We start from the raw sequence: 72089 nt of genomic DNA, 5'->3' as shown, positions 1-72089 counted from the left end.
AGGGCTTTGTCTTTATATCAATAGAATATATTGAAGCCCAATTTCAAGCCGCACTTCAAGCCCAACCCAACCATCAGGTCTATCTCTTGAGTCGAGCCCAGTGAGGAAGTTGTTATTCTTTAGTACTCTCTCATTTCCTCACCAGTTAATTTATATATTTAATTTATTAAGTTAAAAATTTTATTTATTTAATTTGCTAAACGATTTAATTTTATCAACAAATTATTTCACTATATCTCTCCCTCCCCGAGTCTAATATTTTGGGTTATCAATGGGTCGGGATAAGTTTTAGATTGATTGGATATTTATTTATTATTTTACTAAATGGACTGAGTCATTATATATTGATTTTATAATTTAGTTTAATAAATTAATTAATAAATTATTTTTCTCTCTTGTGTACCTATCTCTTCCCAATAATTAATGAAATTTTATTTATTTATTTATTTTACTAAACCAAATGATTCATTTATATATTTTAATACATTAGATACACTATTATGTATAAACTTTTATTTATTCGATTCAACCCGACACCAATAATAAATGAATATTTAGTTATTTTATTAAATTCAATTATTGATTTGTTTATTTTACAAAATTAAGCAAGGTATTATCCATATATTTATATTTTTCGAATGTACCAAATTATTCATGTAGTCAATAATTTATTTAACTTTGAAGTTATTTCAATCTCTCTCCCTGAGCCAAATATTAAGAGCTCTCAATAGGTTAGGTCTCATTTGGGATTAAAATTATTAACTGGTCGGGCTAGGGTTGGATTGGGATTTGTGTTTATATCAATATAACATATTTATGCCCAAGTCTGAGTTGGGATCGAACTTCGGGCCTAGATCTTGAGCATGAGTCCGACATTCATATAGAGCCCATAGCATAGTGAGAAAATTCTTTGGTTCTCTCTCATTTTGTCACCTAATTATTTATGTTGTTATTCTATTAAGTTAAAAAAATTATTTATTGAATTTACTAAATTATTTACTTTATAAACAAATTCTCTCTCTCTCTCTCTCTCTCTCCCATTGCGAGATACATATTTAGGGTTGTCAATGGATTGGGTTTAGATCTAGATTGCTTGGATATTTATTCATTTTACCAAAAGTTAGTAAATTATAATCCATAGATTTTATTTATTTACTTAACAAAATTATTAAACTAATTAATTATTTAATTTATGAACAAAGTATTTCTCTTTCTCTCTCCCTTTTTAAGACTATCAACGGATTAGTTCTTGTGTCGAATAGGCTTTACATGTCTTGTCCCAATTATAACTGAAATTTTATTTATTTATTTTACTAAATTAACTTATTCATTATTTGTTTTAATAGATTAAATAAATTATTCTTCATAACTTTTTTATTTAATTCAATCTGTAACCAATATTTTCTAATGGTGCGGGTTTAGATTTGGATTGCTTGGACCAGTGTTGCACCCATCACAAGTGAATATTTATTTACTTTTTGCTAAAGTTAATTATCTATTTATCTATTTTACAAAATTAAGTAAATTATTATCCATAGATTTCTATTTACATTATTTACTAAATTCTTAATTAATGAATTATTTTCGTAACAATTTATTTTTCTCTCATCTCGGAGCCTGATTATAGGGCAATCAATATGTTTGGTCAGGTGTGTGATAGGTTGTACCTGTCCTGTCCCAATAATAAATGAAATTTTATTAATTTATTTTACTAAAACAAATTAATCATTAAATTTTGTACAAAATTAAGTAAATTGTTATGCATAGATTCCTATTTATTTAATTTATTAAATTAATAAAGTAATTATTAATTCATTTAACTAATAAGTTATTTCCCTCTTTCTCTCTCTCTCTCTACCCCTCCCCCCAACCTAAGCCTAATATTTAGGGTTATCAATAGGATAGATATCGGTTGGTTGGGCCACGTTTAACTTGGGCTCTGCCTTTATATCTACATAACTTATTAATGCCCAAGTCTATGCCTAGGCCAACCATCAAGTTGAGATTTTGAGCGTGCCTACTCATATAAAGCTCGGATTGCGATAAGAAAAGTTTTATTCTTTGTTTCTCTCATTTCCTAGAAATCTCTTTTCCATATTTGTTACACTTGTAACTATTTACAATGATGGCATTAATGAAGAGCTAACTATTCTCTCTTATTTTTTTGTCTAATTATTTATATAATTATTTTAAAAAGTTAAAAGATTTTGTTTGTTTAATTTACTAAATTATTGAATTATTTCCCTCTCTTTATTACCGCTCTATGTCCAACATTTAAAGGTTGTCAATGGGTGGGGTTTGTTCTACATAGCTTGGATATTTTATTTATTTTATTAAATTAAATTATTCATTTATATATTTTACAAAATTATATAAATTATTGTCCATAGATTTATATTTATTTAATTTACTAATTTATTCCATTAACTAATAATTTATGAACAGGTTAGGGTCTGAGTTGGGATTAAACCTATTCACAGGTAGTGGCATGTTCGGGAAGGGCTTTGTCTTTATATCAATAGAATATATTGAAGCCCAACTTCAAGCCCAACCCAACCATCAGGTCTATCTCTTTAGTCGATCCCAGCGAGGAAAATGTCATTCTTTAGTTCTCTCTCATTTCCTCTCTAGTTAATTTATATATTTATTTTAGTAAGTTAAAAATTTTATTTATTTAATTTGCTAAACGATTTAATTTTATCAACAAATTATTTCACTATATCTCTCCCTCCCTGAGTCTAATATTTTGGGTTATCAATGGTCGGGATTGGTTTTAGATAGATTGGATATATATTTATTATTTTACTAAATGAATTGAGTCATTATATATAGAGTTTATTTTTTAGTTTAATAAATTAATTAATAATTTATTTTTCTCTCTCTTGATCCTTATTTTTTGGGTTATCAACGAGTTAGATCTAGTGTGAAATAGCATGTATCTGTCCTGTCCCAATAATTAATGATATTTTATTTATTTATTTATTTTACTAAACCAAATTATTCATTTATATATTTTAATACATTGGATACATTATTATGTGCAAACTTTTATTTATTTGATTAAACGTGACACCAATAATAAATGAATACTTAGTTATTTTATTAAATTCAATTATTGATTTGTTTATTTTACAAAATTATGTATGGTATTACCCATATATTTATATTTATTGAATTTACCAAATTATTCATGTAGTTAATAATTTTTTTAACTATGAAGTTATTTCAATTTTTCTCCCTAAGCCAAATATTTAGGTCTCTCAATAGGTTAGGTCTCATTTGGGATTAAAATTATTAACTAGTCGGGTTAGGGTTGGATTGGGATTTGCGTTTATATCAATATAACATATTTATCCCCAAGTCTAAGTTTGGATCGAACTTTGGGCCTGCATCTTGAGCATGATCCCGACGTTCATATGGAGTCAAAAGCACGGTGAGGAAATTCTTTGTTTCTCTCTCATTTTATCACCTAATTATTTATATTGTTATTCTATAAAGTTAAAAAAAATTATTTATTGAATTTACTAAATTATTTACTTTATAATCAAATTCTCTCTCTCTCTCTCTCTCTCTCTCTCTCTCTCCCTTTGCGAGTTACATATTTAGGGTTGTCAATGGATTGGGTTTAGATCTAGATAGGTTGGATATTTATTTATTTTACCAAAAGTTTGTAAATTATTATCCATAGATTTTATTTATTTACTTAACTAAATTATTGAACTAATTAATGATTTAATTTATGAACAAAGTATTTCTCTTTCTCTCTCCCTTTTTAAGACTATCAACGGATTAGTTCTTGTGTGGGATATACATGTCTTGTTCCAATAATAATTGAAATTATATTTATTTATTTTATTAAATTAAATCATTCAATATTTAAAGATTAACCAATCTGGTACACGTCCGATATAGCTACGGTTAATAAAAGGCATTTTTTCAAATCCCATGAAACTGAGTCTAGCCAATCCTAGGTAGACCAACTACACAATATCCAAAACAAACCAAGCCCTAGCATCCAATCAACCTCCAATCAAATCCATAATCTCCGACCAAGCTTATATAACACTAAACCCTCTATTCAAATTCAAACGAAACTAGCATGCCTAGATAAAATAGGAAATCAACTTAACTACTTTAAAAAATGAAGTTAGGCATAATCAAAGTAAAATAAACCATCAAACTTGGATCATTCCGAACAATCCTACCTATATAACCTCAAACAAATCAAAGCAAAAACAACACATAAAAACTTTAAATAACAAGAACCAAGCATATTACTACTCTAAACTGACCGACTTAAACACTCCCAGCATATTTAGAGAAAGTAGAAAATGAACTCAACTCCTTTAGAAGATTAAAACATAGCTATTAAAATAAAAAATACAAGCAAATAAACTAGGATCAATCCAAACAATTCTCTTAAACAAATTAAACAAATGAAAGAAAAAACTTTATACAGTTCTTTCAACCACTAAGAAAGAAGCATATTACAAATCTAAACTTACTATTCTAACTTAAACCAACCCAATATATCAAGATAAACTAAATAAATTCACTCAGAATTTATAAGTTGCAATAAAAGCCATACAAGCAGATTCAAACAAATCCCCATTGGCCGCATAAAATTCCTCCTTTCAAACAAACCCTCCTTGTCTTCAAACAACAATATAAAGCGATTTCATTATTCAAATCCATAATTATTTAAACCACTTACAATCACTCAAAGCCAAGGGTTCTCCAAAACCAATGTTATCAAATTATCAGCTACAATCTATAAACTATAATGATTTCCAAAATCATAAAAGAACAATCCCAATCGAATCCAACACAACAGAGACCAAACGAAACCAAACATGGCCAATAGTACAAATTAGAACAAAAAAAATGACACACTGTCAGCCCAATCAAGGATATCAACACATTGCCACATCAAAACCATCGAAGCAAAACATAGCTGAAATCATTCCAGAAAAGCCAAGATTATCGACCGACTTACCTATCAAGACAAAGATAAATCAAACTCAACAATACTGTAACTAGATGCTAATAATTTTAGAGTACTCACTTTCAACGAAACCTCTCCAGAGATACAAATGAATCCAACCCAGCATAGCTTAATGAATCCGGTACACATCAGATATAGCTACTATTAATTTAGGGCAATCTTCCAAATCCCAACATACTGAGTCTAGCCAAACCAAGATACAACCAATTACACCATATCGAAAACTATCCAAACCATCCAATCGACCACCAGTCAAATCCTGAATCACAAGCCAAACATAAAAAAACACTAAACCCTCTATTCTAATTTAAACGAAACTAGCATGCCTAGATAAACTAGGAAATCAACTCAACTCCTTGAAAAGATGGAATTATACCTACTCAAAGTAAAATAAAACCAATAAATCTGGATCATTCCAAACAATCCAGCCTATATAACCAATAACAAATCAAAGATAATACAAGAAATTAATCACTTTAACCAACAAGAACCAAGCTTATTTCTACTCAAAGTAAAATAAAACCAATAAATCTGGACCATTCCAAACAATCCAGCCTATATAACCAATAACAAATCAAAGATAATACAAGAAATTAATCACTTTAACCAACAAGAACCAAGCTTATTTCTACTCTAAACTCACTAACTTAAACAAGCCCAGCATATTTAGATAAAGTACAAAATAAACTCAAATCCTTTATAAGATTAAAACAAACCTATTAAACAAACCATATCTTGATAAACTAAATCCACACACTCAAAATTATAAGCTCCACAAAAACCCATACAAATAGATTCAAACTAATCCCCACTGGCCGCACAAACATCCTTATATCCACCGAACTCTCCTTGTCTTCTAACAAGCATATAAAGAGGTTTCATTATTCAAATCAATAATTATTCAAACATCTTATAATCACTCAAACCGAAAGGTTATTAACAACCAAAGGATATTATCAAATTATTAGTTGCAGCATAGAAACGAGTCCAAACCAAATCCATTACAACAGACCCCAAATGAATCCAAGCGTGGCCAATGCAAAGTAGAACCTATACAACCACACAATGCCGGCCCAATCTGTCATTCATTAACCAATCCAATGGAAGACACCGAGACATTGCCAAATCAAAACCATCGAAGCAAAACGTAGCAAAAATCAATCCAAACAACCAAAGATTATCCAAACCATCCTACCTATCAAGACAAAGATAAATCAAACTCAAAAAAATTGTAAATAAATGCTAACAACTTTATAGTACTCACTTTCAACGAAAACTCTCAATAAAGCTTAACCAATCTGCTACACGTCCGATATAGCTACGGTTTAAATAAAAGCATTCTTTCAAATCCCATTAAACTGAGTCTAGCCAATCCTAAGTAGACCTACTACACTTTATCCAAAACAAACCAACCCCTAGCATCCAATAGACCTCCAATCAAATCCATAACCTCCTACCAAGCTAATAGAACACTAAACTCTCTATTCAAATTCAAGTGAAACTAGCATGCCTAGATAAAATAGGAAATCAACTCAACTACTTTAAAAAATGAAGTTAGGCCTAGTCAAAGTAAAATAAAACCATCAAACCTGGATCATTCCGAACAATCTACCTATATAACCTCAAACAAATCAAAGCAAAAACAACACATAATCATTTTAAATAACAAGAACCAAGCATATTACTACGCTAAACTGACTGACTTAAACACTCCCAGCATATTCAGAGAAAGTAGAAAATGAACTCAACTCCTTTAGAAGATTAAAACATAGCTATTAAAATTAAAAATAAAAGTAAATAAATTAGGATCAATTCAAACAATTCCGTTAAACAAATTAAACAAATGAAAGCAAAAACTTTAGACAGTTCTTTCAATCAGTAAGAGAGAAGCATATTACAAATCTAAACTTACTATTCTAACTTGAAGCAACCCATTATATCAAGATAAACTAAATCAACTCACTCAGCATTTATAAGTGGCAATAAAAGCCATACATGCAGATTCAAACTAATCACCACTGGCCGCATAAAATTCCTCCTTTCAAACAAACCCCCCTTGTCTTCTAACAACAAGATAAAGCGGTTTCATTATTCAAATCCCTAATTATTTAAACCACACACAATCACTCGAAGCCAAGGGTTCTCCAAAACCAATGTTATCAAAATATCAGCTGCAACCTATAAAATATAATAATTCCCAAAATCTTAAAAGAACAATCCCAATCGAATCCAACACAACAGAGACCAAACGAAACCAAACATGGCCAGTAGTACAAATTAGAACAAAAAAAATGACACACTGTCAGCCAAATCAAGGATATCAACACATTTCCACATCAAAACCATCGAAGCAAAACATAGCTGAAATCATTCCAGAAAAGCCAAGATTATCTAGACCGACTTACCTATCAAGACAAAGATAAATCAAACTCAACAATACTGTAATTAGATGCTAATAATTTTAGAGTACTCGTTTTCAATGAAACCTCTCCAGAGATACAAATGAATCCAACCCAACATAGCTTAATGAATTCGGTACACATCTGATATAGCTACGGTTAATTAGGGGCAATCATCCAAATCCCATGAAATTGAGTCAAGCCAAACCAAGATAGAACCAACTACACCATATCCAAAACTATCCAAACCATCCAATCGACCACCAATCTAATCCCGAATCGCAAGCCGAGCATAAAAGAACACTAAACCCTCTATTCTAATTTAAACAAAACTAGCATGCCTAGATAAATTAGGAAATCAACTCAACTCCTTCAAAAGATGGAATTATACCTACTCAAAGTAAAATAAAACCAATAAACTTGGATCATTCCAAACAATCTAGCCTATATAACCTAAAACAAATCAAAGCAAATACAAGAAATTAATCACTTTAACCAACAAGAACCATGCTTATTTCTACTCTAAACTCACTAACTTAAACAAGCCCAACATATTTAGATAAAGTAGAAAATAAACTCAAATCCTTTATAAGAATAAAACAAACCTATTAAACGAACCATATCTTGATAAACTAAATCCACTCACTCAAAATTATAAGTTCCACAAAAACCCATACAAATAGATTCAAACTAATCCCCACTGGCCGCACAAACGTCCTTATATCCCTCGAACTCTCCTTGTCTTCTATCAATCATATAAAGAGGTTTCATTATTCAAATCAATAATTATTCAAACATCATATAATCACTCAAACCGAAGGATTATTAACAACCAAAGGATATTATCAAATTATCAGCTGCAACATAGAAACAAGTCCAAACCGAAACCATTACAACAGAGCCCAAACGAATCCAAGCGTGGCCAATGCAAAGTAGAACCTATACAACCACACAATGCCGGCCCAATCTGTCATTCATTAACCAATCCAATCGAAGACACCGAGACATTGCCAAATCAAAACCATCGAAGCAAAACGTAGCAAAAATCAATCCAAACAACCCAAGATTATCCAAACCGTCCTACCTATCAAGACAGATAAATCAAACTCAATAAAAATGTAACTTAATGCTAACAACTTTATACTACTCACTTTCAACAAAAACTCTCAATAAAGCTTAACCAATCCGGTACACGTCTGATATAGCTACGGTTTAATTAAAGGCATTGTTTCAAATCCCATGAAACTGAGTCTAGCCAATCCTAGGTAGACCAACTACACCTTATCCAAAACAAACCAAGCCCTAGCATCCAATCAACCTCCAATCAAATCCATAACCTCCTACCAAGCTAATAGAACACTAAACCCTCTATTCAAATTCAAGTGAAACTAGCATGCCTAGATAAACTAGGAAATTAACTCAACTCCTTGAAAAGATGAAATTATACCTACTCAAAGTAAAATAAAACCAATAAACCTGGATCATTCCAAACAATCCAGCCTATATAACCTAAAACAAATCAAAGCAAATACAAGAAATTAATCACTTTAACCAACAAGAACCAAGCATATTACTACGCTAAACTGACTGACTTAAACACTTCCAGCATATTTAGAGAAAGTAGAAAATGAACTCAACTCCTTTAGGCGATTAAAACATAGCTATTAAAATAAAAAATAAAAGCAAATAAACTAGGATCAATCCAAACAATTCCGTTAAACAAATTAAACAAATGAAAGCAAAAACTTTATACAGTTCTTTCAATCAGTAAGAGAGAAGCATATTACAAATCTAAACTTACTATTCTAACTTGAAGCAACCCATTATATCAAGATAAACTAAATCAACTCACTCAGAATTTATAAGTGGCAATAAAAGCCATACAAGTAGTATCAAACTAATCCCCATTGACCGCATAAAATTCCTCCTTTCAAACAAACCCTCATTGTCTTCAAACAACAATATAAAGCGATTTCATTATTCAAATCCATAATTATTTAAACGACTTACAATCACTCAAAGCCAAGGGTTCTCCAAAACCAATGTTATCAAATTATCAGCTGCAACCAATAAACTATAATGATTCCCAGAATCTTAAAAGAACAATCCCAATCGAATCCAACACAACAGAGACCAAACGAAACCAAACATGGCCAGTAGTACAAATTAGTACCAAAAAAATGACACACTGTCAGCCCAATCAAAGATATCAACACATTGCCACATCAAAACCATCGAAGCAAAACATAGCTGAAATCATTCCAGAAAAGCCAAGATTATCTTGACCGACTTACCTATCAAGACAAAGATAAATCAAACTCAACAGTACTGTAACTAGATGCTAAGTAGTTAATAATTTATTTAAAAATTAAGTTATTTCAATCTCTCTCCCTGAGTCTAATATTTATGGCTAATTAGTAGGTTAGTCTCATTTGGGATTAAAATTATTAATGGGTTGGGCCAGGTTTGGATTGGGATTTGCGTTTATATCAATAGAGTATGTTTAAGCCCAAGTCTGAGTTTGGGTCGGCTTTTGGGCCTAGATCTTGGCATGAGCTTGACGTCATATAACGGTGAGAAAATTCTTTGTTTCTCTCTCATTTTCTTACCCAATTATTTATATAGTTATGTTATTAAGTTAAAAAAGTTATTTATTGAATTTTACTAAATTGTTTACTCTATAAACAAGTTATTTCTCTCTCTCTCTCCCTCCCCAAGTTAAATATTTAGGGTTGTCAACGGATTAGGTTTAGATCTAGATAGCTTGGTTATTTATTTATTTTACCAAAAGTTAGTATATTATTATCCATAGATTTTATTTTTTTACTTAACTAAATTATCCAATTAATTATTGAATTAATTAATGAACAAAGTATTTCTCGTTCTCTCTCCCTTTTAAGTCTATCAATGGATTAGTTACGTTGTCGGATAGGCTATACATGTCTTGTCCCAATAATAACTGAAATTTTATTTATTTACTTTACTAAATTAAATTAGCCATTTATTTGTTTTAATAGATGAAATAAATTATTCTCCATAAATTTTTATTTATTTAATTCAACCCATGACCAATATTTATTTAATTCAACCCACGACCAATATTTAACTAATAAGTTATTTCTCTCTCTCTCTCTCTCTCTCTCTCTCTCTCCAAGCCTAATATTTAGGGCTATCAATAGGGTAGGTATTAGTTGGGATTAAACCGGTTCACGGTTCGTGCCAGGTTCAAGTCGGTCTTTGCCTTCATATCAGCAAAACATATTCAAGCCTAGACCTTAAGCTTGAGGCCGACCCTCATATAAAGCCCAAAGCACGACTAGGAAATTTTAATTCTTGGTTTCTCATTTTATTGCATAATTATTTATATATATATATATATTATTAAGGTAAATAATTTTGTTTATCTTTTTTTATTAAAAAAATTGCTAAAAATCCCTCTTCCGTAATTGTTGTTAAATATCTAATTATTTGTAATTATGCCATTAATAAACATCTATTATTTTATTAAGTTAAAAAAAATGATTTATCTAATTTAGGCCAAGTTCTGGCTGGGCTTTGTCTTTATATCAAAAGAACAGGGGTGGAGGCAGGGGGGACCCAGGGGAGCCATGGCCCCCCTATGGCCAAAAAATCCCCACTATTCCATGTAAATTTTCTAGGGGTGCAACTTTTCCGGGTTAGGGTTGGGATTTTATCAAAATTTCAATAGGCCAAACCTGAAGCCTGAGCCCGAAATAGTGTAAACTGTTAACTCGGGACAACCCGACTTGCACCCCTAAAATTTTCCCTCCCCCACTCTCCACCCCAATGGGGTGTCCCTCCTTTAACCATCCATATTTATTCCCCACAGACCCCCAAATTCCACCTTACGTTTTGGCCCCTTCATGAAAATTTTCTAGCTCCACCCCTGCAAAAGAACATATTCAAGCCCAAGTACGAGCCCAGCCCAACCATTGGCCCTAAATATTGAGTCGAGCCTAGCCAAGGAGATTATTATTCTTGTTGGTGATGATGGAATCAGATTAACAGGTAATGCTTTTGATTCTCAATTTTATTTTGATAGGAAAATACTCTCTTTCTTTGTAATCTGAGTTGGTTCAGATTGATGTGCTTTGCCTAAATTTAATAAATCTGTTATAATACCTTTTTTAGCCTTTTTTTCCTAATTAGACAAAGAACTGTTGTTGGTTGTATTTTGCAACGATTAATAGATGTTTGAGAGAGTTTTAGGGACTTGTTAGATGCTTGAATATCGTGGTTTTTTTTTCCTTTTGAATTTTGGTTCATTTGTGCAATCTCTCTCTCTTCCTCTCCCTAGGCAGTTTTTTAACTTTCTAGCTCCCTTTTGAGTACAAATCAGTATGTCCAATTTTCTCACCGGTGCTTCTTAATTTTCATTGGTCATTTAATTATTCAGAAGGAAAAGGTTTGCGGTTTGCCAACAGTCATGATTTTTTAGCAATAATGACTCTGTCCAAAACTTTATTCACATCTTTCTGACAAATCAATGTTGGACACATTACTCTAACTCCTCAAAAAATTACCAATTGAAACAGAAATCTTTGGTATTGGGTTTTTGGATGAGATTGAATGCAATTAGTTATTAATTGGAGATATGCTCAGCTTGATTGTTAGCCTGTAAAAGACCAAGAAAATGCAATCTGTCATGAATTTGTGCCCACATGCTGGTGTTGACGAAGTACTAGAATTTTAATCCATACCAACACCAACAAAGAAACATTTGAAAGTTAACCACATGCTTTGAAATGGTTTTATTCTTGTTTAATGTTATGTGAATATCTTATTGTCAATACGAGTTGCTTTTCTTGTCAATATGGGCACTCAATCTGTTGTTGCAAGTGTAAATATCTTCTAATGCTGTTAATATTTAATTACTTTAAATGAATTTATTTCGTTTAAGACTCATCTTTATAATGAAACATCAGGGGTAGGGGTATGCATTGCTTTTCTTGTCAATATGGGTGCCCAATCTGTTGCAAGTGTGAATTTTGATAGCAGTTCATATACTTTACCCATATGATCTGCAAGCATATTTCCAGATTGCAAGAATGTGGTGTATCTTTATTATAAAAATTTGATTCAACAACTTATGGTTGTCTGTACTCACTAGATGATTTTATTAATGAGTAGATTTGTAATAACCAATTACATGGACGTCATAGATACCATGGATATTTCTTTATTTTTTATTTTACTAAATTAACTAAATTATTATCTACAGATTTTATTCATTTAGTTTAATAAATTATTCAATTAATTAATAATTTAGTTTACTAACAAATTATTTTGGGCTATCAACAAGTTAGGTCTAGAGCGGGATGGCATGTACCTGCCCCGTCCCAATAATAAATGAAAACTTATTTATTTATTTATTTTACTAAACTAAATTATTCATTTATATATTTAAGTAGATTAGATAAACTATTATGTATAAATTTTTATTTATTTGATTCAACCCGACACACAATAATAAATGAGTATTTAGTTATTTTATTAAATTAAAATTTTGATTTGTTTATTTTACAAAATTAAGTAAAATATTATCCATAGATTTCTATTTTTTAATTTACTAAATTATTCAAGTAATAAATAATTTATTTAACTATTTAGTTTTTTCAATCACTCTCCCTAAGCCTAATATTTAGGGCAATTAGTAGGTTAGGTCTCAGGTTGGATTAAAATTATTAACGAGATCAATAGTACATATTTATGCGCAAGTCTGAGTCTAGGTTGAACTTCGGGCCTACATCTTGAGCATGAGACTAAAGTTCATATAGAGCACGAATCAGGGTGAGGAAATTCTTTGTTCCTCTCATTTTCTCACCTAATTACTTATATAGTTATGCTATTAAGTTAAAAAATATTTACTGAACTTACTAAATTAATTTAGTTTATAAACAAATTATTTCTCTCTCTCTCTCTCTCTCTCTCCCTCTTGAGTTACATATTTAGGGTTGTCAATGGATTGGGTTTAGATCTAGATAGTTTGGATATTTATTTATTTTTCCAAAAGTTAGTAAATTATTATCCATAGGTTTTATTTATTTACGTAACTAAATTGTTCATCTAATTAATGATTTAATTTATGAACAATAGATTAGTTCTGGTGTCGAATAGGCTGTACATGTCTTGTCCCAATAATAACTAAAAATTTATTTATTTATTTTACTAAATTAAATTATTCATTTATTCGTTTTATTATATTAAATAAATTATTCTCAATAAAGTTTTATTTATTTAATTCAACCTATGACCAATATTTACGGTTGTCAATGGTGCAAGTTTGGTTGGGGATAGCTTGGACTAGTCTTGCACCAATCACAAGTGAATATTTATTTATATTTTTTGTTAAAATTAATTGTTGATTTATCTATTTTATAAAATTAAGTAAATTATTATCCATAGATTTCTATTTACTTAATTTATTGAATTCTTTACTTAACTAATTAATTAATTATTTTCCTAACAATTTTTTTTTTCTCTCTCTCTCTCTCTCCAGAGACTATTTTTAGGGTAACTGATATGTTTAGTGAGGTGTGGGATAGGATGTACCTGTCCCGTCCCAATAATAAATGTAATTTTATTTATTTATTTTACTAAACCAAATTAATCATTAGTTATTTTACAAAATTAACTAAATTGGTATCCATAAGTTCCTATTTATTTAAATTATTAAATTATAAAAGTAGTTAATAATCCATAGATCCCCCCCCAACCCGAGCAAAATATTTAGGTTTATAAATTGGATAGGTATCAATTGGGGTTAAACCTTTTCATTGATTGGGCCACGTCTGGTTTGGGCTTTGCCCTTATATCAACAGAACTTATTAAGGCCCAAGTCTAAGCCTAGGCCAACCATCAATCCATAGATTTCTATTTACTTAAGTAAATTATTATCCATAGATTTCTATTTACTTAATTTATTGAATTCTTTAATTAACTAATTAATTAATTATTTTTCTAACAAATTAATTCTCTTTCTCTCTCTCTCTCTCTCTCTCTCTCTCTCTCTCTCTGAGACTATTTTTAGGGTAATTAATATGTTTAGTGAGGTGTAGGATAGGATGTACCTGTCTCGTCCCAATGTAACTATTTACAATGATGCCATTAATAAAGAGCTAACTACTCTCTCTTTTTCTTGCCTAATTAATTATATACTTATTTTAAAATGTTAAAATATTTTATTGATTTAATTTACAAAATTATTTAATTATATCCCTCTCTATCTTACTGCTCATTGTCCAATATTTAAGGGTTGTCAACAAGTGGGGATTGGTCTAGGTAGCTTGGATATTTATTTATTTTATTAAATTAAATTATTCAATTATATATTTTACAAAATTAAGAAAATTATTATCCATAAATTTCTATTTATTTAATTAACTAATTGACTTCATTAATTAATCATTTATTAACAAGTTAAGGATGTTGGGATTAAACTTGTTCACAGGCAGTGCCAAGTTTGGGTTGGACTTTGTCTTTATTCAATAGAATATATTGAAGCCCAACTTTAAGCCCAACCCAACCATTAGACCTATCTCTTGAGTTGAGCCCGACGAGGAAAGTGTTATTGTTTATTTCTCTCTTATTTCCTCACCAATTTATTTATATATTTAATTTAGTAAATTAAAAAAAAAATTATTTATTTAATTTGCTAAATGATTTAATTTTATCAAAAAATTATTTCACTATATGTTCTAGAAATCTCTCTTCCATATTTGTTACTAACATGTAACTATTTACAATGATGCCATTAATAAAGAGCTAAGTACTCTCTCTTTTTCTTGCCTAATTATTTATATACTTATTTTAAAAAGTTAAAAGATTTTATTGATTTAATTTATAAAATTATTTAATTATATCCCTCTCTATCTTACTGCTCGGTGTCCAATATTTAAGGGTTGTCAACAGGTGGAGATTGGTCTAGGTAGCTTGGATATTTATTTATTTTATTAAATTAAATTATTCAATTATATATTTTACAAAATTAAGAAAATTATTATCTATAGATTTCTATTTATTTAATTAACTAATTGACTTCATTAATTAATCATTTATTAACAAGTTAAGGATGTTGGGATTAAACTTGTTCACAAGTAGTGCCAAGTTTGGGTTGGACTTTGTCTTTATTCAATAGAATATATTGAAGCCCAACTTTAAGCCCGACCCAACCATTAGACCTATCTCTTGAGTTGAGCCCGACGAGGAAAGTGTTATTGTTTATTTCTCTCTTATTTCCTCACCAATTTATTTATATATTTAATTTAGTAAATTAAAAAAAAAATATATTTATTTAATTTGCTAAACGATTTAATTTTATCAAAAAATTATTTTACTATATGTTCTAGAAATCTCTCTTCTATATTTGTTGCTAACATGTAACTATTTACAATGATGCCATTAATAAAGAGATAACTACTCTCTCTTTTTCTTGCCTAATTATTTATATACTTATTTTAAAATGTTAAAATATTTTATTGATTTAATTTACAAAATTATCTAATTATATCCCTCTCTATCTTACTGCTCGGTGTCCAATATTTATGGGTTGTCAACAGGTGGGGATTGGTCTAGGTAGCTTGGATATTTATTTATTTTATTAAATTAAATTATTCAATTATATATTTTACAAAATTAAGAAAATTATTCTCCATAGATTTCTATTTATTTAATTAACTAATTGACTTCATTAATTAATCATTTATTAACAAGTTAAGGATGTTGGGATTAAACTTGTTCACAGGCAGTGCCAAGTTTGGGTTGGACTTTGTCTTTATTCAATAGAATATATTGAAGCCCAGCTTTAAGCCCGACACAACCATTAGACCTATCTCTTGAGTTGAGCCCAACGAGGAAAGTGTTATTGTTTATTTCTCTCTATTTCCTCACCAATTTATTTATATATTTAATTTAGTAAGTTAAAAATTTTTATTTATTTAATTTGCTAAACAATTTAATTTTGTCAAAAAATTATTTCACTATATCTCTCCCTCCCCGAGTCTAATATTTTGGGTTATCAATGAGCCGGGCTTGGTTTTAGATAGATTGGATATTTATTTATTATTTTACTAGATGATTTGAGTCATTATATATATATATTTTATTATTTAGTTTAATAAATTAGTTAATAATTTATTTTTCTCTTTCTCTGGATCCTTATTTTTTCGGTTATCAACGAGTTTGGTCTAGTGTGGTATAGCATGTACCTGTCCTGTCCCAATAATTAATGAAAGTTATTTATTTTACTAAACTAAATTATTCATTTATATATTTAAATACATTAGATAAACTATTATGTATAAATTTTTATTTACTTGATTCAACCCGACACCCAATAATAAATGAGAATTTAGTTATTTTATTAAATTAAATTGTTGATTTGTTTACTTTACAAAATTAAGTAAAATATTATCCATAGATTTCTATTTTTTAATTTACTAAATTATTCAAGTAATTAATAATTTATTTAACTATTTAGTTATTTCAATCTCTCTTCCTAAGCCTAATATTTAGGGCTATTAGTTGGTTAGGTCTCAGCTTGGATTAAAATTATTAACGGGATCAATAGAACATATTTATGCGCAAGTCCGAGTCCAGGTTGAACTTCGGGCCTACATCTTGAGCATGAGCCTGAAGTTCATATAGAGCCAGAATCATGGTGAGGAAATTCTTTGTTTCTCTCATTTTCTCACATAATTACTTATATAGTTATGCTATTAAGTTAAAAAATATTTACTGAACTTACTAAATTATTTTAGTTTATAAACAAATTATCTCTCTCTCTCTCTCTCTCTCTCTCCCTCCCTCCTGAGTTACATATTTAGGGTTGTCAATGGATTGGGTTTAGATCTAGATAGTTTGGATATTTATTTATTTATCCTAAAGTTAGTAAATTATTATCCATAGGTTTTATTTATTTACGTAACTAAATTATTCATCTAATTAATGATTTAATTTTTGAACAACGGATTAGTTATGGTGTCGAATAGGCTATACATATCTTGTCCCAATAATAACTAAAAATTTATTTTACTAAATTAAATTAATCATTTATTTATTTTAATATATTAAATAAATCATTCTCCATAAAGTTTTATTTATTTAATTCAACCTGGGACCAATATTTACGGTTGTCAATGATGCAAGTTTGGTTGGGGATAGCTTGGACTTGTCTTGCACCAATCACAAGTGAATATTTATTTATATTTTTTGTTAAAGTTAATTATTGATTTATCTATTTTATAAAATTAAGTAAATTATTATCCATAGATTTATATTTACTTAATTTATTGAATTATTTAATTAACTAATTAATTATTTATTTTCCTAACAAATTATTTCTCTCTCTCTCTCTCCCGGAGACTATTTTTAGGGTAACTAATATGTTTAGTGAGGTGTGGGATAGGATGTACCTGTCTCGTCCCAATAATAAATGTAATTTTATTATTTTAAAGTAGTATATATTATTTTATGGAAAAGGTTTGCAAAAGGTTTTAACCTCGGAATCCATCTGTGTAGAGAGTGTGACACTATACCTTGATTTTCCTGTTCCATCAACCTCAAATGTGGATTCGTCATGATTGAGGACCGGAGGAAAAAAATCTACCAGTGTTTCAAAATAGGAAAAAAAGGTAATGTTTTAAAAACCGACCCGAAGGCTAAAACGTTTTTGCCTTTGGGTCATAGGTCACTGGTTTCGAGCGTCTAGGTCCAACGGGTCAGACAGTGCCACGTCAACATGGTCTGACGTGTTGACTGTGCATCTAGTCTGATATGTAGGTATGTATATGTATATATATATATATATATAATATTTTTCCAACTTCATTCGGAGAATTTCTTTTTGTTTTATTATATTTATTCTAGTGGTGGTGGGGGATGTGTTGTGATTTTACATATGCAAGTTCGCATTTGCAACTTGAAAATCTAAGTTCTGATATGCGTAGATAACCTAAACAAGTTAATGGCACTTATGATTTGTTTAGTATTATGCATCTAGTCTTAGTGTTTTATCATAATCTCAATTTGTTCCCTTTTTCAAGGGTTGTGTTTTACTTAAAATTCGTCTTCCAAACTTCATGCCTAAAGGGTTGAAATCTATAAAGTTAAACTGAGTGATCAAAAAGCTTGGTTTTGAAGTTGTTTTCACCTTTTCCTAAAAAAAAAACTGAGTGATCAAACAACTTTTTTTTTGGGTATGCAATGGTTAATGAATTGGATGGTGAAAATTTTGGAATTGACCATTGAAACTAGAAAGACAAAGTCTTGATACAAATGATTACAGATTTGTGGTCAAGATTGTATGTTGCAAACAACAACATTGTTGCATGAAGCTTAGTATCCTCTAACTAGAGGTGTAAATCGGGTCATGTTGGGCCAGCATGGCACTGTCCGCATGTAGACCGCACAAAGAGCAGATTGTGTCATGCTGGCCTGTGGGCCGAGCCGGACCGTGCTTCCCTCCCTTGGGATAATTTGTGGGGTTAGCCCAACACGACCCACAACTCGAGCCCATGTAGGTTTGGGACAAGCAAGCTACAAGTCGTACCGATTGGGAACATGGGTCGGGCTTTGCGCCTGGGCCGAATCGGGCCAAAAAGGCCCATACTGATTTTTCTTGTTGTCATTTTGACATTTTATTTTGTTTTTTTTTTAATTTTTTTGCTAAGTAAAACTAAAATACTTAACTTTCATTTGGGAACAAATTGAAAAAACAAAAAATCTAACGAAGAAATGAAAAAAAAAATGTTTACCAAAATACAAAATGAATAATAAATTGTAAAAAAAATAGGAATTTTATTTCATTTAAAATATAAAAATTATAAATTGAAAATAAAAATTACATTGTTGAAAAAATAACAAATAATTTAAATAAAATTGAAAAAATTACTCCATCTCCATGACTTTAATCTTGTGCTCGATCAAGTGTAGTAGTGTCATGACCTCCTTTGTCTTGTAATTTATCCTTAACATCTAACAAATATTCTTTGAAGTAGATGTCTTTTTCTTGTTTCTCATAGAAGAGTAAATGTCTATCCAAGTGCCCAATGCTACCCTTGCTACTAAAGTTAAAGCCAATCCTACATTTTTGGCAAATGGCTCTTTTTCTCTTCCCCTCAACTTCATCTATTTTAAATATTTGCTAAATCAGGCTAGTGAACTTAATGTTAGGGAATTGGTTTCAAGAGGAGGAGCCAACCATTTTTTTTTTAATTCTAACAAATAAAAATTTATTTAATTGCAATTACTTGCATGATCGGATTACCAGTTTAGAATCTCAACTTGATTTTAACGGTTGAAGCCTCAAAGCCTCCTAAATGGCTAAGTGTATGACAATATGCGATTGTATGAGATGAGACTGAGAGTATGAGAATTGAGAAAAGAATTGCTAAATTGGTGTGGTGAGAATAGTGGAGGATAGAGTTATTTATAGGAATTGAAAATAATTCAATTGCCTAAAATACCCTAAATACTAGCAGTTTTTTAGTTGTTGAGAGGGGTATTTTGGTTATTGTAAAATATCTATCACTTTACCCAAATGCCCCAAATGTCTCAAACTAGTTGATATATAATTATAGGATATAGTTATTGAAGGGGCATTATTGTCCCAAACTAGCTATTTATAGGCTTATAGTTGTTTATTGAGGTGGTATATCTTTAAAAGCCCCTTGGAAAAAAGGTGAAATTAGCTGTTTGGGGGGGGGGGGGGGGTTCCCCAAGGGCCCCAAACGGCTAGTTTCTCGAATGGGCTACACTCGATCCATTGCGGGCTTGTAGGTTGTGCTACTTGTTGGGCTATGTCGTGCAGGCCTATGGACCTGAAACCCCCGACCCAGCATGATCCACATGATTGTGTTGTGCCCAGCACGACCCGTGTGCAGGTCTGGTCCAAAATCTTGTTATGGCCCAGAACAGCTCGATTTACACCTCTAATCCTCTCCCTTGGAAAGCGGGGTGTTCAAATTTGGATCAAAAATCGAAAACCGAACTGAACCAAGCTGAATAAGCTAATTCAGGTATTGGTTTGGTTCGGTTTTTGATGTGTTACAAATTTAATAAAATCAAACAGAAAACCAAACTACTATACTATATAAAATTGTATATTATATAATTATTTATTTATATTAATTGTATTATGTTTCACTAATTTAAGGAAAAATTCTTGATTACTACCTTGTACTTTAGTCCTAGTGTCATTTTACTCCCCAAACATTAAAACACGATAATTCGGTACCCGAACTTTCAAAACGTGCCAATCCAGTACCTACCATTAACCATGCATTAAGTGACATTTAAAAAGACACAAATGCCCTTCGTGTGTCATCTAATTCTCTTTATCAACCATCCAAATGTTGATAAAATAATGAACAGTGACAAATCCTTGCCTCTTCTATTCAAGAAAGTTGGAGTCACTATAATGCCCACTAAGACATGACCCCAACTTTCATGAATAGAAGAGACAATGATTTGAGACTATTCATTTTTGGTCAACGTTTGGATGGTTGCTAAAGACAATTAGATGACACTCAAAGGGTGTTTATGTCTTTTTAAATGCCACTTAGCGACTGTTTAATGGGCTGGTTAACGTCAGGTATTGGATTGGCATATTTTGAAAGTTCAGGTATTGAGTTGTCACGTTTTAAAGTTTGGGGACCAAAGTGACACTAGGCCCAAAGTATACGGTACTAATTAGGAATTTTCCCTTAATTTATTTAATTATTGTTTTATATATTACTCTTTTTCTTAAATCTCCCTTTAGGCATTGAGCCCAATCGGAATTTTTGTTAGTATCAATACTAAATAAGAACACTAACTTAAATTAATTACTACTTTACTAATTAGTATTTAGTAATTACTAGTAACTAGTAAGTGGGAAACACAAAAGACAACCACATTGGAGTGCCCGAGTTGGGTTAGGAGTCAAACTATCAAAGAGTAATTACTAATTAGTATTTACTAATTACTAACTCTTGTTTGATTTTTCCCTTTTTCTACTAACTCAGTCCTTTTATTTTTTAAATACGGTAAGGATTGGTTCAGTTTAAACCCTCTTTCGTTCGGTTCAATTGAGGGATATGACCAAATTAAATAGTGGGTTAGGTCATCGGTTTGAACCGAACCAAACCGTATGTACACCCCTACTTGTCATATAAATTAAACAGTTATGTAAGGGACACTTTCGTCATATTCTGAATTCTCAAATCATACCTTGTATTATGATAGAGTCCCTCTTTTATGTTCGGACATTCTCAAAATTCCCTCTCACCACTCTGTTCCACAGTCCAACGCGCCGGTGTGTGATGAGTGGCCAACGGGATGCTCGGACATAATACCTTGTATTATGATAGAGTCCCTCTTTTATGTTCGGACATTCTCAAAATTCCCTCTCACCACTCTGTTCCCAACTTTACACTATATCGGACTCGGACTTCCGGCCAGGCCGATTAGAATTTTGACAAAATCCAAGCCCGAGCCCGGCCAATGAACAGGCTTCGGACGTTCTGAAAAATCCCTCTCCCCACTCCATTCTCTTTTTCTGTCCGGCTGCTTATTCCCTTTTTGATAAGTATTTCTGTCTGGCTACTTTGGATGGAGGTGAAGGACACGGTAATTCCCGAAGGCCACCACCGCTCGATGACTAATTCTGTTAGAATTTTAAATATACCGTTGTAAGAATCGTGGTATTTATTCTGCAATCTTTGATACGCTTTACCTTGTCATTTAAATTGATTTTGTAACGGTCTAAATCCTTATCCATCGACCTGAGAGCAAGAGGTCATCGATTAATTTCTATATAAGACTTGGTGTTTTCCATTCAGAGAAGACCTCGATATCGTGCTTCTTAGAAAAGAAAAAACAGAGAACAAAACCACTCGATTTCCTCAGACTTACCTGCGAATGGCGATCCATGGCTCCAGTGTCAGTTCACTCAGGTGGAGCTTCGCAGCTTGAATTCCAATGTGAGTAATCCTCAAAACCCTAAAACCCAAGTAGCTTTCTTGTTTGTGGGTTACTTCGATGTTTTGTCTATTTTCTTGATTTGGCGGCTGGTTTCTGCAGTTTCTCTCAATGAGGGAGATCGGGCGAGTGACAATCAGAAACTTGCTTTCCAGGACGTCGGAGCTGAAAGCCGTTGGAGAGTCTTTGACTGAGGAAGAGAGGGCTGCGTGTTTGATCGAATCGTATCTGGACATGGACGAGGAGGTATAGGATTTTGAAGTCTTCCTTCGGGTGAGTACTATTATAGGATCTGCAGCTTGAATGCGTAAACGTTGAATTTGAATTCATTTTTGTATGCAGTTTATGGTTTTGGGTTGAGATTGTAAAAGATCATAGCGAATGATCTTTCTATGATATGTGTAAAGGTGTACTATGTAGATGCTTTGATTCCGAGACAGAGAATTTGGCTTGTTGGATGATTGTTCTGGATTTGAAACATAGGGTACATGGCATTGCCCTTTTCAAAAGGCATGCACCTATTTTAAAAATGCCTTCCTTTGTTTATATTTCGTTTGGTAGATTCTTTTGTGTTATATGCCTTTGTAATGGTTTGTCAACTTCTCAAGTACCTTTTATTGCTGTTTATATTAGTAGTAATGGTCTATTGGCTTTTAAAATAAATAAATATAAAGACCATTCAATACCTGAATGGTCTATTAGATTTTATGGCTGTGATTTATGACTCAAATGAAAATAATTTTTAAGTTTTTTTGGTGTTGCTTCTGGTTGTCCACATTTGTATCTCTATGCCAGCCTGATGATGCCTTTTGCACTTTACCATTTCTTGTAGCACTTTAGAGGAGCTAAAAATCCATTATTTTTCTGCAAGTAATTTGATGCAGTTTTGCACCAATTTCTCAAAACATTGCAATGCATCGTGTCAAGATAAATTTGAAACTTATTGGAAATGGTTTTAGAAGGAGGTTCCTTTTTTTGTTCTCCGTAACAAAGCAAAATTACTTTCACCAGTGTCAAATCCTGAAAATGGAAATATAATTATATTTGCACCTGAAATTTGCAAATAGAACTCATTAGTATAAATGCCTTCTGTCTTACTATGTCATCTATAACATGCATAATCTTACCAAAGAGATTAGACTCATTTGCTTATATATTATATGTTGAGGCATGACTAAATTTGATCATGTCTAAGCAGTCATATAAAAAAAAATTTTGGTCTCAGTAGAGATGATTGGGCATTGCATTTTGTGATAACAATTTTTAACAGAACTGAGCAAGTTGACTGAGGAATTCATATAGCTTTGTTGCCAGACACCCTGATCATATCCATCTTGAGGTCACAGAGCATCAATGTGCTCTATCCAACACCTACAATACCTCTATATAGCTCCCTGATTCAAGTGAAAATCTCTAGCAACCTCTGGTCGAAAGGGAAGCAAACAATTTACATCTTGATTGCATCTGGAAAGAAAGGCTTTAAAATCGTGTTACTTCCAGGCATTTATTTGGTAAAGAATGCATTTCTCAGCTCCATGACTAGCACTTCCCTTCTAGAAGGCCAAAATCAGGATTTGGAAAGAAAAAAGTTTTGTTTGCTTCAAATGGTCTCAGATGATCTCTGCAGTGAGCATCAGCTATCTTAATGGCAGTGGCCACTATAGCCCATTTCAATACTTTCTATGTAAGAGATAATCCATGCTGACTCCTAGACGCCATAGGAACTCTCCTTAGCCCTTAATACCACTGTTTAAAAACATTGAGAGAGTTTAGTAGAGAATGGGATTCTTTGTTTCTTGAGACCCATTATTATTTTTTTTTCTGTTCCCCCATGCATGTATTCCTTATCTATCTTACCCAGCAGAGTTGGGAAGCTCATCAAGATTTTCAGAAAACATCCCTCCCTTCTAAGTTACCTATCGGAATATACACATTCCTTTTTCCTCCCTTACCAAAAAATTCCTGCCAGGGTTATAAATTGGCCTTTCTAGCAGGGTTTCTGTTCAACAGCTTCCTACCTAAGGATGGATCCAGCCTATGGGGCATGTCTCTCCTCATCCATTCGCACCATTGAGTGCCCCTGGAAAGTCTGCGGACATGATGCCCACCTGGCAATGTTAAACTCGGCTCCTTCCGCTTTGCAAGGAACCAGATAAGGGCCACCATGACTCTGTGAGGGCGTACTTTGTAAGCAACGTGCGGATAAGGCTTATCACCTTTGGACGTATTGGACATACACTTACTTTACTAAGCTCTCGGCTCTGATTCTCTGCCCACTAGCTCTGGTTCTCTTTGGCAGCTTGGTACTAACTTGCCTGTTAGAGTCCCCTTGCCTGAGTCATCCTCTCGGGCTCTTTGATGTGTTTGATCTTGTAGATACAACTTGATGACCTTAGTTCACATTGTTCGAGCTGTCATTGCCGGCAGAGACTCAGCGCGATTTGGTCCTCATCACCTTGTGTATGTCTTTTTCTCTGATGTACATCTTCTCATGTACTACCTCTTTTATTTAATCAAATTTTTGTTATCCTTTCTCAAAAATTAAAATAAAGTAACACCATTTGCTCTTTTTTAAGCTATCTGGAAAGAGTGCTACAGCCGGATCTTTGACTCAAAAGCTTCCATCATAGAGGTTGTTATGCATAGGACTGAGTGATACCTGATCTGCTGGCAAAGAGGGACTCAGCAATTCCAGGGGTTACAGCTAAGCAACCCAGTGTAACTGGGATTCCATCTCTCTGTCTCTCTCTCTGATGCAAGCTGTCTTGTGTACATTCTGTTCTTTGTTTTGTTCATCTGAGTATATATCTCAATACTCCATTATAAATGAAGTAGGAGTTTCCCTGCATTACAGCAATATAATCATATACCACTTAAAAAAATGCTTATTCTGAAGAAAGTCATTAGTAAAGAAACTCAAGTTGAAATGAGGGAAGTGTTGGGAGTGTTATATTTAGGAGGGGAGTTTTCTGAACAGTTGGAAGATGAGGAAATAAGAGAGCAGAAATCGGGGGAAGTTTTAGAAACAGAACACTATGTGAGGGTCAATTGAAAAGAATGGGGTGGGAGTTAATTATCAATGAAAGAAAAAAAAAAAGAATGGGGTAGGAGTTTAGTTGACACCGGTAACCATATTTGGAGACACATTTTTGATACCTGATGAGGGCGATTCTAATGGCTGGAGTATGGTGTTTGGATAGAGGTCTGAGAGAATCCTTGTTTTTTCTTGTTTGTAATGGTTCTTATATTTGGGTCATAGTTTTCAAAGTGTGCCGTACCCATTATGTGTGCCATACCGCCATTAGTTTATGTAAGTTCTTATTTGATTGGTCATGATGGGGAGTTTAGGATGCTTGTTGGTTCTCTTGTCCTTTGTGGGTAATTCCTTACAACCTATTTTTGTGTCTTCATTTTGTTTTAATGAATTTTTCTTTACCATAAAAAATGCTTATTCTGTCCAAGATTCCAAGGAACTTATCCCATAGTTTTGGAGATGTATTAGATCAGATGCCTGTGAGCAGAAAATCTGAATGTCATAGTTTTCAAAGTGTGCCATACCCATTATGTGTGCCATACCGCCATTAGTCTATGTAAGTTCTTATTTGATTGGTCATGATGGGGAGTTTAGGATGCTTGTTGGTTCTCTTGTCCTTTGTGGGTAATTCCTTACAACCTATTTTTGTGTCTTCATTTTGTTTTAATGAATTTTTCTTTACCATAAAAAATGCTTATTCTGTCCAAGATTCCAAGGAACTTATCCCATAGTTTTGGAGATGTATTAGATCAGATGCCTGTGAGCAGAAAATCTGAATGTCATAGTTTTCAAAGTGTGCCATACCCATTATGTGTGCCATACCGCCATTAGTCTATGTAAGTTCTTATTTGATTGGTCATGATGGGGAGTTTAGGATGCTTGTTGGTTCTCTTGTCCTTTGTGGGTAATTCCTTACAACCTTATTTTGTGTCTTCATTTTGTTTTAATGAATTTTTCTTTACCATAAAAAATGCTTATTCTGTCCAAGATTCCAAGGAACTTATCCCATAGTTTTGGAGATGTATTAGATCATATGCCTGTGAGTAGAAAATCTGAATGTCATGTAATTACGTCTCTTTCACACTTTTCTCTACTACTCTCCCTCATTGAATGATTGAGTCACTAGGGTCAGAGATATGATGGAGGGAAAGGTTTTAGCTTCAATTGAAATGAGATTTTCTCCATTTTGTAGCATGGAAAGATCCATGATGAACTTTAGAAGAAAGTAAAGGAAAATAAAGGGAGATGGAAGGGCAAAAGAGAGAAGAAAAGATTGGGAGTAAAGGGCCAATGGAAAGAACTACAAGATTGGTGATGGTCGTTCAAATGGCCTGAGAGCAGGGAACATAGAGCCAAGAAGACTAACTGGATGTGAATTCACACTCGCATCCAACTTTCTTTCCCTGATGTTGTTTGCCTTGGCCAAACTATGTGGTGAACATGTTTAGAACAATCAAGTGTTGAACAAGTCGAGATCAATGAAACATGGGGACCCTCATGGACCAACTCCTGTAATGTTCAGGATCAGTGTCTCATCCACAGACTCCACCAGGTTGGTTTTTACCCAATAAAGAACTAATAGAGGACAAATATTCATATCTAAGCATTTATCTTTTTGTTGACTTCATCCTATGTGTCACATCATAGGTGTTAAGATTAAGCAGATTTTATAACAGACATTGTCTAGCACATGGTAACAGCATATGTTTGCCTTTCCAAAGCCTGTTATCTTAGATACAAAAATGACAACTCCCATTATCTACATGCTTTTATGATTGTTTTGATTGATATTTGAGAAAAATGATTGTGGATTTCGATTGAGTAATGAGTATCTCAGAGCAAAGGCAGCCATATTTTGAATTTTATTAAGTACCGGAAGGAGCAAGTTTTTTGTTTTGTTGGGCGTCTACCCATGTGTCTACACAGCTGATGCAAATGCATAAAGATAATTATCATATTTACCAAGTTCTCTAATTCAATTACAACATTTTCTGTTAAACTACAAATATCTTGTGTGGAGTAAAAGTGTAGCTCCATTCATTTGCTTTAATAATGAAATTTCCATTGCTGAACTACTTGACTCTTTGGTAGGAGATATCCATGGTCAGTATTCTGATCTTCTTCGGCTTTTTGAATATGGTGGATTCCCACCTGCAGCAAATTATCTCTTCCTTGGGGATTATGTGGACCGTGGTAAGCAGAGCATAGAGACCATTTGCCTTCTCCTTGCATACAAAATTAAATATCTGGAGAACTTTTTCCTTCTTCGGGGCAACCATGAGTGTGCTTCCATCAACTGAATATATGGGTTTTATGACGAGTGCAAGAGAAGGTTTAATGTCCGCCTTTGGAAGACATTTACAGATTGCTTCAACTGCCTGCTAGTGGCTGCTCTTATTGATGACAAGATCCTTTGCATGCATGGAGGATTGTCCCCTGACTTGAAGAACTTGGATCAGATACGGAATATTGCTCGCCCTGTTGATGTGCCCGATCAGGGACTTCTCTGTGATTTGCTATGGGCTGATCCTGATAAAGAACAAGGATGGGGAGAAAATGACAGAGGTGTATCTTATACATTTGGAGATGACAAGGTCACTGAATTCCTTCAAAAACATGATCTAGATCTCATTTGCCGTGCTCATCAGGTAGATATGATTCAAATGCCATAGCCTGGATCTTTTGGCTTGCTTAATCAACTTTTGTTACTTCATTAACATATGCATCTATCGGCTTATGTCTAGGCCTATAGATTTCAGTTATGCATCTAACATCAAATCATGGTCTAGGTTAGTGCTTGTTTCATGAAATCATAGGGTCCCATCAGAATGACATAATTCATAATTCTCACTAAAAGTTATGGCAGACAAGTAGGGGTGCTACAGCTTCCATATCTAGTAGTGGACTTTCCAGTGTGACAGAAGGTAATTTGGGTGACTAATGATGAAAAATAGATATGAATAAACAAAGATACAGCTTGTTGTCCACCAAAGTTTGAGTAGGAACTAGATTTCATCATGGAAGCACTTACAGAAGTAAAGAAAAAGAACTGTTGCTCATAGTTTCCAAGGTGCCAATGCAAGGCTAGGTGACCATGGCGGGGCGCCCGGGCACCTAGGCACCTAGCCCTCACCTAGGCATGGAATTTAAAAATAATAAGTTGATGGATTTCTACCAATTCTGAACTAGTTTCTTTGGATTTATGTATTCTGCACTTTTGTGCTTGTGTTTCTTGTAGTGTTGCTTCAAGTAGGCAAAACAATTTATTAGAGTTACAACTTATAACTTAGGAGTTGGAACTTAAAAGAACTGTAGGGGGTGGATCCCCTATTTGAGATCAACAAAACATAGGGAACAAATACTAAAATAAAAGAAAATGAATGTGAAAAGTAGGTGGCAAAGCCCCTGTTCTAGACTCAGAAAAACTGGTGAAAAAATATTAAAATAAATAGAAGAAATATGAAGAAGAAAAGAAGGGGTGAAGCCCTGTTCTAGACCCAGAAAAGCTGTGAAAAAATACTAAAATAAAAGAAGAGTATGAAGAAGAAAAGAAGGGGGTGGAGTCAAGGAAGTTATTGTTCTGATTTTCAATCCGCCAACATAGTATCCATATTCTCAATCAGCCGATTCCAATGAGTGAGAGAAGAGAGATGGAGAACAGGTTTGTAGAAGTTGCAAAATGGAGGAAAGAGATAAAGATTGAAGCAAAAGTTTTCATTCTTGAAGAGGTAAGGATCAAAGGCCAACAGAGCTTGAAGATTAGGGAGGCAGAGAGAACTACAATATTGCTGGAAGGTCTTGAAGTGATCGAATGGATGCAGAAGTTTGTTTAGAAGCAAGTTCTAAAGGTAAACAAATGAACTTTACGAAATTCAACCTTGATGGAAGAAAGAGGTATGAGTTGGAATGCAAAAAGAATGCGAAAGGTTGTTACGTAATTCTGCAGGAATTCTTTGGAGGAAGAAAGAAGCAGGTGGTCTGCTTCCCAGAAAGTAGAAGGGGTAATGGTTGGAAGGCAGTGACACAGGTACTGAGTGACTTTATTCAGCAGCTGAAAACAAAACAAGTAGAGGTTGTAGCAAAGGAAAAGAAAGGGGGTATACAAAAGAGAATGGAAGAACCCAGTGACAGAAACTGGTTGATTGCAGAAAAAGGAAAAAGAAGTTTTAAACTAGTAGCATCAGTAGAAAAGGAGAATTGGGGGAAGAAATTTGTGGTGGAAACCTCAAGTTCACCAAAGGATTGGAGAGGTATTGCGCAGGCGATACTCAGAGAATTAAACCTGTAAAATCCGATGGTGATTACTCCTTATGCCTCTTGTAAAGCTTTGTTAGATCTGGGTGAAGATGAAGTAGAGATTTCAGCTTTAATTATTCACTCAGAGGCTGGTGCTGCCACAGTCTCGAAATGGTGTTCTCTCTCCAATACCAAAAGTTTTGTGACTGAGGACAATGTAATAGTCAGATTGCTTGGGTTACTTTTCAACCTCTGGAAGGAGGAAGTATTACAATCAATAGTTGTAGTCTGTGATGCAAGATTAGATGGTGTGTTTGATTGTGATCTCCATTCAGTTGTAGTGATGTTAGGTGGTATTAAACCCAGTGATATTCCAAAGAAGATAGAGGTTGTTTCAGATGGTTTAGTTTACCCCGTTTGGCTTGCTACCTCCATTGAAGCCCAGCTATGGAAGGAGGGAAGAAGAAGAGACAAAACAGGCTTGGTTGTGTGGTTTGCAAGGCAGTGTAGTCTCTACAAGAGAAGTTAAGGCAACTGAGGTTCCCAAGAAATTTAAACACTTGGGGAAAGTCTGCATGGCAAGGTGGGCTGAGGGATGGCAGGTCCTATGTTCAGTCGGTGACAGGGGAATTAAATGGAGATGGGCTTGTTCCAGTTCAAATTTCAAAACAAAATGAACAAAGGTCGGCAAGGTTTCAGGGTTCAAGCCAGTCTTGTGAGCTGGTTCAGTCTGGTCTAATGAACCGAGGCTAGTCAACCAGTCACATGTTGTTTTAAGTAAACACGTGACTGGCAAAGGGATAGAGGGTTGGGCCAAGGCCCATCAGGATCTAATGGGTCTAGGCAAGTGAATGGGCCAACTTTTTTAAATCGGGTGGACCCAGACCTTAAAAAGCCACGCGCCCTTTTAAGTAGGCACATGACCAAAGGAGATGGGGAGATGATGGACCAAAATGGTGGTCTATCATCGTCTCCCTCGAGCAATTCGCAACCAACGCCTGTAGGAAGTAGGGTTAGCCGCAGTGGTGCGGCAAATCTGAACTGGGCATGTTGCTGATCAAAACTGAGGAAGGGGTAATTTGGCAGCTAAGGAATGAATTCAGGAGGCACTTCAAACAACTTTCTAGAGATATGCTCATCCAAATAAGATGGATTAGAAGATCTGCAAACAGCATGGCAGATGGCCTAGCTAAACAAGGAATTCAGAGACAACCCATGTTTTGGGCTCATGTGAAAATTTGGGCTGGCTTTTTGGGTTTGCTGTTTTTTTTACAACCTCTAGTTGTATCTTTCTATTCTAAATTAATATTTCAATTTTTCTGTTGCCGATAAAAAAAAATTGCTTATCATGTTACTTTGAACAGTGAAAGAAACATAGCCTTTTACCTCTTCTGACCGCACTATATAGCCCTCCCCCCTCCCCCATAACAGAAATATTTTCCTTCAATTCAGTCCTAGATCCTAAACATCCTAAAGACCACCACTTTATATTACATTCTATCATTTATGGGCGATAATTGGTGACAGTTGCTGCATTATATACTAATACGATTATATGCCCATTACTCGCTCTGTCTCGGAATCAAAGCATCTACTGGCTAACATAAAATAGAGTTACACATAGTACACCTTTACACATATCATAGAAAGATCATTCGCTAGATCCTTCCACTAATGATCTCTTCGAGATTGTAAAAGATGGCGTTCTTCTATGGTGATTTCCCTGTTAAGCCCTTTGCTTTAATTTGAATTTGGAGATGGTTTTCTTTCTTGGTTTTGGGGCTTTGTAATCTGAAGGCATATTCTTTGATGTAGTAAACTTATCAATGTGGCAGTCCCTGGGACACTGATGAACGAGCAATCAATACAAAGAGGGTGCTGAACCCTTGGGAAAGGAATGAAAATCTTACACTATGCCTCGATTCTGCTAAGGCTATTGGATGTACAGTAGTTAATATTGGCACGCAGGACTTCATTGAAGGGTAAGTATACATGCTGTTTTAGTCGTTAGTTCTTTTCTATTTTCAAGAATATTTTGGTCGTCACTAGTTTTTTGATAGTTTTCTGAATATTCTGTTCCATGCCAAAGTACAAAGAAGTAAAACTTATTAACCTAATATCTATTAGGTTCTTTTCATATGAACCCTGAAAATTATCTAAAAAGTGCATGATAGAAAGCCTGTAAACTTCAAACAAGATTGGAGTTTGCTATCTATGTTTATTTCATTATTCTGCCCTTGCTTGTACAATAGTCGATACCATATGCTCAGTAAGTACAATGCTAAGTTACATGTTTTGTGTTGTTGCACTGCACATTCTTTTTTCTTTATTTGGTCCTTCTGACGACTTTGGTTGGATTTTTGTTATTTTCTTCCTCTATAATTACGTTGGCATATTGCAATCTATGAACAAATGTATATTTTGAGATGGATTTTTGTTGCATCATGTTGATTTTGATTAAATTTATTTTTTCCCTCTACTAAGTTATGAAAGTTGGTAGGGTGCTCCTAAGTGCTAGTAGTTTCTGGTCAGTACGAATATTAATATTCTGTGTTTTTTATTTCCTCTGTCATCTAGTGCTTCAATTGATATCTCAAATCATTAAGGTATGCTCTGGTTGTCATCTAAAAATCACTATTATATGAATGAAGTTTGAGCTTTCTTTAGACTTTAGAGTGTTAAGTCTTGATTCTGGACTGTTTGCTTGAAAGCCATTTTTCTATTTTGACTTTTGAGCACATGGTGATGATACAAACTGAAAATTATATAAGTAATATTTTCTATAATTGAAACAATTACTTTGATGTTTTAACCTTAGATACAACTATGGGCGGACCTCAATTTGAGGAAAACACCTCAATTGGTGGAGTTAGTTGATGATAGTAAGGTGAAATAGCCTTTTTATAGAAGTTTTCTGCTTATTTGTGATTTTTTATGAAATGTCATTTGCTACTTTTTAGTTCATATGTTGTATTTTGTTCATAAATCGTTAGGATGTGGAGGAGCTGATGAATCAACCACCTGAGAAAATCTTATTGAAATGGATGAACTTTCAACTAACTTTCTCAGCAGATGTGAAGGTAAGATTCCCCTTTTCTTTATTTCGTTTGTGTGTTCATAATCACTATAACCTACCTTTGACTTTCTCAGCAGCTTGAAAACTTAATATGGTAGTGTACTATCTCATAGTGGATATGAGATATTTGAAACAAGTGGTTGTTGATTCATCGAAACTTGAAATCCCATTTAGTTATATTTGGCAGTTAGAACTAAAAGATGCTTTATAACTCAATTTTATTTCATCCCACTTGGTGCTTGAATCCCAAAACCAGAAACCAGAAACCAGGCTGAATGTTCATTGAGTTAATTGAAATCACTTAGCAGTAAGCACTTTCCAATTTCCATACTTTGAATGCTGGAACATGCCTCCTTTTCTGATCAGTAATTGGAAGGCCCTCTTCCTCCTCCTTGCACAAATATAACAAAAGCAAGTGTGCAATTAATGAGCATAGGCAATTGCAACTTGTTTAAATCTCAACATTAGGACAAGCTCTTTGTAGTAACAGCATCAAATGCATCAAAGTTTAGTTTATGCTAATAAGTCATTTTCTCTAATTAACTTTGAAAAGTCTGAAATCATTGCTATCCAAAACTGGTCTTTGGAAGATTTAAATAGCCGGTAAATTCTTGGGATCTCCAAAAAAGGCAAAGTGATATATTGTGTTATATACCAGAAGTATTCATTTGGCAAGAGAGAAAAGCCAAGTGTTTTTAATAACAAGAAGATGCAAAGGGATGAAGTACTTAGGAATATCCTCCAGTATCAGTGGTAGAGGCTTCATTGAAGCAGGTAAGGGATGATAGCACATGCAATCAAGGGATTAGATGTCTTGATATAGAGGGCAATGTTGTTCTTCAAAGGAACAACAATGTTTTCTAGTTGAGTAAGTGTTAACTGGAAGGATTGGTGCATTTGGGAACGGATCCAAGAGGATTAACTGATTAGGTAAATCTTATTTGGTGCATGTTACTAAGGTTTTTTTGTGGTTAAAAGAGGGACTTGTTGAGACTGGACCCAGCAATAAATATAAGAGAGTTTTTTCAAGGAAGGTTGGTTCTAGAGCTACGAATCATAAGGTTCTTATTGATATTAACTCCAGTGATCAAATTAACATTCATGACAGTTCTGAAGTTAGGGAGTTGAAGAAGATTGGAGTCCTTGAGGTGAAAGGGAAGGGGGATGTGGGTAAAGCTTTGATAAGTAATGAAGTTTTGAACTTAGATAATGGGAAAAGGAAGAGTCGAGTGGACTTAAGGAAACTAGTGGAGAGGGATATTGAAGTTGGTAAATCTGTAGGCCTATTCTTTTTGGGTGGTGAGGCTTTTTTGCTAGAAGGGCGTTTGAAAGAGTTTGAGAACAAGAAAAGGCGAAGTGAAAGAGCAACACTCAAGAGGAAGGTGGAGAGACATGGGATGAGGGAGAGGGTCAGGATTTCAGACGTGGAGGAGTAAGTGCGATTGATGGGAGGAGTTGTGGAAGTTTGATTTGCTGGTTTTTACAGGAGGCGGATGCTGTTGTTTGAAGTGTTCAAGAGGGTTGATTGGAGATTTTCTCATCTTGACCAGGGCTAGTGTTGCTTTGTTTAGTTCTTGGAATATGGTTTTAGTTTGGTTTTGTGTGTTGACCCTGGATTTGTGCTGTAATTTTTTTTTTTTTTTATCTTTTGTTGTTTGCTGTTGTTGGAGTATTGTTTTTGCTTTCGGATGATGTTTTATCACCTTTTAATTGTAATCCCTTGTTTTCTTTTTTAATGAAATTTACTCTTGAAAAAAAATCCTTTGTTCTCTAAGCTCCTCATATGGTGTTAAATGAGTTCAAAGACTACTGCTTCAAAGTGTTCTTTCTGCATATAATCTGTGGGGGTAGTTTTGTAGTACCTTTGTCCACCTTACTTGTGTTTCTTCCATTTTTCGAAATACTTTTTCTTTTTCTTTTTTTTTTTTTTTTTTTGTACAGTTAATGTATAGGAATTCCTAGTATTTGGAGTTTTTAATATCTATTGCCCACGTTATCCCATTCTTTTGTTCCTTCTCCTCCTATTCATGTTTGCTCTTTCGACCCAAGTCCACACTCAACCTCCACCTTTACTTCCTCAAAATGCAAACCATCTTCAAAACAACCTTTATCCCGACACATACATACATGCATTGATAGGCTGAATAAACTGAAAATCCCCTCCAATTTATGTTTATTAGGTGAATTCCAAGAGGGAATACAATGAGTGAGGGAAATCTTTATAAGTGTGAGACTTTATTCTTGTGAATGATCCAAACTTATCACAATTCATGAGGTTAAGGAAGCTGAATATGACTTTCACCATGACCAGCCCAAACTACCTTCATGTGTACAATGCACTTGATTGAATAATTGATAATCATTCGAGCTAGTTCACATCTGAACTGCTAATGCATGAGGTTCAACAATTGAAAAAGAGAAAAAGAAAGGGACAAAAGTCCAAATGACTCCGCTGGCATGAACTGAATAGTAAAACTAGCAGTTTATGACATGAGTCAGTCCCAACTCCGCTATTCCGAGCTGAATAATAAAACTAGCAACTTGGAATATGAGTATTGTTATCTGCCTCAAGCTTGTGACCAGTGTGAGATGGAGCATAAAATGCACTCACACAAAAAAAAGAAAAAGAAGAAAGAAGCAAATACCTCGTGTGAGATGGAGCATAAAATGCACTCACACAAAAAAAAAAGAAAATAAAAAGAAGAAAGAAGCAAATACCCCGTGTGAGATGGAGCATAAAATGCACTCACACCAAAAAAAAAAAGAAAAAGAAGAAAGAAGCAAATACCCCGTGTGAGATGGAGCATAAAATGCACTCACACCTAAAAAAAGGGGAAAGAAAAAAATAATTTGGTGACGGCTGAGGTTCAAAGGGACAAAATGTGGTTGAACACTCGATGAGGTGCAGTGACAGATTTGAGACCAAGCTCAAAGTAAGGGTTAAATTTGGCGGTCAATGAGCTGATTTACATATTGAATGGAAGTGAATGTTGGAGCATGAAGAATTTCATATTCTCCCCTTCCTTGACTCTTATGTATGTGATAAGAATGACAATTCAGATGAATGAATCAGAATACCTACACAGGTTTCCCAACCACTCAATGTATTCTCATCCTAGAATTCATCCGGCAAATGGTAATAATAAGGGGGGATGATCAGTTTATGGCTGAGGTCTTTGCTTGAGGACAAGAAAAAGCTTAACCCACTTGTGAAGGGGTACCTTTCCCCTATGCCCAGTCCTTGCCAATGTTTCCCTGAAGGGTGCAATGCCTACCTTCATCTCATCATACAAAGGCACCATCGCTCTATGGAAACTCTACATTGGCTAACTATTCTTGGGTGATGGTGCCCCTCATGTGCACTGAAAACAGAGAGGACACATCCTCTACTGATATCCAAAACTCCCCAAAAGGCCAAAAAAATGTGTGTATAACAGTAATGACCCAGTAATCCATACCTTTTTTATGATTATGTGCACCTTTAATCTTATAATGCTGGGCTTTCTGCCAGAATGGCAACCTATATTGTTGGTGATGATGGAATCAGGTAACCAATTAACGATTTTGGTTTCAATTTTATTTTGATAGGCAAGTACTCTCTTTCTTTGTTTTTCGGTTGTTCTAGAGATTAGTGATTTTAGTCTGAGTTGGTTTAGAATGATGTGCTTTGCCTAAGTTTTCTAACTCAATTATAATACATTTTTTAGTCTTTTTTCCTAGTTACACTAAGAACAATTGTTTGTGGTAGTTTGCAATAAATTATAGAGGTTTAAGATAGTTTTAGGGACTTGTTAAATGCTTGGATTTTGTGGTTTTTATTCTATTTTTCTTTAGAGTTGTGGTTCAATCGTGCAATCTCTCTCCTCTCTCTTCCTGGGTGAAGTGCTTGTTATTTTTGCTTTTTGAGTACCAGAACTTAATCCACTTGTGAAGTGGGTACCTTTCCCCTATGCCCAGTCCCTGCCAATGTTTCACTGAAGGTTGCAATGCCTACCTTCATCTCATCATACAAGGGCACCATCGCTTTAAGGAAGATGCTCTGCATTGGCTAACTATGCTTGGCTGATGGTGCCCCACATCCTCTGCTGATACCCCAAACTCCCCAAAATACCCAAAATGTGTATATAACAACAGTGAGCCAGTATTGGGTCCATACCTTTTTGATGATTATGTACAGGTTTAATCTTACAATGCTGGGCTTTCTGCGGGAATGGCAACCTATATTGTTGGTGATGATGGAATCAGGTAACCAGGTAATGCTTCAATTGTTTTAGAGATTAGTGATTTTAGTCTGTACTGGTTTACATTGATGTGCTTTTCCCAAGTCTTTTTTTGTCTTAGTTAGACAAAGAATAGTTGTTGCTTGTATTTTGCAATAATTAATAGAGGTTTGAGATAGTTTAAGGACTTGTTAGATGCTTGGATTTTTTTCTCATCGGTTCTTCTTATTTTCATTGGTCATTTAAATGTTTAGAAGGAAAAGGTTTGCCAATAGTCGTGAATTTTTAGCTATAAAGACCCTGTTCAAAACTTTAATCACATCTCTCTAACAAATCAATTTTGGACACATTACTCTTAACTCCTCAAAAAATTACCAATTGATTTTCTATTGAATTTTTGGATAAGGTTGAATGCAATTACTTATTAATTGGAGATATGCTCAGCTTGGTTGTTAGCCTGTAAAGACCAAAAAAATGCAATCCATCATGAATTTGTGCCCACATGCTGGTGTTGTCGAAGTACTAGAATTTTAATCCATACTAACACTGGCAAAGAGTTATTTAAAATTTGAAAGTAAACCAAATGCTTTTACTTATTTGCATCTTAAGAAATTTATTTTACTAAATTAAATTACATTACATTTATTTATTTTAATAAGTTAAATAGGACAAGTAGGTCTTGTGTTGTGTGATAGCTTGTCACATAATTAATAGAGGTTTGAGATTTGTTAGATGCTTGGAATTAATCTTGGATTTAATATTGGATCTCTCTCTCTCTCTCTCTCTCTGGGCATCTTTTTAGCATTCTGGCTCCCTTTTGAGTTCAAATCAGTATGTTGAATTTTCTCACCGGTGCTTCTTGATGTTGATTGGTGGTAACCAAACATTTAATTGTTTAGAAGGAAAAGGTTTGTGGCGACTTGGTCGAATTGGGGAAGCTGTAGGTATTATTGTGGGTCAATCTATTGGAGAACCAGGGACTCAACTAACATTAAGAATTTTTCATACAGAGTATTCACAGGAGGTACTGTAGAACAGGTATGAGCCCCTTCTAATGGAAAAATAAAATTCAATGAGGATTTGGTTCATCCCACACGTACACGTTATGGTCATCCTGCTTTTCTATGTTATATAGACCTGTATGTAAAAAAGATCTGTGATCCCTTAAAAAAGAAAAATATCCGCGACTACTTCCAGCAGAAAGCTCATATTCTTCCAGTTCTGATTTTCTCAATCAGATGAAAGAATAACGACCTAAATCCTAACTCTTTTTCTTACATGAGCCTTCTCTATTTCAATTTCATTCTATTCACCCCACGAAAAAAAAGAAAATGCAATTACTTATTAATTGGAGATTTTTCTGGAGCCTAAGTTTTAGGGCTATGAACGGGTTAGGTCAGGTGAGGGATAGTTGTAACTGCCCGTCCCAATAACAACTAAAATTTTATTTATTTATTTTATTAAACCAAATTATTCATTTATTTATTTTAATAAATTAAACAATTATATATTTATTTGATTCAACCCGCACCCAATAATAAATGAGTACTTATTTTTATTTAATTAACTTATTGATTTATTTATTTTACAAACTTAAGTTATTATCTATAGACTTCTATTTATTTAATTTACTAAATTATTCAAGTAATTAAAAAATTATATTTATTTTATTATTTAGCTTAATAAATTATATAATTAATGAATAAATTATATTATTAACAAATTATTTATCTCTCTCTCTCTCTCTCTGGATCCTTATTTTTTGGGCTATCAACGAGTTAGGTCTAGAGTGGGATATGTATCTATCCCGTCCCAATAATAAATGACTATTTATTTATTTTACTAAACCAAATTATTCATTTATATATTTTAATACATTAGATAAACTATTATGTCTAAATTTTTAGTTATTTGATTCAACCCAACACCCAATAATAAATAAACATTTAGTTATTTTATTAAATTAAAACATTGATTTGCTTATTTTACAAAATTAAGGAAAATATTATCCATAGATTTCTATTTTTTAATTTACTAAATTATTCAAGTAGTTAATAATTTATTTAAAAATTAAGTTATTTCAATCTCTCTCCCTAGGCCTAATATTTAGGACTATTAGTAGGTTAGGTCTCATTTGGGATTAAAATTATTAATGGGTTGGGCCCAGGTTTGGATTGGGATTTGCGTTTATATCAATAGAGTATATTTAAGCCCAAGTCTGAGTTTGGGTTGGCCTTCGGGCCTAGATCTTGAGCATGAGCCCGACGTTCATATAACGGTGAGAAAATTCTTTGTTTCTCTCTCATTTTCTTACCCAATTATTTATATAGTTATGTTATTAAGTTAAAAAAGTTATTTATTGAATTTACTAAATTGTTTACTCTATAAACAAGTTATTTCTCTCTCTCTTCCTCTCCGAGTTAAATATTTAGGGTTGTCAACAGATTAGGTTTAGATCTAGATAGCTTGGATATTTATTTATTTTACCAAAAGTTAGTATATTATTATCCATAGATTTTATTTTATTACTTAACTAAATTATTCAATTAATTTATGAACAAAGTATTTCTCTTTCTCTCTCCCTTTTTAAGTCTATCAATGGATTAGTTATGTTGTCAGATAGGATATACATGTCTTGTCCCAATAATAACTGAAATTTTATTTATTTAAATTAGTCATTTATTTGTTTTAATAGATGAAATAAATTATTCTCCATAAATTTTTATTTATTTAATTCAACCCATGTCCAATATTTAACTAATAAGTTATTTCTCTCTCTCTCTCTCCGAGCCTAATATTTAGGGCTATCAATAGGTTAGGTCTCAGTTGGGATTAAACCGGTTCACGGTCCATGCTAGGTTCAAGTCGGTCTTTGCCTTCATATCAGCAAAACATATTCAAGCCCAAGTCTGAGCCTGGGATGGCCATCAAGCCTAGACCTTTAAGCTTGATGCCGACCCTCATATAAAGCCCAAAGCACGACTAGGAAATTTTAATTATTTGTTCCTCATTTTATTGCATAATTATTTATATATTTATTTATTTATTTATTTTTATTAAAAAAATTGCTAAAAATCCCTCTTTCGTAATTATTGCTAAATATCTAATTATTTGTAATGGTGTCATTAATAAACATCTATTATTTTATTAAGTTAAAAAAATTATTTTATCTAATTTAGGCCACGTTTAGGCTGGGCTTTGTCTTTATATCAAAAGAACAGGGGTGGAGGTAGGGGGGACCTAGGGGAGCCATGGCCTCCTTATGGCCAAAAAAACCCCACTATTCCATGTAAATTTTCTAGGGGTGCAACTTTTCCGGGTTAGGGTTAGGATTTTGTCAAAATTTCAATAGGTCCAACCTGAAGTCTTAGCCCGAAACAATGTAAACTGTTAACTCGGGACAACCCGACTTGCTCCTCTAAAATTTCCCCTCCCCCACTCTCCACCCCAATGGGGTGTCCCTCCTTTAACCATGCATATTTATTCCCCCCAGACCCCCAAATTCCACCTTACGTTTTGGCCCCTTCATGAAAATTTTCTAGCTCCACCTGCAGAAGAACATATTCAAGCCCAAGTACGAGCCCAGCCCAACCATTGGCCCTAAATATTGAGGCGAGCCTGGCCAAGGAGATTATTATTCTTGTTGGTGATGATGGAATCAGATTACCAGGTAATGCTTTTGATTCTCAATTTTATTGTACTCTCTTTCTTTGTAATCTGAGTTGGTTCAGATTGATGTGCTTTGCCTAAATTTAATAAATCTGTTATAATACCTTTTTTAGCCTTTTTTTCCTAATTAGACAAAGAACTGTTGTTGGTTGTATTTTGCAACAATTAATAGATGTTTGAGATAGTTTTAGGGACTTGTTAGATGCTTGAATATCATGGTTTTTTTTTTTTTTTTTTTTCCTTTTGAGTTTTGGTTCATTTGTGCAATCTCTCTCTCTTCCTCTCCCTGGGCAGATCTTTAACTTTCTAGCTCCCTTTTGAGTACAAATCAGTATGTCCAATTTTCTCACTGGTGCTTCTTAATTTTCATTGGTCATTTAATTGTTCAGAAGGAAAATGTTTGCGGTTTGCCAATAGTCATGAATTTTTAGCAATAATGACCCTGTCCAAAACTTTATTCACATCTTTCTGACAAATCAATGTTGGACACATTACTCTAACTCCTTAAAAAATTACCAATTGAAACAGAAATCTTTTCTATTGGGTTTTTGGATGAGATTGAATGCAATTAGTTATTAATTAAAGATATGCTCAACTTGGTTGTTAGCCTATAAAAGACCAAGAAAATGCAATTTGTCATGAATTTGTGCCCACATGCTGGTGTTGACGAAGTACTAGAATTTTAATCCATACCAACACCAGCAAAGAAACATTTGAAAGTTAACCACATGCTTTGAAATGGATTTATTCTTGTTTAATGTTGTGTGAATATTTTCTTGTCAATATGGGTTGCTTTTCTTGTCAATATGGGCATTCAATCTGTTGTTGCAAGTGTAAATATCTTCTTTATAATGGGTTTATTCTTGTTTAATGTTGTGTGAATATTCTCTTGTCAATATGGGTTGTTATTTTTTGATTACTTTAAATGGATTTATTTCGTTTAAGACTCATCTTTATAATCAAACATCAGGGATAGGGGTATGCATTGCTTTTCTTGTCAATATGGGTGCCTAATCTGTTGCAAGTGTGAATTTTGATAGTAGTTCATATACTTTACCCATATGATATGCAAGCATATTTCCAGATTGCAAGAATGTGGTGCATCTTTATTATAAAAATTTGATTCAAAAACTTATGGTTGCCAGTACTCACTAGATGATTTTACTAATGAATATATTTGTAATAACCAATTACATGGACGTCATAGATACCATGGATTTCTATTTTTTGGGCTATAAACAAGTTAGGTCTAGAGTGGGATGGCATGTACCTGTCCCGTCCCAATAATAAATGAAAACTTCTTTATTTATTTATTTTACTAAACTAAATTATTCATTTATATATTTAAATACATTAGATAAACTATTATGTATAAATTTTTATTTATTTGATTCAACCTGACACACAATAATAAATGAGTATTTAGTTATTTTATTAAATTAAATTGTTGATTTGTTTATTTTACAAAATTAAGTAAAATATTATCCATAGATTTCTATTTTTTAATTTACTAAATTATTCAAGTAATTAATATTTATTTAACTATTTAGTTATTTCAATCTCTCTCCCTAAGCCTAATATTTAAGGCTATTAGTAGGTTAGGTCTCAGCTTGGATTAAAATTATTAACGGGATCAATAGAACATATTTATGCGCAAATCTGAGTCCAGGTTGAACTTCGGGCCTACATCTTGAGCATGAGCCTGAAGTTCATATAGAGCCCGAATCATGGTGAGGAAATTCATTGTTCCTCTCATTTTCTCACCTAATTACTTATATAGTTATGCTATTAAGTTAAAAAATATTTACTGAACTTACTAAATTATATTATTTTATAAACAAATTATTTCTCTCTCTCTCTCCTTCCACATATTTAGGGTTGTCGATGGATTGGGTTTAGATCTAAATAGTTTGGATATTTATTTATTTTTCCAAAAGTTAGTAAATTATTATCCATAGATTTTATTTATTTACGTAACTAAATTATTCATCTAATTAATGATTTAATTTATGAACAGCGGATTAGTTCTGTTGTCGAATAGGTTGTCTTTGTCTTGTCCCAATAATAACTGAAAATTTATTTATTTATTTTACTAAATTAAATTATTCATTTATTTGTTTTAATATATTAAATAAATTATTCTCCATAAAGTTTTATTTATTTAATTCAACCTGGGACCAATATTTACGGTTGTCAATGATGCAAGTTTGGTGGGGGATAGCTTGGACTAGTCTTGCACACCAATCACAAGTGAATATTTATTTATGTTTTTGTTAAAGTTAATTATTGATTTATTTATTTTATAAAATTAAGTAAATTATTATCCATAGATTTCTATTTACTTAATTTATTGAATTCTTTAATTAATTATTTTTCTAACAAATTATTATTCTCTCTCTCTTTCTCTCTCTCTCTCTCTCTCTCCCAGAGACTATTTTTTGGGTAATTAATATGTTTAGTGAGGTGTGGGATAGGATGTACCTGTCCCGTCCCAATAATAAATGTAATTTTATTTATTTATTTTGCTAAACCAAATTAATCATTAATTATTTTACAAAATTAATTAAATTGGTATCCAAGTTCCTATTTATTTAATTTATTAAATTATTCAAGTAGTTAATAATCCATAGATTCCACCCCCCAACTCAAGCAAAATTTTTAGGTTTATAAATTGGATAGGTATCGGTTGGGGTAAAACCTTTTCATTGGGGCCACATCTGGTTTGGGCTTTGCCATTATATCAATAGAACTTATTAAGGCCCAAGTCTAAGCCCTAGGCCAATCATCAATCCTAGATTTTGAGCCTGTGCCCGACCATCATATAAAGCTTGGATTGCGATAAGGAAATTTTTGTTCTTTGTCTCTTTCTCATTTTTCTAGAAATCTCTCTTCCATATTTGTTGCTAACATGTAACTATTTACAATGATGCCATTAATAAAGAGCTAAACTACTCCCTCTTTTTCTTGCCTAATTATTTATATACTTATTTGAAAAAGTTAAAAGATTTTATTGATTTAATTTAGTAGATTATTTATTTATATCCCTCTCTATCTCACTGTTCGGTGTCCAATATTTAAGGGTTGTCAACAGGTGAGGATTGGTCTAGGTAGCTTGGATATTTATTTATTTTATTAAATTAAATTATTCAATTATATATTTTACAAAATTAAGAAAATTATTATCCATAGATTTCTATTTATTTAATTAACTAATTGGCTTCATTAATTAATAATTTATTAACAAGTTAAGGAGGTTGGGAATAAACGTGTTCATAGGCAATGCCATGTTTGGGTTGGACTTTGTCTTTATTCAATAGAATATATTGAAGCCCAACTTTAAGCCCGACCCAACCATTAGACCTATCTCTTGAGTCGAGCCCGGCGAGGAAAGTGTTATTTTTTATTACTCTCTTATTTCCTCACCAATTTATTTATATATTTAATTTAGTAAGTTAAAATCTTTTATTTATTTAATTTGCTAAACGATTTAATTTTATCCAAAAATTATTTCACTATATCTCTCCCTCCCCGAGTCTAATATTTTGGGTTATCAATGGGCCGGGCTTGGTTTTAGATAGATTTATTTATTACTTTATTAAATGAATTGAGTCATTATATATAGATTTTATTATTTAGTTTAATAAGTTAATTAATAATTTATTTTTCTCTTTCTCTGGATCCTTATTTTTTGGGTTATCAACGAGTTAGGTCTATATAGCATGTACCTGTCCCGTCCCAATAATTAAAGAAATTTTTTTTCTTCTTTTGTTTTACTAAACTAAATTATTCTTTTATATATTTAAATACATTAGATAAACTATTATGTATAAATTTTTATTTATTTGATACAACCCGCCACCCAAATAAATAAGTATTTAGTTTTTTTATTAAATTAAATTGTTGATTTGTTTATTTTACAAAATTAAGTAAAATATTATCCATAGATTTCTATTTTTTAATTTATTAAATTATTCAAGTAATTAATAATTTATTTAACTATTTTGTTATTAGAACCTCTCTCCCTAAGCCTAATATTTAGGGTTGTCAGTAGGTTAAGTCTCAGCTTGGATCAAAATTATTAACGGGATCAATAGAAAATATTTATGCACAAGTCTGAGTCCAGGTTGAACTTCGGGCCTACATCTTGAGCATGAGCCTGAAGTTCATATTAGAGCCCTAATCATGGTGAGGAAAATCTTTGTTTCTCTCATTTTCTCACCAAATTACTTATATATTTATGCTTTTAAGTTAAAAAATATTTACTGAACTTACTAAATTATTTTAGTTTATAAACAAATTATTTCTCTCTCTCTCTCTCTCTCTTACCCTCCTGAGTTACATATTTAGGGTTGTTAATGGATTGGGTTTAGATCTAGATAGTTTGGATATTTATTTATTTTTCCAAAAGTTAGTAAATTATTATTCATATGTTTTATTTATTTACGTAACTAAATTATTCATCTAATTAATGATTTAATTTATGAACAACGGATTAGTTCTGGTGTCGAATAGGCTGTACAAGTCTTGTCCCAATAATAATTGAAAATTTATTTATTTATTTTACTAAATTACATTATTCATTTATTTGTTTTAATATATTAAATAAATTATTCTCCATAAAGTTTTATTTATTTAATTCAACCTGTGACCAATATTTACTGTTGTCAATGATACAAGTTTGGTTGAGAATAGCTTGGACTAGTCTTGCACCAATCACAACTGAATATTTATTTATATTTGTTAAAGTTAATTATTTTATAAAATTAAGTAAATTATTATCCATAGATTTCTATTTACTTAATTTATTGAATTCTTTAATTAACTAATTAATTAATTATTTTCTTAACAAATTATTTCTCTCTCTCTCTCTCGGAGACTATTTTTAGGGTAATTAATATGTTTAGTAAGGTGTGGGATAGGATGTACCTGTCCCGTCCCAATAATAAATGTAATTTTATTTATTTATTTTGCTAAACCAAATTAATCATTAATTATTTTACAAAATTAACTAAATTGGTATCCATAGGTTCCTATTTATTTAATTTATTAAATTATTCAAGTAGTTAATAATCCATAGATTCCACCCCAACCCGAGCAAAATTTTTAGGTTTATAAATTGGATAGGTATCGGTTGGGGTTAAACCTTTTCATTGGTTGGGCCATGTCTGTTTGGGCTTTGCCTATATCAACAGAACTTATTAAAGCCCAAGTCTAAGCCTAGGCCAACCATCATTGCTTGATTTTGAGCCTGTGCCCGACCATCATATAAAGCTCGGATTGCGATAAGGAAATTTTTGTTCTTTGTCTCTTTCTCATTTTCTATAAATCTCTATTCCATATTTGTTGCTAACATGTAACTATTTACAATGATGCCATTAGTAAAGAGCAAACTACTCTCTCTGTTTCTTCCCTAATTATTTATATATTTATTTTAAAAAGTTAAAAGATTTTATTGATTTAATTTAGTAGATTATTTATTTATATCCCTCTCCATCTTACTGCTCAGTGTCCAATATTTAAGGGTTGTCAACAGGTGGGGATTGGTCTAGGTAGCTTGGGTATTTATTTATTTTATTAAATTAAATTATTCAATTATATATTTTACAAAATTAAGAAAATTATTCGCCATAGATTTCTATTTATTTAATTAACTAATGGAATTTATTAATTAATAATTTATTAACAAGTTAAGGAGGTTGGGATTAAACTTGTTCACAGGCAGTGCCAAGTTTGGTTGGACTGTCTTTATTCAATAGACTATATTGAAGCCCAACTTTAAGCTTGTCCCAACCATTAGACCTATTTCTTGAGTCGAGCCCCGCGAGGAAAGTGTTATTATTTATTAATCTCTTATTTCATCACCAATTTTGTTTATATATTTAATTTAGTAAGTTAAAATTTTTTATTTATTTAATTTGCTAAGCGATTTATTTTTATCAAAAAATTATTTCACTATATCTCTCCCTCCCTGAGTCTAATATTTTTGGTTATCAATGGGTTGGGCATGGTTTTAGATAGATTGGATATTTATTTATTATTTTACTAAATGAATTGAGTCGTTATATATAGATTTTATTATTTAGTTTAATAAATTAATTAATAATTTATTTTTCTCTTTCTCTAGATCCTTATTTTTTGGGTTATCAACGAGTTAGGTCTAGTAGCATGTACCTATCTCGTCCGAATAATTAATGAAAATTTTTTTATTCTTTTGTTTTACTAAACTAAATTATTCGTTTATTTACATTAGATAAACTATTATGTATAATATTTTATTTAGTTGATACAACCCGACACCCAATAATAAATGAGTATTTAGTTATTTTATTAAATTAAATTGTTGATTTGTTTATTTTACAAAATTATGTAAAATATTATCTATAGATTCTATTTTTTAATTTACTAAATTATTCGAGTAAATAATTTATTTAACCTTTTAGTTATTTGAATATCTCTCCCTAAGCCTAATATTTAGGGCTATTAGTAGGTTAGGTCACATCTTGGATTAAAATTATTAACGGGATCAATAGAACATATTTATGCATAAGTCTGAGTCGCGGTGGAACTTCGGGCCTACATCTTGAGAATGAGCCTGAAGTTCATATAGAGCACGAATCATGGTGAGGAAATTCTTTATTTTTCTCATTTTCTCACCTAATTATTTATATAGTTATGCTTTGAAGTTAAAAAATATTTATTGAACTTACTAAATTATTTTAGTTTATAAACAAATTATTTCACTCACTCTCTCTCTCTTCCTCCTGAGTTATATATTTAGGGTTGTCAATGGATTGGGTTTAGATCTAGATAGTTTTGATATTTATTTATTTTTCCAAAAGTTAGTAAATTATTCTGCATAGGTTTTATTTATTTACGTAACTAAATTTTTCATCTAAGTAATGATTTAATTTATGAACAACGGATTAGTTCTGGTGTCGAATAGGCTGTACAAGTCTTGTCCCTATAATAATTGAAAATTTATTTATTTATTTTACTAAATTACATTATTCATTTATTTGTTTTAATATATTAAATAAATTATTCTCCATAAAGTTTTATTTATTTAATTCAACCTGTGACCAATATTTACTGTTGTCAATGATACAAGTTTGGTTGAGAATAGCTTGGACTAGTCTTGCACCAATCACAACTGAATATTTATTTATATTTGTTAAAGTTAATTATTTTATAAAATTAAGTAAATTATTATCCATAGATTTCTATTTACTTAATTTATTGAATTCTTTAATTAACTAATTAATTAATTATTTTCTTAACAAATTATTTCTCTCTCTCTCTCTCGGAGACTATTTTTAGGGTAATTAATATGTTTAGTAAGGTGTGGGATAGGATGTACCTGTCCCGTCCCAATAATAAATGTAATTTTATTTATTTATTTTGCTAAACCAAATTAATCATTAATTATTTTACAAAATTAACTAAATTGGTATCCATAGGTTCCTATTTATTTAATTTATTAAATTATTCAAGTAGTTAATAATCCATAGATTCCACCCCAACCCGAGCAAATTTTTAGGTTTATAAATTGGATAGGTATCGGTTGGGGTTAAACCTTTTCATTGGTTGGGCCATGTCTGTTTGGGCTTTGCCTATATCAACAGAACTTATTAAAGCCCAAGTCTAAGCCTAGGCCAACCATCATTGCTTGATTTTGAGCCTGTGCCCGACCATCATATAAAGCTCGGATTGCGATAAGGAAATTTTTGTTCTTTGTCTCTTTCTCATTTTCTATAAATCTCTATTCCATATTTGTTGCTAACATGTAACTATTTACAATGATGCCATTAGTAAAGAGCAAACTACTCTCTCTGTTTCTTCCCTAATTATTTATATATTTATTTTAAAAAGTTAAAAGATTTTATTGATTTAATTTAGTAGATTATTTATTTATATCCCTCTCCATCTTACTGCTCAGTGTCCAATATTTAAGGGTTGTCAACAGGTGGGGATTGGTCTAGGTAGCTTGGGTATTTATTTATTTTATTAAATTAAATTATTCAATTATATATTTTACAAAATTAAGAAAATTATTCGCCATAGATTTCTATTTATTTAATTAACTAATGGACTTTATTAATTAATAATTTATTAACAAGTTAAGGAGGTTGGGATTAAACTTGTTCACAGGCAGTGCCAAGTTTGGTTGGACTGTCTTTATTCAATAGACTATATTGAAGCCCAACTTTAAGCTTGTCCCAACCATTAGACCTATTTCTTGAGTCGAGCCCCGCGAGGAAAGTGTTATTATTTATTAATCTCTTATTTCATCACCAATTTTGTTTATATATTTAATTTAGTAAGTTAAAATTTTTTATTTATTTAATTTGCTAAGCGATTTATTTTTATCAAAAAATTATTTCACTATATCTCTCCCTCCCTGAGTCTAATATTTTTGGTTATCAATGGGTTGGGCATGGTTTTAGATAGATTGGATATTTATTTATTATTTTACTAAATGAATTGAGTCGTTATATATAGATTTTATTATTTAGTTTAATAAATTAATTAATAATTTATTTTTCTCTTTCTCTAGATCCTTATTTTTTGGGTTATCAACGAGTTAGGTCTAGTAGCATGTACCTATCTCGTCCGAATAATTAATGAAAATTTTTTTATTCTTTTGTTTTACTAAACTAAATTATTCGTTTATTTACATTAGATAAACTATTATGTATAATATTTTATTTAGTTGATACAACCCGACACCCAATAATAAATGAGTATTTAGTTATTTTATTAAATTAAATTGTTGATTTGTTTATTTTACAAAATTATGTAAAATATTATCTATAGATTCTATTTTTTAATTTACTAAATTATTCGAGTAAATAATTTATTTAACCTTTTAGTTATTTGAATATCTCTCCCTAAGCCTAATATTTAGGGCTATTAGTAGGTTAGGTCACATCTTGGATTAAAATTATTAACGGGATCAATAGAACATATTTATGCATAAGTCTGAGTCCCGGTGGAACTTCGGGCCTACATCTTGAGAATGAGCCTGAAGTTCATATAGAGCACGAATCATGGTGAGGAAATTCTTTATTTTTCTCATTTTCTCACCTAATTATTTATATAGTTATGCTTTGAAGTTAAAAAATATTTATTGAACTTACTAAACTATTTTAGTTTATAAACAAATTATTTCTCTCACTCTCTCTCTCTTCCTCCTGAGTTATATATTTAGGGTTGTCAATGGATTGGGTTTAGATCTAGATAGTTTTGATATTTATTTATTTTTCCAAAAGTTAGTAAATTATTCTGCATAGGTTTTATTTATTTACGTAACTAAATTTTTCATCTAAGTAATGATTTAATTTATGTACAACGGATTAGTTCTGGTGTCAAATAGGTTGTACAAGTCTTGTCCCAATAATAACTGAAAATTTGTTTATTTATTTTACTAAATTAAATTATTCATTTATTTGTTTTAATATATTAAATAAATTATTCTCCATAAAGTTTTATTTATTTAATTCAACCTATGACCAATATTTACTGTTGTCAATGATGCAAGTTTGGTTGAGAACAGCTTGGACTAGTCTTGCACCAATCACAAGTGAATATTTATTTATATTTTTTTGTTAAAGTTAATTATTGATTTATCTATTTAATAAAATTAAGTAAGTTATTATCCGTAGATTTCTATTTACTTAATTTATTGATTTATTTTATTAACTAATTAATTAATTTTTTTCTTAACACATTATTTCTCTCTCTCTCCCTCCCAGAGACTATTTTTAGGGTAATTAATATGTTTAGTGAGGTGTGGGATAGGATGTACCTGTCTCATCCCAATAATAAATGTAATTTTATTTATATTTTTTGCTAAACCAAATTAATCATTAGTTATTTTACAAAATTAACTAAATTGGTATCCATAGGTTCCTATTTATTTAATTTATTAAATTATTCAAGTAGTTAATAATCCATAGATTCCACCCCAACCTGAGCAAAATTTTTAGGTTTATAAATTGGATAGGTATCGGTTGGGGTTAAACCTTTTCATTGGTTTGGCCACGTCTGGTTGGGCTTTGCCTTTATATCAACAGAACTTATTAAGGCCCAAGTCTAAGCCTAGTCCAATCATCAATCCTAGATTTTGAGCCTGTGCCTGACCATCATATAAAGCTCGGATTGCAATAAGGAAATTTTTGTTCTTTATCTCTTTATCATTTTCTAGAAATCTCTCTTTCATATTTGTTGCTAACATGTAACTATTTACAATGATGCCATTAATAAAGAGTTAACTAATCTCTCTTTTTCTTGCCTAATTATTTATATACTTATTTTAAAAAGTTAAAAGATTTTATTGATTTAATTTAGTAGATTATTTATTTATATCCCTCTCTGTCTTACTTCTCGGTGTCCAATATTTAAGGGTTGTCAACAGGTGGGGATTGGTCTAGGTAGCTTGGATATTTTTTTTATTAAATTAAATTATTCAATTATATATTTTACAAAATTAAGAAAATTATTCACCATAGATTTCTATTTTTTTAATTAACTAATTGACTTATTAATTAATAATTTATTAACAAGTTAAGGAGGTTGGGATTAAACTTGTTCACAGGGAGTGCCATGTTTGGGTTGGCCTTTGTCTTTATTCAATAGAATATATTGAAGCCCAACTTTAAGCCCGACCCAACCATTAGACCTATCTCTTGAGTCGAGCCCGGCGAGGAAAGTGTTATTATTTATTACTCTCTTATTTCCTCACCAATTTATTTATATATTTAATTTAGTTAGTTAATTTTTTTATTTAATTTTCTAAGCGATTTAATTTTATCAAAAAATTATTTCACTATATCTCTCCCTCCCCGAGTCTAATATTTTTGGTTATCAATGGGCCGGGCATGGTTTTAGATAGATTGGATATTTATTTATTATTTTACTAAATGAATTGTGTCATTATATATAGATTTTATTATTTAGTTTAATAAATTAATTAATAATTTATTTTTCTCTTTCTCTAGATCCTTATTTAACTATTTTGTTGATTTGTTTATTTTACAAAATTAAGTAAAATATTATCCATAGATTTCTATTTTTTAATTTACTAATTTATTCAAGTAATTAATAATTTATTTAACTATTTTGTTATTAGAACCTCTCTCCCTAAGCCTAATATTTAGGGCTATTAGTAGGTTAGGTCTCAGCTAGGATTGAAATTATTAACGGGATCAATAGAACATATTTATGCGCAAGTCTGTGTCCAGGTTAAACTTCGGGCCTACATCTTGAGCATGAGCCTGAAGTTCATATTAGAGCCCTAATCATGGTGAGGAAAATCTTTGTTTCTCTCATTTTCTCACCTAATTACTTATATAGTTATGCTTTTAAGTTAAAAAATATTTACTGAACTTACTAAATTATTTCAGTTTATAAACAAATTATTTCTTTCTCTCTCTCTCTCCCCCTCCTGAGTTACATATTTAGGGTTGTTATTGGATTGGGTTTAGATCTAGATAGTTTGGATATTTATTTATTTTTCCAAAAGTTAATAAGTTATTATTCATAGGTTTTATTTATTTACGTAACTAAATTATTCATCTAATTAATGATTTTATTTATGAACAATGGATTAGTTCTGGTGTCAAATAGGTTGTACAAGTCTTGTCCCAATAATAACTGAAAATTTATTTATTTATTTTACTAAATTAAATTATTCATTTATTTGTTTTAATATATTAAATAAATTATTCTCCATATAGTTTTTTTATTTAACTCAACCTGTGACTAATATTTACTGTTGTCAATGATGCAAGTTTGTTTGGGGATAGGTTGGACTAGTCTTGCACCAATCACAAGTGAATATTTATTTATATTTTTTTGTTAAATTTAATTATTGATTTATCTATTTTATAAAATTAAGTAAATTATTATCCATAGATTTCTATTTACTTAATTTATCGAATTCTTTAATTAACTAAATAATTAATTATTTTCCTAACAAATTATTTTTTTTTCTCTCTCTCTCTCCCGGAGACTATTTTTTGGGTAATTAATATGTTTAGTGAGGTGTGGGATAGGATGTACCTTTCCCGTCCTAATAATAAATGTAATTTTATTTATTTATTTTGCTAAACCAAATTAATCATTAATTATTTTACAAAATTAACTAAATTGGTATCCATAGGTTCCTATTTATTTAATTTATTAAATTATTCAAGTAGTTAAGAATTAAAAGATTCCACCCCAAACCAAGCAAAATTTTTAGGTTTATAAATTGGATAGGTATCGGTTGGGGTTAAACCTTTTCTTTGGTTGGGCCACGTCTGGTTTGGGTTTTGCCTCTATATCAACAGAACTTATTAAGGCTCAAGTCTAAGCCGAGGCCAACCATCATTCCTTGATTTTTAGCCTGTGCCCGACCATCATATAAAGCTCGGATTGCGATAAGGAAGTTTTTGTTCTTTGTCTCTTTCTCATTTTCTCGAAATCTCTCTTCCATATTTGTTGCTAACATGTAACTATTTACAATGATGCCATTAATAAAGAACTAACTACTCTCTCTTTTTCTTGCCTAATTATTTATATACTTATTTTAAAAAGTTAAAAGATTTTATTGATTTAATTTACTAGATTATTTATTTATATCCCTCTCTATCTTACTGCTCGGTGTCCAATATTTAATTCACAGTCCAGCCTAGCAGCACGATCCCGACTCGGTATGGAGGAAATGCCAAGTCAAAGACAGTCAACTCGCTGAGGGCTAATACCCCGGTGAGTCAGTCCCCCGCCTAGCTCGGAAAGCCCGGGCTCCCCCCTAAGGGGCACCAAGCTTTTACCTACCTGGGAAGGAGCACATCGCTGCTTCTAAGCAGGGACCCATCTGCCCTGAAGCACCCTAGTTTGTGGCAGCTCGGCGAGCCGCAAGACGGAAGGCAAGAAGATCTCCTGCCCGACCGCCGTACCAGACAAATCTGATGACAACAGCCCTATCCCTCGTCAGGCAGCATTGTGCCTGCCACCTTTAGAAGGTGTCCTACACCTGACAGACACGTACCCAGCGGTGACCGGCCCGCGCGTGCCACCTCAGCCCTGCCAATAACGGCTGCGGCAGGTTGGTAGTGACGGTTATACCCGCCCAGTTAGAGGACGACGGGGAGAGATAACAGATTTATGCTATAAGGAGTTTAGCATCAAGGTGGGAGGGGGATTCATCTACGGTACGCACGCTATCTCCACTCTTAGTCTTCATTTTCCTCCTTGCTTCTCCTACCAAGTACTAACTTAATCATCGGAGTATCTTCCAGGTATCTTCCAGGAGCCACGTGAGCGCCAGCTAAGAGTGACCGGATCGCGCTACATCATTTGGCGCCGTCTGTGGGAAACACTTCGGAAAGCCTTTCTCTAAACTCTCACATCTTTTTACTCTCCAAAAACTCAATGCTCATGGCGTCCTCAAGCAATATCGGACGAAGCGCGGAGATGAATAACTCCAGGGAACAGCCCCAACTTCCTACTGTCTGCATCGGACAGTTCACCGTCCCCCTCTCAGTGAACGGGATCCCTAGTTTGAACGTGCCTCTTGCAGGGGCACCCGTCGTTGCTCCACTCCCTACCATAGTCGGAACAACCTTCACTGAACCCTCGATTGTGCCCCCAGCGGCCTGAGCTACTTCCGGCACACACCATTCCTGACGGCACGGAGGTGAGCAGCACCAACGCCGAGCCCGCCAAGAAGCAGAGACGCCGCCGTTGAGCTCGCCGATCTGCCACCAACGACCTGCCCGAGCTCGGGGGCAAAGAAGAGGTAAGCTCGGGCGAAGCCAAGGCACCCCTCCTTTCAGTCCAGTCTCCCTTATCTCCCGAGCTCCTGGCAGTTCCAATGCCTAAAGACTTCAAGCTCCCCCCTCTTGACAAGTACGATGGGTCATTCGACCCAAACGATCACGTGGACGCTTTTCAGTCGCAGATGCACCTAGCGAGTGAGTCGTGCATGTGTGTGGCCTTCTCCACCACTTTTAGAGGAGCAACCCGTACATGGTACCGGAACTTTGCGCCAGGATCGATAAGAAGTTGGGCGTTCGCGCAAGCCTTCGCGTCCCACTTCGTTACTAGCAAGCGGTGTCCGCGAACTGAAGAAAGTTTCCTCAACATAGTGTAGAGAGAGGGAGAATCCATCCGAAGTTACATCAAGCGGCTCAACGATAGCTATATGCAGATACCACGCCTGGACCCCGCCGTACGCCTTGCAGCAGCTAAGAAGGGCGTGGCACACAGAGTTTAAGTGGCATATGGTCGTCAACCAACCAGCGACCATAACCAAGTTCCTGAAGCTTGTGGACAGATTCATAGCCACCGAAGAGGAGATCAACCAAAAGGGCGAGGGCGCGCCCGAAAAAAGGAAGAGGGAAGGAGAGCTTTCCAGCCAAGGGGACAGCTGAAAGAAAAAGGACACAGCTCGGGGGGCAAAGTCGAGTCAGTTTTTCCGACCTCCTGTAGCGGACTGAGCTGATTACACCCCACTGAACGTGAAGCGGGCTGAAATCTTGATGGCGATCAAGGATGCCTCGTATGTGAAGTGGCCACCTTGTCTGAGGGGGAATCCCAATGAAAGAAATAAGAATCTGTATTGTAGTTTTCACAAAGATCACGGCCACAGTACTGAGAGTTGTAAAAACCTCCACGACGAGATAGAGGAGCTCATCCGTCACGGATATCTAAGAAACTTTGTACATAATAATAATAATAATAGTAATAAAACAGGTCTGCAAGGGGAGCACGGTAAGGATGCCCCCGAGTCCAGTAGCAGGCCGGCCGAGCAACCGCAGAGGTAGCCTCTGGAGGAGAGGCCAGTTGGGGGAACCATCCACATGATAGTGGGAGGTTCGATCGTTGCGGGTTGCACTTCAGCGGCAGCTCGGATGTCGGTCCGTGAGGCCACCCGGGGGAGCAGAACCCCCCAAAGCAGCCGAGAATAGAAGAGCCAAGTTTCTTCACAGAAGATGATGTGCGAGGAGTCCACTACCCCCACGATTACGCGCTCGTAATAAAGCTAAGAATCAACGACTTCGAGGTCAGACGCGTACTCGTCGACTCAGGTAGCTCAGCCGACATCCTCTTCAAAGCTGCGTTTGACCAGCTCCAGTTGCAGAGAGTCGACCTAAAGCCCGTAGACACTCCTTTGGTAGGCTTCAGCGGAGAAGAAGTCCGACCCCTTGGGAAAATAACAGTACCTGTGGAAGTCGACACGTGGCCTTCTGTGGTCAGATTCAAGCACGACTTCCTGGTGGTCGCGACCCCCTCCCCCTACAATGCAATAATAGGTCGACCAATCACCCATGCCCTACGGGCGGTGGTCTCCACTTACCATTTGGCTATGAAGTTTCCAACAGACTTTGGTGTGGGGGTAGCGTGGGGCGACCAGCTCGAATCCCGCAAGTGCTACGTCGCCGCCCTGAAGGGAAAAACCAAGGTCCCGCAGTTTCGACCTCGGTAGCAAACCCAGCTCGAACGCTTCAGATCGGCGCTTCCGTCCAGGAACCTCTACGATCCGGACTGGTAAGTTTCTTGCTTCAAAATTTAGATATTTTTGCATGGTCCGCGGCAGAGATGCCCGGTATAGACCTCGAACTCATAACTCACAAGCTAAATACTGATCCTGTAGTTAGGCCCGTTAGACAGAAGAAACGCAACCTAGCCCCAGAGCGGTGGAAAGCGGTCGACGAGGAGGTCGAAAAGCTCATCGCAGCTGACTTCATAAGAGAAGTCCACTACCCGAGCTGAGTAGCCAACCCTGTCCTGGTAAAGAAGGCCAATGGCAAGTGGCGCATGTGCGTCGACTACACCGACCTGAACCAGGCTTGCCCGAAAGACTGCTTCCCGCTCCCCAGAATCGACTATTTGGTGGATGCGACCTCAGGGCACGAGTTGCTAAGTTTCTTGGACGCCTATTCGGGCTATAACCAAATCAAGATGGACCCGGCGGACGAAGAAAAGACTGCCTTCATCACGGAATTTGGCCTATACTGTTACAAGGTTATGCCCTTCGGGTTGAAAAACGCAGGGGCAACCTTTCAAAGGCTTGTAAATAAGTTGTTTGCACCGTTAATCGGCAGAAAAGTAGAATGCTATGTAGACAACATGGTCGTCAAAACACAATTCTCACATGAATTAATACAAGATTTGCATTCTGTTTTTGAAATTCTACGTAAGTTTAATATGAGACTGAACCCAAACAAGTGTGTGTTTGGTGTGACCTCGGGCAAGTTCCTAGGATACATCGTTAACTGGCGCGGCATCGAAGCCAACCCGGATAAGATTAAGGCCATTTTAGATATGAGACCACCCCGGAAGTTGAAGGAGGTTCAGAGGTTGAATGGTTGCATAGCCGCCCTGAGCCGCTTCATGTCTAAATCGGCGGACTGCTGTCTGCCGTTCTTTAAGGCAATTAAGAGCAAAGGGTTCGAATGGACTCAAGGCTGCCAGCTCGCGTTCGACGAGCTCAAGAAATACCTCGCTAGTGTGCCGACCTTAACCCGGCCCGAGGAGGGCGATGTTTTAGAACTATACCTCTCGGCGAGCGACGAAGTGGTCAGTTCGGTACTAATAAAGGAAGTAGATCGGGTCCAACGAACCATCTATTATGTTAGTAAAGTATTGTAGGGAGCATAAATGAGATACCCGGAGATGGAAAAGCTAGCATACGCACTGATAATCGTAGTTCGGAAGCTCCGCCCGTACTTCCAAGCTCATACTGTTATCATCCTCACCGACAAACCTCTGAGGCAAGTATTGCTTAAGCCCGAGGTCTCTGGTCGGTTGACGAAGTGGGCCGTTGAGCTCAGCGAGTACGACCTCCAGTACAACCCGCGAACTGCCATTAAGGCCCAAGCCTTAGCAGATTTCATAGCCGAATGCACATTCAGCTCCGAAGTCCCCAGGCCGATTGAGCACAAGGCTCCCAGCTCGGGTGAGCCTGAAGCTCCCAGGTCGGTCGAGTCCGAACCCTATGAGGTAGCAGCCAGTGTGGCATCTCTCCTAGCTCGGCCAACTGCGAGCTGGGATGAGGAGCCCTGGATCCTTCACGTAGATAGCTCCTCGAACCAACAGGGCAGCGGAGCCGGTATAGTTCTACACGGCCCAAGCGGCACGAAACTGGAATACGCGCTACACTTCGAGTTCGCGGTGTCTAACAATGAAGCAGAGTACGAGGCGTTGATAGCTGGACTAGCCCTAGCCAGAGAAGTAAAAGCAAAGCACATTGTTATCTGCAGCGACTCCCAGCTCATGGTTAACCAGGTCACCGACGAGTATGAAGCTCACGAGGCAACCTTGATTGCCTACTTGACCAAAGTTAGAGAGGCCCTGCTCGACTTCCAGTCACACTTCATCAGACAGATCCCTAGGTCGGAGAACGCTGAGGCCGATGCCCTATCCAAGTTAGCCAACACTAGCGACATCACCATGAAAACCGTGTACATAGAGGACCTGTCTCGGCCTAGCATTCTCAGGGGGGCAGAGGAGGTCGCTCCCGTCGTTCAAGCAGAGCCGAGCTGGATTGACCCGCTCGTGAGCTTCTTGCTACACGGGACCTTCCCTGCAAATCGCAATGCAGCCAGAAGGGTGCAGCGCCAGGCAGCCAAATACGTCATGATAGACGAGCGGCTGTACAAGAGATCCTACACGCTCCTCTATCTGCATTGCTTGCAGCCTACCGAAGCCAAACTCGTACTCCACGACACTCATGAGGGGTTGTGCGGCGAGCACTTGGGGGGCAGGGCCCTTGCTGAGAAAGTGCTTCGACAAGGGTATTATTGGCCAACAATGAAGGCATATGCCATTGAACTAGTTAGAAAATGTGACAAATGCCATAGACATGTCAACATTCACCACCAACCCATTGCCGACCTCAAGTATCTCACTAGTCCGTGGCCCTTTGCACAGTGGGGCATCGATCTACTTGGGCCATTCCCGCCAGCAACGGGTGGAAGGAAGTTCTTAGTGGTACCAGTGGACTATTTTACCAAGTGGGTAGAAGTCAAATCCCTCGTAACGATCATAGACCGAAATGTCCAAAACTTCTTTTGGAAAAACATCGTATGCCGCTTCAGATTACCTCGGGTATTGATTTCCGACAATGGCAAACAGTTCGAAGACATCAAATTCCAAGACTAGTGCCAAGACATGGGAATCCGACAGAACTTTACTTAAGTCGCACACCCTCAAGCAAACGGTCAGGCAGAAGTAACGAACAGAGCCATCCTCCGCGGATTAAAGGCACGGTTGGACCGAGCTAAAGGATTGTGGGCAGATGAACTACCTAGTGTTCTATGGGCATACCGGACCACGGAGAAGACCGCTACGGGAGAAACACCCTTCAATCTCACCTACGACACCGAAGCAGTAGTAATCCCTGCAGAGATCGAAGTGCCTACGCTACGACTAGAAGCATATAGTGATCAAATGAACAAAGATGAGCTACGCACCAACCTCGATCTACTCGACGAAGTAAGGGACCTCGCGTACATCAGGATCACAGCCTACCAACAGAGAGTAGCTCGGTACTATAACGCCAGGGTCAAGAGGCGGAACCTCCGCGTTGGCGACCTGGTCCTTCGTAAAGTTATGGTACCTGAGCCTGGCGCTGGCAAGCTCAGGTCCAACTGGGAAGGTCCCTACCGAGTGAAGCGAGTGCTCGGGGAAGGAACGTACGAGCTCGAGACCCTTGAAGGGAAACAAGTACCTCGGGCATGGAACGTTGTCAACTTAAGACAATACTATCTGTAGCAACCAAGTAGGCCACGAGCCGCTCCCAAAGCCCAAGGGCAAAAATGCCGAGCTAACATGACCTCGGCACAATAAGACCCAGTCACCTTTGAGGCACGGGCAAACCTCAAAAATAGACTATAAGTCACCCCCAGAGCCTAAGGGCAAAGAACGCCGAGCTGGCATGACCTCGGCACAACAGGACCCAGCCGCCTCTATGGCATGGGCAGACTCCGAGAGTGGGCCACGATCCACTCCTCCAGCCTAAGTGCTAGAACGCCGAGATAATGAAAAGACCTCGGCAGCATACAATATCTAGTTGTCTCATCGGCATAGGCTAAATGCTTGCAATACCTAAGGCACAGGCACTTCGCCCAGGAACCCTATGATGGATAGCCCGCCTTGGCATGCAACAAATTAAACCCGTAAGAGACAACCAATGCCAACTTAACCCTGGTGCAGAATACAGTTCGGGACCACGATGATTGAGGAACCCACACTCCGGGTAATCAGCTTTGTAGCCTAACAGTTCAGAGTAAGACAACCACTTCGGCAAGTAAAAGAAAATTGCACAAGTATTTGGCGAAAAGTGTTCTTCATTATATAGGCTCCACTACACTACATAAATACATTCAATACAAAAGAGAGGGAAATCGAGCTTGCAGGCCTAGAACACAAGGAGCACCTGGCTACTTGGGAGGCTCATCGGCCTTACTCGGGGTTTCTTTAGAGGTTTCCTCAGAAGAATCAGTCAAATCGGTGGCGTCAGCCTCCCCGTTGCCGCCATCGTCTTCAGAGTCTGGATCATCCGCAGCCTGGCGTGCCATGTCATCTGTGATGTTGAAAGAAGTGAAGGCACTTATATCCAGATCGGGGTAGGTATGCTTTATCCACCATCGGCCAAGCTTGAACCCCCTGCGGTAGGCCTTTGACATTACGTTGTCGAACCTCGAGGACTTGACATAGTCGATGATGGACTGAACCTTGGTCTGTTCCAGAGCATTGTGAAAGATTTCCGTCTTCTCCTTGATATCGGTCTTGAGAGACTCCACCTCATGCTCTAGGGCCTCCTTGGTTCCCTTGAGGGCCTGCATCTCGAGCTGCGAAGCCTTCTGGGCCATTTTGAGGCTTTCCACCTCGAGCTTTAGGGCTTCTTGACCAACTCGGAGCCCGTTCACCTCTGCCTTCAGTCTGTCTTGTTACCGGGCCAGCTCCTCCCTCTCTAGTGCCAAGGTGTCGTTCAGACCTTTCTGGGCGGCGGCAGCACTCTCCAATTGATGGACCTTGTCCTGTGTTGCCTTCAGCTCGGCATGGGCCACACGGGATGACTCCTCAGTAGCCAAAGCGCACCTCAGGTGTTTATCAGATTGGAAAGTTAAGGCGTGCACGGCAGTGTTCGCCTAACAGAAGGAAACTAGTCAGCCAAAAAAAAAAAAGAGAAAGCAGAGAAGTGAGATAAAGTGTTTGCTCACAAAAAACGAACTTACCACCATGATGTGGGTTGCCGCGCGACCTCCGAGCTGACCTGGGGAGAGTTCGGCCCAACTCATGACTTATGCATTGATGACACCACTCTTGCTTCGGTCGAGGCTGACCTCATGATCCAAGATGGACTCCTCATCTTCGGTCCCCGAGCTGGATGGCACCGCGTCTGCAGTATGCTGAGCCGACCCCTCTGTAGCCTCAGTGGCCGCCCCAGCTGAGCTCGGGGCCTCAGCAGTAACCCCAGCTGGCTCGTTCTCCAAGCCCCTCGCAGCCTCAGGTCTTTGGGGTGGAAAGTCACCCTCCAGATCTATCACCGGAGGGGCACTGTTGAGCCCGGTCTCAAGGGCAGGAGCCCGGGAATGACCGGGTTCGGGGGAGGGAGCCCTCGATGACTCCACACGAGCCCTTTTGGCGGCCTTCTTGGCGGTCTGTTTCTTCCTCCTCTTCATTTGGTTAAGGAGCCGGGTAGTCGTGATTCTCTCTTCTTCGTCCATGGGGCCTACAACATAGTTGGCGTCAATAAATCCAAAAACGAAAAGCAGATATAAACAAAGCGCCAAAAGACAGAAATAGACCTACCCGAGCTCAAATCGGCCTAAGCGAGCTTCTCTTCGGTGATGTATTCCCGATGATCGAGCTTAGCCTGAGCCCACGAGTGGAAGGCCTCCCACGTCTACTGGTTGAGGGCGATGCTGGTCGCCTGGGTAGCCACCCTCCAGCTGGTAAGGAAGGGCCATCTTGTGCTAGCCCGGACCACAAAGTAGTCCCGCTTCCAAGCCGGGACCTTGCTCGGGAACTTATGCAGTAGCCTAAAGCCTGGGCGAAGAGATAAGTAGTAGACCTGCCCGTGCTCAGGGGGAGCGCTAGAGGCGCTCTTTTTTATCAGCAGTATGGAGCAGAGTATGTCCGCGTCCAAAGCGAACCGCTTTTCATGGCAGAGGGAAATGGTCCCCACTAAATTTCGAATGGAGTTGGGGTGGAGCTGATCCAGCGTGATATTGAAACGCCTTAACACCTCGGGGATAAGGGGGTGAAGAGGGAGATGAAGCCCGCCAACGAGCTGTTCCCTGAAAATCATAACCTCATCCGGACCGTGCTCCCAGGGGAAATTACTGGTGGAAAGGCTGTAGCTGTACTCAGAAGGAAGGTTGAACTGTTGATGAGGTCTCGAAGCCTCTCCGGTGTCAAAGTAGAGGGACCGAACTGGTCCGGCACCCGACCTCGATGGGAGGTGGATGCCAACTTACCCGAAGTTGCCTGTGCTTCGCGAGCAGGTCGGGCCGGGAAAGGGTTACCATGACCCGAAGTGCCCACCCCGGGCTCATCCGAGAAGCTACTCTCGGTAGACATAAGGAGGACGGACTAAGAAAAGAAGAAAGAAAGAAAAGGAAAGGAAAGACTCAGAGACTCACCTGAAATAGGTTAAAACGAACTGAAAAGACCCGAGCTGGAGACTTCAGACGCGAGTTCAAAGCGAAAGCTACTTAGCAGCGAAAAGAATGCCAGAACCCCACTATTTATAGATGCAGGGCCCGGTGACCAACGGTCAGGATTGGATCAATCCAACGGACCTCAAAGAAACCGGCCGTGGGGCTCCCGACGCAAATTTAATTTAGCGCATCTTTTGGCGCCCGCGCAGCATAAAATGCCTGACATCCGCACGTGAGTAGCACGAGACGTGGGTTTTTTCCATAAAGAACCAAATGCCCAGCCGGTTCAGCCACTGAACCGCCTAGCACGACAGTGTGAGCAACTGAGCCAAATCCACCCGGCGAACCATGAACTCCACGCACTGGGGCCCCCCGTCCCCAGCACGGGGAGTGGGGGGCAATTGATGGAGGACGATTTGGCTCAACCCCATGAACCCAGAATACGTGCGCATGACCTGGCTTGGTGAACAGTCCAGCCTAGTAGCAGATTCCGACTCGGTACGGAGGAAACACCAAGTGAGTCAACTCGTTGAGGGCCAATACCTCGGTGAGTCAGTCCCCCGCCCAGCTCGGAAAGCCCAGGCTCCCCCCTAAGGGGCACCAAGCTTTTACCTACCTGGGAAGGAGCACCTTGGTGCTTCTAGGAAGGGACCCATTTGCCCTGAAGCACCCCAGTTTGTGGTAGCTCGGCGAGCCGCATGAGGGAAGGCAGGAAGATCTCCTGCCCGACCGCCGTACCAGACAAATCTGATGACAGCAGCCCTGTCCCTCGTCAGGCAACATCGTGCCTGCCACCTTTAGAAGGTGTCCTACACCTGATAGACACGTACCCAGCGGTGACGGCCGCCCGCGTGCCACCTTAGCCCTGCCAATAACGGCTGCGGTAGGTTGGCAGTGACGGTTATACCCACCCTATCAGAGAACAACAGGGAGAGATAACAGATTTCTGCTATAAGAAGTTTAGCATCAAGGTGGGAGGGGGATTCATCTACGGTACGCGCGCTATCTCCACTCTTAGTCTTCATTTTCCTCCTTGCTTCTCCTACCAAGTACTAACTTAATCATCGGAGTGTTCCCGTCGGGTAACTCCCTCCGGGAATTTTACTTTTCTCAGGTATCTTCTAGGAGCCACGTGAGCGCCAGCTAAGAGTGACCGAATCGCGCTACATCACCAAAAATTAATGAAATTTTATTTATTTATTTATTTATTTTACTAAACTAAATTATTCGTTTATATATTTAAATACATTAGATAAACTATTATGTATAAATTTTTATTTATTTGATTCAACCCGACACCCAATAATAAATGAGTATTTAGTTATTTTATTAAATTAAATTGTTGATTTGTTTATTTTACAAAATTAAGTAAAATATTATCCATAGATTTCTATTTTTTAATTTACTAAATTATTCAAGTAATTAATAATTTATTTAACCATTTAGTTATTTGAATCTCTCTCCATAAGCCTAATATTTAGGGCTATTAATAGGTTAGGTCTCAGCTTGGATTAAAATTATTAACGAGATCAATAGAACATATTTTTGCACAAGTTTGAGTCCAGGTTGAACTTCGTGCCTACATCTTGAGCATGAGCCTAAAGTTCATATAGATCCCGAATCATGGTGATGAAATTCTTTGTTTTTCACATTTTCACACCTAATTACTTATATAGTTATGTTTTTAAGTTAAAAAATATTTACTGAACTTATTAAATTATTTTAGTTTATAAACAAATTATTTCTCTCTCTCTCTCTCTTTCCCTCTTGAGTTACATATTTAGGGTTGTTAATGGATTGGGTTTAGATCTAGATAGTTTGGATATTTATTTAATTTTCCAAAAGTTAGTAAATTATTATCCATAAATATTATTTATTTACATAACTAAATTATTCATCTAATTGATGATTTAATTTTTGAACAACGAATTATTCTGGTGTCGAATAGGCTGTACATGTCTTGTCCCAATAATAACTATAAATTTATTTATTTATTTTACTAAATTAAACTATTCATTTATTTGTTTTAATATATTAAATAAATTATTCTCCATAAAGTTTTATTCATTTAATTCAACCTGTGACCAATATTTACTGTTGTCAATGATGCAAGTTTGGTTGGGGATAGCTTGGACTAGTCTTGCACCAATCACAAGTGAATATTTATTTATATTTTTTTGTTAAAGTTAATTATTGATTTATCTATATTATAAAATAAAGTAAATTATTATCCATAGATTTCTATTTACATAATTTATTGAATTCTTTAATTAACTAATTAATCAATTATTTTCTCTCTCTCCCGGAGACTACTTTTAGGGTAATTAATATGTTTAGTGAGGTGTGGGATAGGATGTACCTGTCCTGTCCCAATAATAAATGTAATTTTATTTATTTATTTTGCTAAACCAAATTAATCATTAATTATTTTACAAAATTAACTAAATTGGTATTCATAGGTTCATATTTATTTAATTTATTAAATTATTCAAGTAGTTATTAATCCATAGATTCCACCCCAACCCGAGCAAAATTTTTAGGTTTATAAATTGGATCGGTTGGGGTTAAACCTTTTCTTTGGTTGGGCCACGTCTGGTTTGGGCTTTGCATTTATATCATCAGAACTTATTAAGGCTCAAGTCTAAGCCTAGGCCAACCATCAATCCTAGATTTTGAGCCTGTGCCCGACCATCATATAAAGCTCGGATTGCGATAAGGAAATTTTTGTTCTTTGTCTCTTTCTCATTTTCTAGAAATCTCTCTTCCATATTTGTTGCTAACATGTAACTATTTACAATGATGCCATTAATAAAGAGCTAACTACTCTCTCTTTTTCTTGCTTAGTTATTTATATACTTATTTTAAAAAGTTAAAAGATTTTATTGATTTAATTTACTAGATTACTTATTTATATCCCTCTCTATCTTACTGCTCGGTGTCCAATAGGGTTGTCAACAGGTGGGGATTGGTCTAGGTAGCTTAGATATTTATTTAATTTATTTTATTAAATTATTAAATTATATATTTTACAAAATTAAGAAAATTATTATCCATAGGTTTCTATTTATTTAATTAACTAATTGACTTCATTAATTAATAATTTATTAACAAGTTAAGGAGGTTGGGATTAAACTTGTTCACAGGCAGTGCCAAGTTTGGGTTGGACTTTGTCTTTATTCAATAGAATATATTGAAGCCCAACTTTAAGCCCGACCCAACCATTAGACCTATCTCTTGAGTTGAGCCCGGCAAGGAAAGTGTTATTATTTATTACTCTCTTATTTCCTCACCAATTAATTTATATATTTAATTTAGTTAGTTAAAAACTATTATTTATTTAATTTGCTAAACGATTTAATTTTATCAAAAAATTATTTCACTATATCTCTTCCTCCCCGAGTCTAATATTTTGGGTTATCAATGGGCCGGGTTTCGTTTTAGATAGATTGAATATTTATTTATTATTTTACTAAATGAATTGAGTCATTATATAGAGATTTTATTATTTAGTTTAATAAATTAATTAATAATTTATTTTTCTCTTTCTCTGGATCCTTATATTTTGGGTTATCAACGAGTTAGGTCTAGTGTAGTATAGCATGTACCTGTCCCGTCCCAATAATTAATGAAATTTTATTTATTTATTTATTTTACTAAACTAAATTATTCGTTTATATATTTAAATACATTAGATAAACTATTATGTATAAATTTTTATTTATTTGATTCAACCCGACACCCAATAATAAATGAGTATTTAGTTATTTTATTAAATTAAATTGTTGATTTGTTTATTTTACAAAATTAAGTAAAATATTATCCATAGATTTCTATTTTTTAATTTACTAAATTATTCAAGTAATTAATGATTTATTTAACCATTTAGTTATTTGAATCTCTCTCCCTAAGCCTAATATTTAGGGCTATTAGTAGGTTAGGTCTCAGCTTGGATTAAAATTATTAACGAGATCAATAGAACATATTTATGCGCAAGTCTGAGTCCAGGTTGAACTTCGGGCTTACATCTTGAGCATGAGCCTGAAGTTCATATTAGAGCCCTAATCATGGTGAGGAAAAACTTTGTTTCTCTCATTTCCTCACCTAATTACTTATATAGTTATGCTTTTAAGTTAAAAAATATTTACTGAACTTACTAAATTATTTTAGTTTATAAACAAATTATCTCTTTCTCTCTCTCTCTCTCCCTCTCCCTCCTTCCGGAGTTACATATTTAGGATTGTTAATGGATCGGGTTTAGATCTAGATAGTTTGGATATTTATTTATTTTTCCAAAAGTTAGTAAATTATTATTCATAGGTTTTATTTATTTACGTAACTAAATTATTCATCTAACTAATGATTTAATTTATGAACAACGGATTAGTTCTGGTGTCGAATTGGCTGTACAAGTCTTGTCCCAATAAATAATAAATTATTATTTATTTACGTAACTAAATTATTCATCTAATTAATGATTTAATATATTTGTTTTAATATATTAAATATATTATTCTCCATAAACTTTTATTTATTTAATTCAACCTGTGACCGATATTTATTGTTGTCAATGAAGCAAGTTTGGTTGAGGATAGCTTGGACTAGTCTTGCACCAATCACAAGTGAATATTTATTTATATTTTTGTTAAATTTAATTATTGATTTATCTATTTTATAAAATTAAGTAAATTATTATCCATAGATTTCTATTTACATAATTTATTGAATTCTTTAATTAACTAATTAATTAATTATTTTCCTAACAAATTATTTCTCTCTCTCTCTCTCTCTCTCTCTCTCTTCCGGAGACTATTTTTAGGGTAATTAATATGTTTAGTGAGGTGTGGGATAGGATGTACCTGTCCCGTCCCAATAATAAATGTAATTTTATTTATTTGTTTTGCTAAACCAAATTAATGAGTAGTTATTTTACAAAATTAACTAAATTGGTATCCATAGGTTCCTATTTATTTAATTTATTAAATTATTCAAGTAGTTAATAATCCATAGATTCCACCCCAACCTGAGCAAAATTTTTAGGTTTATAAATTGGATTGGTATAGGTTGGGGTTAAACCTTTTCATTGGTTGGGCCACGTCTGGTTTGGGCTTTGCCTTTATATCAACAGAACTTATTAATGCCCAAGTCTAAGCCTAGGCCAACCATCAATTCTAGATTTTGAGCCTGTGCCCGACGATCATATAAAGCTTGGATTGCGATAAGGAAATTTTTGTTCTTTGTCTCTTTCTCATTTTCTAGAAATCGCTCTTCCATATTTGCTGCTAACATACAACTATTTACAATGATGCCATTAATAAAGAACTAACTACTCTCTCTATTTCTTGCCAAATTATTTATATACTTATTTTAAAAAGTTAAAAGATTTTATTGATTTAATTTAGTAGATTATTTAATTATACCCCTCTCTATTTTTCTGCTCGGTGTCCAATATTTAAGGGTTGTCAACAGGTGGGGATTGGTCTAGGTAGCTTGGATATTTATTTATTTTATTAAATTAAATTATTCAATTATATATTTTACAAAATTAAGAAAATTATTTTCCATAGATTTCTATTTATTTAATTAATTAATTGACTTCATTAATTAATAATTTATTAACAAGTTAAGGAGGTTGGGATTAAACTTGTTCACAGGTAGTGCCAAGTTTGGGTTGGACTTTGTCTTTATTCAATAGAATATATTGAAGCCCAACTTTACGCCGGACCCAACCATTAGACCTATCTCTTGAGTCGAGCCCGACGAGGAAAGTGTTATTGTTTATTACTCTCTTATTTCCTCACCAATTTATTTATATATTTAATTTAGTAAGTTATAAATTTTTATTTTTTTAATTTTCTAAACAAATAAATTTTATCAAAAAATTATTTCACTATATCCCTCCCTCCCCGAGTCTAATATTTTGGGTTATCAATGGGTCGGACTTGATTTTAGATAGATTGAATATTTATTTATTATTTTACTAAATGAATTGAGTCATTATATATAGACTTTATTATTTAGTTTAATAAATTAATTAATAATTTATTTTTCTCTTTCTTTGGATCCTTATTTTTTGGGCTATCAATGAGTTAGGTCTAGTGTGGTATAGCATGTACCTGTCCCGTCCCAATAATTAATGAAATTTTATTTATTTATTTATTTTACTAAACTAAATTATTCATTTATATATTTAAATACATTAGATAAACTATTATGTATAAATTTTTATTTATTTGATTCAACCTGACACCCAATAATAAATGAGTATTTAGTTATTTTATTAAATTAAATTGTTGATTTGTTTATTTTACAAAATTAAGTAAAATATTATCCATAGATTTCTTTTTTTTAATTTACTAAATTATTCAAGTAATTAATAATTTATTTAACCATTTAATTATTTGAATCTCTCTCCCTAAGCTTAATATTTAGGGCTATTAGTAGGTTAGGTCTCAACTTGGATTAAAATTATTAACGAGATCAATAGAACATATTTATGCACAAGTCTGAGTCCAAGTTGAACTTCGGGCCTACATCTTGAGCTTGAGCCTGAAGTTCATATTAGAGCCCTAATCATGGTGAGGAAAATCTTTGTTTCTCTCATTTTCTCACCTAATTACTTATATAGTTATGCTTTTAAGTTAAAAAATATTTACTGAACTTACTAAATTATTTTAGTTTATAAACAAATTATTCATCTAATTAATGATTTTATTTATGAACAATGGATTACATGTCTTGTCCCAATAATAACTGAAAATTTATTTATTTATTTTACTAAATTAAATTATTCATTTATTTGTTTTAATATATTAAATAAATTATTCTCCATAAAGTTTTATTCATTTAATTCAACCTGTGACCAATATTTACTGTTGTCAATGATGCAAGTTTGGTTGGGGATAGATTGGACTAGTCTTGCACCAATCACAAGTGAATATTTGTTTATATTTTTTTGTTAAATTTAATTATTGATTTATCTATTTTATAAAATTAAGTAAATTATTATCCATAGATTTCAATTTACGTAATTTATCGAATTCTTTAATTAACTAAATAATTAATTATTTTCCTAACAAATTATTTTTCTCTCTCTCTCTCCCGGAGACTATTTTTAGGGTAATTAATTTGTTTAGTGAGGTGTGGGATAGGATGTACCTGTCCCGTCCCAATAATAAATGTAATTTTATTTATTTATTTTGCTAAACCAAATTAATCATTATTTATTTTACAAAATTAACTAAATTGGTATCCATAGGTTCCTATTTATTTAATTTATTAAATTATTCAAGTAGTTAATAATCCATAGATTCCACCCTAACCCGAGCAAAATTTTTAGGTTTATAAATTGGATAGGTATTGGTTGGCGTTAAATCTTTTCTTTGGTTGGGCCACGTCTGGTTTGGGCTTTGCCTTTATATCAACAGAACTTATTAAGGCCCACGTCTAAGCCTAGGCCAACCATCAATCCTATATAGTGAGCCTCTGCCCGACCATCATATAAAGCTCGGATTGCGATAAGAAAATTTTTGTTCTTTGTCTCTTTCTCATTTTCTAGAAATCTCTCTTCCTTATTTGTTGCTAACATGTAACAAGTTACAATGATGCCATTAATAAAGAACTAACTACTCTCTCTTTTTCTTGCCTAATTATTTATATACTTATTTTAAAAAGTTAAAAGATTTTATTGATTTAATTTGCTAGATTATTTATTTATATCCCTCTCTATCTTACTGCTCGGTGTCCAATATTTAAGGGTTGTCAACAGGTGGGGATTGGTCTAAGTAGCTTGGATATTTATTTATTTTATTAAATTAAATTATTAAATTTTATATTTTACAAAATTAAGAAAATTATTATCAATAGATTTTTATTTATTTAATTGACTAATTGACTTCATTAATTAATAATTTATTAACAAGTTAAGGAGGTTGGGATTAAACTTGTTCACAGGCAGTGCCAACTTTAAAACCGACCCAACCATTAGACCTATCTCCTGAGTCGAGCCCGGCGAGGAAAGTGTTATTATTTATTACTCTCTTATTTCCTCACAAATTAATTTATATATTTAATTTAGTAAGTTAAAAATTTTTATTTAGTTAATTTGCTAAACGATTTAATTTTATCAAAAAATTATTTAACTATATCTCTCCCTCCCCGAGTCTAATATTTTGGGTTATCAATGGGTCGGGCTTGGTTTTAGATAGATTAGATATTTATTTATTATTTTACTAAATGAATTGAGTCATTATATATAGATTTTATTATTTAGTTTAATAAATTAATTAATAATTTATGTTTATCTTTCTCCGGATCCTTAATTAATAAATTAATTAATAATTAATAATTAATAAACCATTAGATAAACTAGGAAATCAACTCGACTCCTTCAAAAGATGAATTATACCTATTCAAAGTAAAATAAAACCAATAAACCTGGATCATTCCAAACAATCCAGCCTATATAACATAAAACAAATCAAAGCAAATACAAGAAATCAATCACTTTAACCCACAAGAACCAAGCTTATTTCTACTCTAAACTCACAAACTTAAACAAGCGCAGCATATTTAGATAAAGTAGAAAATAAACTCAAATCCTTTATAAGATTAAAACAGACCTATTAAACGAACCATATTTTGATAAACTAAATCCACTCACTCAAAATTATAAGTTCCACAAAAACCCATACAAATAGATTCAAACTAATCCCCACTGACCGCATAAACGTCTTTATAACAAACGAACTTTCCTCGTCTTCTAACAAGCATATAAAGAGGTTTCAATATTCAAATCCATAATTATTCAAACAACTTATAATCACTCAAACTGAAGGGTAATTAACAACCAAAGGATATTATCAAATTTTCAGCTGCAACATAGAAATGAGTCCAAAGCGAATCCACTACAACAGAGCCCAAACGAATCAAACCGTGGCCAAAGCAAAGTAGAACCTGTACAACCACACAATACCGACCCAATCTGTCATTCATTAACCAATCCAATCAAAGACACCGAGACATTGCCAAATCAAAACCATCGAAGCAAAACGTAGCAAAAATCAATCCAAACAACCCAAGATTATCCAAACCGTCCTACTTATCAAGACAGATAAATCAAACTCAACAAAATTGTAACTAAACTGACTGACTTAAACACTCACAGCATATTTAGAGAAAGTAGAAAATGAACTCAACTCCTTTAGTCGATTAAAACATAGTTATTAAAATTAAAAATAAAAGCAAATAAACTACGATCAATCCAAACAATTCCATTAAACAAATTAAACAAATGAAAGCAAAAAATTTATACAGTTCTTTCAACCAGGAAGAGAAAAGAATATTACAAATCTAAACATACTATTCTAACTTGAAACAACCCATTATATCAAGATAAACTAAATCAACTCACTCATGATTTATAAGTGGCAATAAAAGCCATACATGCAAATTCAAACTAATCACCACTGGCCACACAAAATTCCTCCTTTCAAACAAACCCTCCTTGTCTTCTAACAACAATATAAAGCGGTTTCATTATTCAAATCCATAATTATTAACCATTTACAATCACTCGAAGCCAAGGGTTCCCCAAAACCAATGTTATCAAATTATCAGCTGCAACCTATAAAATATAATGATTCCCAAAATCTTAAAAGAACAATCATAATCGAATCCAACAGAACAGAGAGACCAAACGAAACCAAACATGGCCAGTAGTACAAATTAGAACAAAAAAAAATGACACACTATCAGCCCAATCAAGGATATCAACAAATTGCCACATCAAAACCATCGAAGCAAAACTTAGCTGAAATCAT

The 72089-nt window shown here is 34.4% G+C and overlaps 1 long non-coding RNA gene and 1 pseudogene across 2 annotated transcripts; both read left to right on the top strand.

Moving 5' to 3' along the window:
* The first annotated feature begins 21522 nt into the window (after positions 1 to 21522).
* Positions 21523 to 23841, top strand: LOC148802376 (uncharacterized). The gene is made up of 2 exons (XR_016082025.1): positions 21523 to 22385; positions 22486 to 23841. It is a non-coding gene; the product is annotated as an uncharacterized LOC148802376 (long non-coding RNA).
* Positions 23842 to 26895: 3054 nt separating this feature from the next.
* Positions 26896 to 38366, top strand: LOC148802375 (serine/threonine-protein phosphatase PP1 pseudogene; annotated as a pseudogene). The gene is made up of 5 exons (XR_016082452.1): positions 26896 to 26969; positions 27444 to 28065; positions 31489 to 31635; positions 32472 to 32540; positions 32647 to 38366. The product of XR_016082452.1 is annotated as a serine/threonine-protein phosphatase PP1 pseudogene (transcript).
* Positions 38367 to 72089: the final 33723 nt, after the last annotated feature.

The sequence above is a fragment of the Nelumbo nucifera genome, chromosome 2 (assembly GCF_055504915.1).
Source record: "Nelumbo nucifera cultivar China Antique chromosome 2, China Antique-T2T, whole genome shotgun sequence".
NCBI classification, from domain to species: domain Eukaryota; kingdom Viridiplantae; phylum Streptophyta; class Magnoliopsida; order Proteales; family Nelumbonaceae; genus Nelumbo; species Nelumbo nucifera.
The sequence above is the reverse complement of the archived record's forward strand: the minus strand, read 5'-3'. Positions and strand labels throughout refer to the sequence as shown.